General features: G+C 38.6%; 1 long non-coding RNA gene and 3 other non-coding genes across 5 annotated transcripts; 3 read left to right on the forward strand and 1 right to left on the reverse strand.

Moving 5' to 3' along the window:
* Positions 1-22,184: 22,184 nt before the first annotated feature.
* LOC113300672 lies at positions 22,185-22,307 on the forward strand. The gene has a single exon (XR_003335879.1). It is a non-coding gene; the product is annotated as a small nucleolar RNA SNORD14 (small nucleolar RNA).
* A 133-nt stretch (positions 22,308-22,440) lies between these two features.
* Positions 22,441-22,523, forward strand: LOC113300859. The gene has a single exon (XR_003335967.1). It is a non-coding gene; the product is annotated as a small nucleolar RNA R11/Z151 (small nucleolar RNA).
* A 98-nt stretch (positions 22,524-22,621) lies between these two features.
* Positions 22,622-22,733, forward strand: LOC113300862. Its single transcript, XR_003335970.1, has one exon. It is a non-coding gene; the product is annotated as a small nucleolar RNA Z152/R70/R12 (small nucleolar RNA).
* Positions 22,734-34,371: 11,638 nt separating this feature from the next.
* On the reverse strand, positions 34,372-37,056 carry LOC113293507. Of its 2 annotated transcripts, none has more exons than XR_003332337.1 (4): positions 36,905-37,056; positions 36,687-36,781; positions 36,330-36,440; positions 34,372-35,999 (listed from the first exon to the last, which is right to left on the reverse strand). It is a non-coding gene; the product is annotated as an uncharacterized LOC113293507 (long non-coding RNA). The 2 variants fall into 2 exon arrangements; XR_003332338.1 differs by having other exon boundaries at positions 36,687-36,813.
* Between the last annotated feature and the right edge of the window lie 35,033 nt (positions 37,057-72,089).

A 72,089-nucleotide genomic window follows, 5' to 3' on the forward strand; every position in this document is an offset into this window, starting at 1 on the left:
ACTTAGCTATAATATACTAGAAATCAAGACTCATAGTTTTGATCATTAACATTGACAAACATGCTTGATATAGCAACGCATTCGAGGTCGACCGAGATATGCTCTAACAACAACTACCACCGCGTGCAACACAGATGTGCTAATGATTTTCATCTTCAAACTAATCCCAACACCAAATCAATTCGAGCCAATCTTCTTCTCCGTGTTTCTGTCAGTACCCAACACCTACTGAATTATAAATCGAACCCATATTCCATTTACATCTCAGAACTGCTTCAACAGCCACCATAACCAACACCCATCCTTTACAACCATGAATCATTGTTGTTGTATGTATTTCTGGAGGAAGAGATCGAATTCAAACAACTGAAAGTGAAAGAATGAACAAAATCACCTTCAATAGTGGACCACCAGCCTAGCTTGAACAATCGATGACCTAAATCAGGTAACAGTGTTGTTGAATCCCCAACCAATTCATCTTCATTTGAATCCCCCAAATTAATCAATCTCAGTATTCACTCTCATCTCCTGGCTTTTCTCAATTACGTAGAATTGGCACCAATCGAACCCCCAAACATCATCAGTTGTTGTGTTGTTCCTCAGTTGCGAAATTTCACCTGAGCCCATTTACATTACTGATGCTGCTTTTGTAGAACCTCGGAGAGGCCATCACTGCCAATATTTTAGTCATCTAATTCTTCTCCCATCATAAACAATCGATGCCCATCTCATACCTGATACTGCTGGTGCTGTTTCTCAATCATTTGATGCTGAAACTCCCAATTATGCTCTTAATCTTCACGACATCAGGTTCAACTCCGACATGACTGAAATCTTCACCGATTCGAAACCCTGGATACACAATTCAGTTGTTGTTGTTGTTGTTGTTGTTGTAACCTACTGCTTCAGATCCTTTCTCGTTGTTGCGGCAACTTGAAGAAGAAATGAACCCAGATCCTCTTTAGGCTGGTAAAGAAATGAACTGTTACTCCTCTCTCTCTCGATGAAAACAGAGAAGAAGCTTACAAGAAAAATATGGTGTAGATTTAGCCATGTTTCACCATTTCACTCCCTTGTGCAGCTCACATGTTTGGCAAAGAAAATCAACCTCTCTAGCCGACGGGTGGCCTAAGCGGTGCGGCAAATGAGAAGATGAATTTCCATGGCATCCCAATGACTCTTTTCTTTTGGTATTTTGAGTCGCCAACTCCAGTCTAGTTTATTAAACTTTTTATCCCCAGGGTGAGAGGATTTTAATTGTATTTCCTGTAAAAGCTCAAAAGCGATATTATTAGCAAAATATTGAGACCTAGCTAGTATAAATGTGGGTATGAAAGTGTCGTACTTGCGTGCTTATCAATATCAAAATATTTTTCAATTGTTTTAACTCTTGGTAATGTTCCTACGTGTCAAAAGAGAAGAATAAAATAGCAGATATTCTGTCAAAGTCCGCAAAAATAAATTAAGTGAGTGGAGTCTGGTTATAAGTACTTCCTAGTTGTATCATAGATCAATTTCAAGACGAAAAAAAATTATGTAAGCTCTTATTCTTAATCAATTAAATCTTCAGTTTCAAAAAAAAAAAAAAAAAAAAAACACTTGGGCTAAAATAGTCGTTCTCAACTATGGATAGGTCAATCGTCTCAACCTGAACCGAGTCTCGGTTCAGGATCGACCGGCTAAAGTTCATCTGATCGATTCAACTTGACGAAATCGACAAATATTCAAATTCGAACTGTTGCCTATATAGTTTGAGCATTTGCCATGTCAACTGTAATTGGAAAATTTGCTCTCTTTCCTACCCCGTTTGCTCTAACCGGACAAATTTAGGTCTAAGTCGCATGTATCAAATCATAGGACATTAAATTTTTAAGGGTCTTGTCAACTTGTATACCCATATACAAGTTAACAGGGGTACAATTGTCTTTAGAAATTCGTTTTTTCTCTTGGAAATGATAGATTTTGTTGGAGTTTGAATTTTCTTGGAGAAGCAATTCCTATGCATGTCGAAAAATGTTAATTCCATAATCACCCTTGTCTCCATAAATAACTTCAACCGTAAAGTTAAGAAAGGATTACTTACCTCTTACATTACTTACCTCTTAGTTTTCTTATTTTCAGTTGCTTGATCTTTTTCCGCTAACAATGGAAGAAAGGATTGTTTCTGTTGATGACCTTAAACAAGTCCATGCACAGTTTCCTTTTAAAACAACATCCTTTTGATCCAGCACATAAAGTCTTCCTTTTATTCCATTATTATTTCTGATTGTTGTAGTTTCTAATGTGAATAACATGATTTTAAAAAACTTCAAATTTAATGGGTTTCCGATAGCTATGAGATGAAAGGAGGGAAGAAAGATGGGGCCGATGAAAATATATTAACCGTAAGTGACTAAGCATATTCGGGATCTCGGATTGGGCCCATGAAAGATTAGATACGAAGAATCTCAAAGGGTAGTTGTTGGAAAAATGCCATAGTTATCAGAGGAATTTTGGTATTAAATTATGTTATCTTTCTAATACCAAAAGCTATAAAATCGATAGAAATCATAAAGGCTAATTGTCACACCTTCAAACACCCCAGAAATTTTCTGCAAAAGTGTAACCCGGCTGCACAATGGTTCTGTGAATAAAACTTCACCTACTTGCACTTCAGCCTTATAAATTTGCACCTATGCAAACAACCAACTCTTCAGGTCAACAACGGAAGTCTTTACAGCCTTCTTTCGCTTCTCCAAACTCATCAAACACACCCCATAATGCGTTCAATCTTTGCCATACTTTACCAACAACAATCAGCCAACCAGGAACACTTAAAACATGACACAATCACTTAATTTTATTGCATCAAAGGGAAGAAATACAAAAATTTCCGACTTAGGGACTTACACAGACTTGTTCACCTTGAACCAAGCCTCAGTCTTACAAGGACTCTCATATTCATTCACATATGCATACCTCACTCTCACATATGCTAAAATTGCAAGCCTGCGGAATTTTCCATGCCTTCGAACTATTTATACACATATTTACTAGGCCAAACCGTGCACAACCGTTACACACGCTGGAGACAACCATCTGTTCCATGGAGCAGTTCCATAACCGCCACTAACTGTGCTAACTGTCCAGTTCTTCTCTAACTCGCGCCAATCATCCAATACATATTCTCCAGTAGTTAGAACTCTTCTCCCACGCTTATAAACTCCTTTATAACCGTTCTTCTTCATCATGCGTCATTGGCACGCTTGTGAAGCCCTTTACCAAATTGTAACCGTCACTTGAGCCGTATTGCACCACTTGTGCTTTACTGAATCTGCCTCGCGCCAACGTTCAGTCCTCTTGGCCCTGCATGATTATCACTCTAAGATAATGCATGGAAAATTATTAAGCTTTAAACATCGAGGCCATCTCCTTAAGCTCATTCTAGTTACTCATGCATCATATATGCTTCACTATGCCAATTAGCTTGACAACAACAATGCAACTCTTGCATTACCAACTTGTTTGCACTGTTCAAGCTTTGGACAACCTTGAACCAATGCCATAGACCAACTCTTAGTATATTGTATCATTTTGCATCGTCCTTGAGTTTGGGCCAACTCAATTCCATGGATATGCATCGATGCCAACATCGCATATTGCATCTGTCACTTTGGCCTCGTCTTGCCTTTCCCTTAATGAAGCCTCATTGTATCGGCCAATAAGCTTCATTCCTTAGCCAAATATCTTTCCCTTAATGAAGCCTCATTGTATCGGCCAATAAGCCACTATCTTAGTGCTTGAAAGTATATACAGTATACCGCTATTATGGAATGCGTTACGCTATTATAGCTTTGCGTTGCACCATTACGGAGGAGTACTGACTTGGCCTGTAACTATGTAATGCACAATCATTTTACTACACTTGCGTCCATGTTATAGACCTCCCCCACCTAATCCATTCAACTCCCTCGTTGAACGCGACCCAGTATGAACACCATACTTCTCTTAACTTTGCTTCACTTGCTTTCAGAACCTTTTCTGAAATTCGGACGTACTCTCCTTGGATAAACCCTGAACCAATTTTCCCCTTCCGATTGCATCCGCATCACTTAGCTTTAATTCTTTGCCATTGATCTCATATACTTGAGCTACTTTTCGGCGTCGTGCACTACACTTTTTCTGCTACTCAAATCATGCATCAATACCCAAATGCAAACCTGAAATTCTTTTTAGATAACTCCCTTTAGATTGAATTTCTCCTAGAATTATTTACGCCTAAGTGTATGCACAAAATTATTCTTCTTAATCTGATCACCACGATCATTGCCATAGTATTTCGCCTCCCGACTTCGCCTTTTGCATCTAACTCAACATGATAAGGACTTATAAACGACTTGGCCTCATTTTCAATCAGTTTTGCAAGCCTATGCCTATTAATTGTTGTTCTCTTTGTATAAGACGCCCGAATTCCATACTTCATGCTTTGCTACACTCTGACTATGCAAACGTCATTCAAGAACTCATTTCTCTGAATGTGGCCACCAAGTATAAACTCTCTATATTTATGCCCTCTTGCATACCTGAACTGAAATTGCAAGTTTTCTTTGCTCAACTTCCATACAACAAAGCTATTGAGTTGCACAGCCCATCTACGCAACTGTGATTAACTATCTTTTTGGGCATAACATAGCTAACCGGTTAGCTGTCCACGTGCCATGCCTTCAAAGCCAATATGTCTCCAAATACTTCTTTGAACTGCATTGCATGTTGCCTGGAAAGTATGTGTATTTCTCCAAGGCCATGAGTTCGACCCAACTCATGCTTGCTGATGATGTGATTTCTAACTTGCTGCATTGCTTGCACTGTCGTTACCCATCTACTGCCGTGCCATTTTTGTAATCCCCCAAACAGCAACATCACTTCTACATCAACTAGGACCCTTGTGTATGCTTTGCTTTTTAGCTTTCAACTTGTCTTGTTATTGCATACGTTAGGCTAAGTATGCTACTTGCAGCATCTTCCCATGAACTAACTTTACGTCGTAAATAATAAAGAGGCAAGACTTTATAAACGAAAACACCTTCATTCATCACTGCCCTTATATAACAAGACCATGTACCATTACATGATTGAACCACTGATCACTTTTGGAAAGCTAAAACTTCATTAACAAAGAAAATTGCTTACACCAAAACAAATTACATACAGACTTGAAGACTCAAAAATAAAAGTTTGTTCAACCAAACTCTACGTACAGAGTTTGCAACAACCAAAAACTCAAGCTACATAAAACAAGGACATAAACACTCTTGTTTTGGCATTAAAGTGTCGCCAATAGAGACAGCAACACTTACTTGTTTTTAGTTTTGTTTCTTTTATTGAAGTTAGCGACCACTTCGCTACGAGGTCTCTTCCTTGAACCTTCACTTCGGCCTTCACGAGTCTTGCTAGAATGATTCCCATAATCATCCCCAACTGATGCCTTAAGTTGCGCCTTGAGTGGAAAGCTTCTAGCGAAATCTAAGCCTTTGCAAATGAAACATCCCTTATACTTCCGGTCTAAAGGGAATAATTCATCTTCCTTTGGCTCATGCTTGCGCTTACTGCCTACAAATTTTTCCTTCCTTTTGGCTTCACCTTCACAGCTTTTCACATCTTCAGTCGTTGTACAACTAGTAAGCCCTCTTACCGCTTGAATAGCCACCTGGATACTATGGATTTGCGCTTCTTGAGTTCAGCAATCACACTCGAACCCGCGCCAGCCAGAAATTGGAACCTCTGATCTTCTTCACTCATGCCACGTACTTCTTTCTCCAATGCAAGGAAGTTTTCAGCATAGGCCTGTGGTGTGCCCGTCATTTTTAGCCTACACAAACTCTCTCTTGCGTACCAAACACCATTGCTTGGCCAGAACTGACATCTTAGCCTATCTTTCATGTCATTCCATGACATAGGATTGGCATAACCAGCATCTTCATCTTCTTGCAGCATAGTTCTCCACCAAACCTTTGCATCACCACCAAGGTAATTGCCTGCGAGAGTTACTTTTTGTTCTTCCCCAGTTCCATTCGCCTCAAAGTATGCCTCAACGTCATACAAAAAATTCTCAATTTCTCTAGCATTTCTGGAACCTGCGTAAACTCTCGGCTCAGAGACTCGACTTGATCTTTCTCCATGCACGTTTTCCCCTAAAAACATGTCGTTAATGATTAACCCGCGAATGTCTGCCACTTCCTATGACATTTGCTTCGCATGGCTTGTTAGTATGGTCTTTATGTCACTGAATTGTACCTTTAATTCAGTCACTTCAGAATTGGTTTCGCTATTCAAAAGGGTTGTATCAGACACCTTGTCTTCTACAACACTTACCCTTCAATCAAATTCTTTAAACCAATCTGATGTTGTTTCTTCAAGTAGGTCTAGCCTGACCTTATCTTCAGAAACTAGAGGATTTTCAACGCCATCAACACCAAAGTCAATGGTTAAATCACCAAAATTACCATATTCCTCAAGCTGATCGAACGTACCCGGTAGTTCTTCATCGATCATCATGCCATTATAACTCATTTCTAATGCAAAAACTCTGAAAATAATGCGCCACTTACTTGCTCACAGGAAAATAGCTTTAAAGGGAAAGAAGCACCAGCGTATTATCTAACAAATACACTCGAACTGTGTACCAAACACAACTCTGATACCCGAATTGTCACACCTTCAAACACCCCAAAAATTTTCTGCAAAAGTGTAAACCGGCAGCACAATGGTTCTGTGAATAAAACTTCAACCACTTGCACTTCAGCCTTGTAAGTTTGCACCTATGATAACAGCCAACTCTTCAGGTCAACAGTGGAAGTATTTACAGCCTTCTTTCGCTTCTCCAAAACTCATCAAACACACCCCATAATGCGTTCAATCTTTGTCATACTTTACCAACAACAATCAGCCACCCGAGAACACTTAGAACATGACACAATCACTTCATTTTATTGCATCAAAGGGAAGAAATACAAAACTTGCCCACTTAGGAACTTACACAGACTTGTTCACCTTGAACCAAGCCTAAGTCTTACAAAACTCCCCTATTCACTCACATATGCATAACTCACTCTTACATATGCTAACCTTGCAATCCTTCCGAATTTTCCATGCCTTAGAACTATTTATACAACAACTTTACTAGGCCAAACCGTGCACAACCGTCGCACACGTTGGAGACAACCATCTGTCCCATGGAGCAGTTCCATAACCGCCACTAACTGTGCTAACTGGCTAGTTCTTCTCTAACTCGCGCCAATCATTCAACACCTGTTCTCCAGCAGTTAGAACTCTTCTCCCACGCTTATAAACTCCTTTATAATCGTTGTTCTTCATCATGCGTCACTGGAACGCTTGTGAAGCCCCTAACCAACTCGTAACCGTCACTTGAGCCGTATTGCACCACTTGTTGTGCTTTACTGAATCTGCCTCGCGCCAATGTTCAGCCCTCTTGGCCCTGTGATAGACATATTTTTGTGTCTAGTTTGATCTCAATACTGTATTTTCAGTGTTCGATTTTTGTACTAATTTTGATGTTTTATGTGTTTGTAGGTGTTTTTGGAGAAATACACTTGTATGGAAAAAGTTGCTCGAAAAGTGCTATTTGGACCCCGGGAGAAAAGTACTAAAGGCACCCTCATTTTAGATAAGGGGCACCTAAGTTGGGCTCCTTCTATTTGCACCCCCGGTTTGGTTAGGGGGACATCATCTTCATCATTCAAATTTTCTGTTTTGGCGGGAAACCAAGAACATGTCTCTGGCAGATTTTCTCATCGATTTTGGACTGGATTTAAAGAGATTCAATCGCTGAATTCTCTTGGGCTAGGCCTGTCAAGGTTAAACAGGGCTTATGAGAGCGATTTGGTCGACTAAATTGGGCCAGAAATCCGAGAATAGAGTTCAGCAGGGACCGAGATATTTTTGATATTCTAGGAAGATACGTGCTGCCTTGGAGAAGATTTGTCGTGGGAGTATAATCTACATTGATCAGAAAAGATTTCGTAAACAAGAGAGAAGACACGTATAAGAGTTAAACGGGAAAAAAATCATATCCTGCATGGAAATATTCTCTTCTTTACTGTCCGAGTAATGAAGGATCATGGAGAGTTAATGAGCGTGATTTCTTTTCGCTGTTGGGTATAAATAGGTTCCTTTGGTCGACTAGAAGGGGGAGCAAGTGATAGGAGATAGAATAGAGCATCAGAGAGACCACTAGAGGCGTGAGAAGAATTCCCAGAAAAAAGAGTTTCTGCTGCTGCAAGAAGGAAGAACGCGAAGAACGGATTGCAACAACAGTCGTTCTTCGCCAGCGTCAACGACACCTAGTCGTGGGTCGCATTCAACCAGAAAACAGCACTTTGCTTGTATTGTTTCTGTAACAGCAGTTTGTAACGTTTATATGCGTTGCAAGCCCGATTTCAATTATAATTCTCTTCATTGTAAACACACCTTGAGCTTAATAAAATATTTTGAGAGGTATTTCACCATGATGAGCTAAACCCATTCTCTGGGGCAACAGAGGAAGCTTTTCCGCCAATGAAAAAATGGTAATTTCTATTTTAATTATTTATGCAATCTAATATTTAATTATTTTCCTCGAGTAAAAAAGGGTTTTCCCAAGGATTTTTATTAAGTAATTGTTATTTTAATTGATGGGATATGCTTAACTTAGTGTTCTTGATATTCCATGCTTTTGAATTACAATTATTCTTTTATAAAATCAATTTTTGCAATAATTAAAATTACTTAAAAAGGAAAAATTTGCATAATAATAATAGGAATATCGTTTTAAATTGGTAGAAAAAGTGGAATCCTTAACCCCAGTTTCTCCAAAAATATTTTCATCACTTTGCTATTTTTGCTTCATTTCTAAAATTTATTTAAAACAAAAAAAATTATTGCCTTCACAAGTTCGAAAAGAACCTAGTTTTTACCACTATTACTACAACCATTTGAAAAGACATCAATTTTTGGCGCCGCCGACGCGGACCTGTGCTTAGGTAGAATTTTTTTTTAGGTTTATTATTTTTTTAAAATTGTTTGTTCCTTTTTACGTTTCTTTTTGTCTTTATTTTGCAGGTTCGAAGTTAAAACTAAGGACTTGGAGAGGAAAAAGCTTAAAGCTTAAAGCGAAAAGAGGAGAAAGGAAGACAGTTTTAGGATTTAATTTTTATTTATTTTTTTTTTTTAGAGTTGTATGAGGAAAATTGTAATTTTGTTTTTCTTTTTGAACTTTAAATTGGACTTTTGGACTTTCTATTTTTTTAACCCTACGGAAGGGTCTTATTATTAATAAAAAAATAAAAAAAAATATATTATTAAATTGTGTGCAGAGAAGGACGGTGATTACAATATCACCTCGGCCCCTCGGGTTCGCACACGGCATAGGAGTCGTGGCCCGAGTCGCCGACAATGGTTCATCCCCCGTCTGGTACGGGAGGTAAGTCCAATAGAAACACTTGCGAATCCCCTGCAAGCGAGTTACTGTTTTCGTTAAGGTGATAATTGTTTGAGGACGAACCAGACTTTCTTTATTTTCCTAGTAAAGGGAAAGGTCTGGCCTAAACAAGATAAGGGTTCGGATTTCATCACCGTTCCCTTCTTGACCGTTTTAGGAAAACAAAACCTAACGCGAACCCAAGCTTTAAAATCTGATTAGAAAAAGACCTATAGGGTATCGAGCTTGTTAGGAAAAATTTTCGAAGGATATTGGTTACCTTTTAAGCAATTTCAAAGTTCATGATGACTTCTGGGAGTTGAAACAAGCCGCCTTGTAACGCCGGTGAGGCCTTGGGTATCAAATCTCCATTGAGCTTCCCTCGCCTCAGTTTCATCTCACATTAGCTCGGATTGATCCAGAGGGGTTGCTCAAACTGTAACGAATTCCCCTTCGAGAGATAGAAGCTAGTCTAGAAACAATCTAAGTGGAGCCATCATGCTTTTGGTTTGCTAGAAATCTTTAGGTTTTCTTTGGTGGAGTCGAGTCAGTCTGTTGTGTGTTTGCTAGAACCACCTTCCTTGTTAGGATTTTTATTCTTTTTGAATTCTTTTTAGTGTATGCCCAATTTTGCTGAAAGGGCTTGGAAAAGAGATACTCTAGGTAGATTGATTAGCGAAAAACCTAGTAGTTCTTCTGGTATAAGCAGGGAGATCGAAGATTCTTCTTTTGAGAGCCATGTTTTCGGAAATTTCAGTTCTGAGAACTTATCTCTGAGTGACGAAAGTACCCCTAGTACTTCGGTTGTGCCAACAATGACAACTTTGAAAGCTTTGTTAAACCCAACTAGGACCTCTCGTCCGTCATGTATCAAGTTAGCTGAGACTGAGGCAATTTATGAATTGAAACCTGGGACCTTACAGATGCTCCCAATCTACTTAGGAAAAGAAAATGAAAACCCCTATTTTCATATTAGGGAATTTGACGAAATTTGTAGTACTCTACGAATTAAAAACCTAGATGATGATGCTCTGAAACTTAGGTTATTCTCCTTTTCCTTAAAATATAAAGCCAAATCTTGGTTATACAGTTTGCCTCCTGAGTCAATAGAGACCTATGGCCAACTTACATATGCCTTTTTACAGAAGTTTTTCCATAGGCACAAAATATCGTCTATTAGGACGCAGATATGTACTTTTTATCAACAAGAGGGAGAATCTTTACATAGGTATTTGGAAAGGTTTAATGACTTGTTATCTCAAAGTCCCCAGCATGGTTTAGGAATGGATAAGATAGTTCAGATCCTTTATGAGGGTTTAGATTATTCGACAACTACCCTGGTTGAATCTTTATGTACTGGTGGATTAGAAAATAAAACTTTTGAGCAGGCGTGGACATTTTTGAATGAAATCGCCGAAAAGACTCAGTAATGGGAAAATAATAGGGAGCCCAAGAAAACAATTCTTCTAAATAGAGGAAATGTTAATAGGGTATAAGGATCCTATGAGTCTGATGCTAAAATTGCTGCTATAGCAAAGAGGCTAGAAGCTTTAGAGTTGGGTCACACTAGTGATAGTTTGGAGCCTTTTTGGGAAGGCCAGAATACCGAAGAGCAAGCCAATGCTCTCTATAACAACACTAGATTCGAGAACCGTCGGAAGTCTGACCCGTACTCATAAAACTACAACCTTGGTTGGAGAAACCATCCAAATTTCTCTTGGTCTAAGGGCCAGAGTCAAGGCAAGTCTAGTAATTCTCAGTTTCCCCCAGGTTTTGGTTATAATAAGAACTCTTCAGGTCAAGCCCAATTCCAGAACCTCTCTGAGAATAGACTAACTAGCGTGGAGGAATCTCTTAATATATTACGAAAGATCCAGGAGATGTTCGCACAGACCCAAGATATGTTAATAAAGAACCAGGATAGTTTTCGAGAGGAAAATAATCAGAATTTCCTAAATAGTAACAAGGCTATTGCTAGGTTAGATCTTCAAATTGGCCAAATGGCTAAAATTCTAAGAGAGAGAGATAATGGAAGTTTTCCTAGTCAGACACAACCTAATCCTAGAGGAGTTCATGACATAGGAGGAAGATCATCTGATCATGTGAATTTTGTTACAACCCTTAGGAGTGGAAAGAAAGTTGACAACAAGGTTGTCATACCTGATAGTGAACATGCTGTAGTTCACCCTGCTGAGCCAGATAATGAAGAGACTAATAGAGTCTCTAAAGAGACCAATGAGGGTCATGTTAAGCCTGACTTCGTTCCCGGAGCCCCATTCCCACGGCTGCTAGCACCAACGAAAAATGAATCCAACTTCAATAACATAATTGAGGTTTTTAAGAAAGTTACTATAAACCTTCCGTTACTAGAGGCAATTAGGCAACTATACCGTCTTATTCCAAGTTCCTCAAGGATATGTGTACGCGAAAGCGAAAGCTTAGTGTCCCTAAAAATGCCTTTCTAGCTTGTCATGTAAGTTCGATTATTCAGAATACCACTCCTAAGTATAAAGCCCCAGGTGCACCTACCATTGCTTGCACGATAGGAAAATACCGGGTAGAAAGAGCTTTACTTGACTTAGGAGCAAGTGTGAATTTATTACCATACCATGTGTACTTAAAGCTAGGACTTGGAGAATTGAAACCTACCAAGATAACACTCCAGTTAGCTGATAGGTCTGTTAAAATTCCTCGTGGTGTGATAGAGGATGTTCTTATTGAGGTCGACAAGTTTATTTATCCTGTGTATTTCATTATCCTAGATACCCAACATGTCCCTGACCCAGAGAACCAGATACCGGTGATTTTAGGTCGCCTATTTTTGGCTACGTCTAATGCAATCATAAATTGTCGAAATGGTATCATGAACCTATCTTTTGGTAATATGACTATTGAGCTGAATATTTTTAATGTGAACAAGCTACATTCTGATCTAGATAACACATATATTGAAGAGGTGAACATGATAGGAACCTTAGTTCAGGAGCCATTACCAAACATTGTATCGGAAGGTCCGTTAGAGAGTTGTCTATCCCATTTTAGCCTGGATTTCGACGATGATAGCAACATTGAACAAGTAAATTCTCTATTGGATTCTATTCCTGTGTTAGATATTGATATATGGAAAGATAGGTTTGAAACATTACTAGCTTATGAATCTACCTTAATACCTTGTTTAAAAGAGCCTCCTGAGTTGAAGCCTAATTATACATTTTTAGGCCCACCCGAGTCTTTTCCTGTGATTATAGCTTCCGATTTGGATAGTGATCAGGAAATTAGGCCAGAGACCGTGCTTCAAGAAAATAAGGACACTTTAGAGTGGACCATAGCAGATATGAAGAAAGTTGAAGATGAACTACCTGATTACAACTTAGAGAAAGCAATTGACCTTTTTCAAGAACCCGATGGTTTAGAAATTAGGAATATTGTGACTAGTCTATGTAGAGACAACCAAAATCCTAAGTTTGGGGGCGGAGAGCTAGAAGAATCTCTTTAGTACTTTAAGGACTGTGAAAATCCGGAAATTCAAGCAATAATTAGAGGATTGTCTGAGAGTAGTGAAAACCCTAAGTTTGGGGGTAGCAAACTAGAAAAATCTCTTGAGTATTTTAAGGACTGGGAAGATCCGGAAATTCAAGCAATAATTATAGGCTTATCTGAGGGTAGTGATGATTCTTGTGATCGTCAAGTATCCCAAAGTCGAGTCCCTAACTTGGGACTCGAGTCTTGTACGTCTGAGATATTACTAGAGTCTGTTCAGACTCCGCAACACGATCCTCCTGATACTGTCCAGGAGGTAACCCAGGTATTAGAGACCCATTTTTCGGATGACTCTAGTTATCGAGACACACATATGAAGCTCAATCATGCAAACCCAGTTGTCTTGACAAAAACCTTAGATGAAGACGTACTCCTTCTGTTCATTTTTCTAATCCAGTGCAGTTGTCTCATACTCGTGTTAGCTCTATTTGGTCTTGTGGACCCACAATTGTTTCGACTATTGGTATACGACTTTGGAAGGTGACAATTCCCTTAGAGGTATTTGATGTCTAGCTAATGACTATAAATTTAGCATTTATTGGGAGGCTCCCGCGCTCATGTGATACGGTAATATCCTTCCTTATTTCTTTTCCCTCTAGTGGTATCAGTTTCTCCTTGTTCATGCTTTTAACTTCATCTTTAGAACATTGAGGACAATGTTAGATTTAAGTTTGGGGGTGGGGAAGAAACTTTTTGTTAGCTTAAACTCCAGAGCCTAGAAATTTATGCTTACTAAGGTTTGCACTAACCAATCTAAGTGGATGGGAACATCTTGGTTATAGGAGTTGAGGAACCAATCTGATTAGATGGAAACATCTAAAGAGTCTATTCATAAAAGCATAAAGCTCAGGTGTTAGAATTAAAAAAAAACATGGTAGTTTCGCCATATCTCGTTGAATCCTAATCATTCTGTTTTTTTAAGTGATTTGGTGGGGCACACGATTCAAGTTGTTACCATTGCTATCGTGGAATAGAACGGGCCCCTAGCTCAGCTGGTCATCCCCGTTCCCCAAAGTCTCATGCGCTCCAGGAGGTCCCAGGTTCGAGTCCCAGATGGCAAAATATTGCAGAATTTAACATGGAAGGTAGAGTTAGCTTTCCCCCCTCGCGACATAATCGGCCCCCCAGTCCGCCGCTTCGGCTCCCTTGGCTGGTTCTCATGAGGCTCGCTGGTAGGCTAGCACGACAACCTGTTGGATTCATGTAGTAGTACGTCTTTGGAGCTTAGCTTGTTAGGCTTCCAACTAGTTTCATGTAATAATAATAATAATAATTACTTTATACCTTCAATCATCAGCAAACTTCACCCATCTTATACCTTCTTCATCACCGTCTTGCCCTGCATCTTTTCATAGTATTATCCCCTAGGTTTTCATAGTTTTATGCATCTCCTGTAACTTACGTTCTGTGTCTATAATTGTTGTTGAATTAGTATCATCTTCCACTTTCCTCATCGCACTCACCACTGCCATTTGTTGTTGCATCAGTTGTTCAGGATCCCCTTCACTGCCATCGCACTCACCACTGCCATCTTTTTAGCAGTTACAACAGTTACGTGAGTTTCTGCAATGACTAGGACACGAAGAAACCCTAGTCCACAGGATTATGAAACTGAAGATAATGTCCCCATTAGTGATCACTCTTTCTCTTACGAAGAACATATTGATGACATGATGGTTCACTGCCCTTACAAGAATTTCGAAGAATGCCAAGATGGTGTTAATGGCAGAGGTTATGCTAAGACATCAATCCTAAGACACATTCTTGATCTACAATGGCACTCCTCAAGCAATATTCTTCTTTGCAAAGAACGTATCAGAATCCATGAACCTGTTTATATTGCATGGGAACGACTTTTGGTTCAGTTACAGATGTGGTTGTGTGGAGAATGCATGAAGATACAATCTTGGAATAGACCATGCCGTCCACATAATGGAAACATCCTTACCAGACCCAACAATGATATTCTAATATACAGGATTGTTAAACCTGTGGTTGCATCCCCTGGAACTGAAGAGATTGGAGCATCCTCTTCTACAACCCCTGTAACAGACTAAACACATGAATTATCTCTAGAACTTTTAAACTTAGTCTACCAGAAGCGGATAACCACAACAACATGCATTCCACCACCATGCAGACTGCATTTTTCTAGGGTTCTCAAGGCAGCATTAGACAGAGTTCTTAACAAATACCACGACCTATCGGCATGGTTACAACTATTATTACTTCCAATCTGTACACTTAATCTGTACATGCCAACCAATGCATCTGAAGAAAGGTCCGGAACACGTAAGAAACTTCAAATTGCTGCTATCAATCAATCCCTGACAGAATGGAGCCAACCAGGTGGGTGTATCTCTATTATTCAGTGCCTACTAGATAAGATCAAAGAACAAGAAACGCAGCAGCAGAGACGCAATCCTGCAAAGAAGAAAAAGCCTAAAACCAACACAGAAGCATGCAATAAGAAACTGAGCCAAGGACATTACACTGCTGCAATACGTATTCTATCTTCTAGTGGGGTTTCTGAATCCAATGCAGATACTCTCCACAAACTAAAACTTAAACACCCACAAGCAAGGGCTCATATCATCCCAACTGACAATCCTAATGCAGATGCTGTGTCTGTAACTGTACATGAAGTGATTAAAGCTCTGAGAAGTTTCCCAAAAGTCACTTCATGTGGTCGATACAGACTTCGAGCTCAACATTTACTAGATGCAACCAGTGGCGCGGCAACAGTAGTGGCTGATGAACTCCTTGTGTCAATTACCGGTGTCATCAATCTCTGGCTTGCTGGCAAATGCCCGTCCACTCTGGGAGAATACATCGCCAGCGCACCACTGACACCTCTGCTCAAACCTGGTGGTGGTCTACGGCCAATTGCTGTTGGAACGATCTGGCGAAGATTATGCTCGAAACTAGCAGCAACATCTGTACTCAAAGACATGACAGTTTATCTAGGCAACCACCAGTTTGGGGTAGGAATCCCCTGCGGAGGTGAAGGCATCTTACATTCTGTCAATAGATTGTTAGAGCTTAAAGGAGATCAAAACACCACAACAATGTTAATGATCGACTTCACTAATGCATTCAACATTGTCGACAGAACTGCCATGATCAACGAGGTGCGTATCAGATGTCCAAGCATCTCGAAATGGGTCGAGTTTTGTTATGCACAGCCAGCAAAACTGTACTACAATGAATCCATCTTGTTTTCTGCACAAGGCGTCCAACAGGGAGATCCCTTAGGTCCATTGATTTTCTCCCTGGTGCCCCAGCCTCTTGTAACCAAAATATCTTCCACTTGCAAGCTGGATCTTCATGCGTGGTATCTAGACGATGGCACTCTAATCGGAGACACACTGGAAGTTGCAAAAGCCCTGCAGATCTTACAACAAGATGGTCCAGCAAGAGGATTATGCCTAAACATTAGGAAGACTGAAATTTTTTGGCCTACAACAGACCCGAGATATTGTGAAGATGGTGTGTTCCCATCTGTTGTTGGAAGACCTGTTGATGGAGTAAAACTATTAGGTGGACCTGTAAGTACAAACAACCAATACTGCAGTGATATCATCTCAGCCAGGATTGATAAGACTACACATCTAATGGACTACATTAAAAGGCTTAAAGATCCACAAAGCGAGCTCTTACTCTTACGCAACTGTGCTGGCGTCTCAAAGCTTTATTTCACGATGCAAACAACCAGACCAAGTGTACTACAGCGTTCAAAACTTCAGTTCGATCAGCACCTTATCCGTTTTCTGCAGCATCTAATAACAGGAGATGGACCAGGTTTCGGTCCATTACAGCAGAGGATCGCTACTCTACCATTTGCTGATGGAGGTTTGGGAATATACACCATGGATGATACCACCAAGTATTGCTATACTGCATCAAGCCTCCAAACAAGACAACTCCAAAGCTCCATCCTTCAGTATATGGCAGACCCGAGTCCAAACTTCCAAGAAGCACTAGATGATTACGTAAGTACCTGTGACTTATGCCCTGCTACTTTTAACATTAACGATTTCACCCCCACATCCTATGCATCAACTGGCGAGTCGTTATTTTGAAGTAGTCACTAGGAACATACGCACTTCTTACACGTTATCTACGAGGGACTCAATCTTATGGCAATGTAACAAAAAACCACACGCACAGGATTATTTAAAAGCTATTCCAATTCAAGGTATTAACCAGTCCATCGGGCCACGTCAGTTCAGATCAGTGCTTCAATAACGACTGGGTATCCCCCTTTTTGAAGAGAATAGTACATGCTCATGCTGTAAACGCGAAATGGATCGTTTTGGTGATCACGCAATCCATTGTGCAAGCGAAGTGGGCCTGAAATACAGACATGATATGGTACGAGACCTCTTTGCGGAATTATGTTATAAAGCCGGAGTAGTAGCCAGGAAGGAAGCTTCGATAGGACTTACCTCCAACACGAACACACCCCTTAAACCAGCAGATATTATGGTCTACAATTGGGAGAATGGCAAAGACACATGTTTCGATGTGACAGGTGTTTCACCATTTTATAAAGGTGGGAATCGGTCCTTCACTCCAGGGCATGCAATATCAGCAGCTATTACTCGCAAACGTAACAAATACGCCAGTCTATGTCTGACTCATGGATATGAATTTGGGGTTCTATCCTTCTCAACCTTAAGTGAGTTAGGTGATGACATTATCGTCCTTGTAAATCGTTTGAAAAACTGTATGGCAAGTCATGATGTTAATAATAACTTGTGTAGTTCTCTCTTCCATAGATTAGGTATTATTATTCAAAAAGGTGTGGGAGCACAACTTGTTGCTCGACTCCCTGCCAGATCTTTGTAATTAACTCTTTTTTCTTAAATATAGCCTTAGTGGCATCTTTTATAATAATTAAAAAAAAAATTGAGACCTGGCCATTAGACCAAACGGAATAAAATTCAATAAAGTCGACCACTATACCCTTATATATGCCAGTTGTGTTGACCTAGAGTTAAGATTATTGACCACTGGTTCCCTTGTATATGCCAGTGTGTTGATATTAGTCAGACAAGTATCTCAGTCATTTAGGTTAGGTTCACTTTGGCAGAGGCCTTCAGACAGATATTAGAAACACCATTCACTTTAAACCATCGATTTTTCTCTTTATCCATCTTCTAAATCTTTCCATGTGATTGGTTGACTCCGTTTATGATGTCCAGAAACTATCTGAGTAGAGCTCTGTCACTTTATATGAATTTTAGTATGCTTGAGTGCAAACTCGTGTACAACAATTGGAATTTCGCATCAGGGTACTTCCTCTTATAGTCAATCATTGTATGCCAACTAAGGAGATTCTTTAGTGTCTTCCAAAGGTTCTGCATAGATAGCTAGGGTCTGGAGTAAAGGTTTTGTGGGTACACCTCCGGAGACAACACTCCGCCACTAGGGCCACCTAGTGGTTTAACGGCTTGCTGCATGTGCTAAGTGTAGTCATTTTATTTTTCTAGATTAGATTTGCTCGAGGACTAGCAAATAATAAGTTTTGGGGTACTTGATAGACACATTTTTGTGTCTAATTTGATCTCAATACTGTATTGTTAGTGTTCGATTTTTGTACTAATTTTGATGTTTTATGTGTTTGTAGGTGATTTTGGAGAAATACACTTGTGTGGAAAAAGTTGCTCGAAAAGTGCTTTTCGGACCCCGGGAGAAAAGTACTAAAGGAACCCTCATTTTGGATAAGGGGAACCTCAGTTTGGTTCCTGCTATTTGCACCCCCGGTTTGGTTAGGGGGACACCATCTTCATCATTCAAATTTTCTGTTTTGGCGGGAAACCAATAACATGTCTCTGGCAGATTTTCTCATCGATTTTGGACTGGATTTAAAGAGATTCAATCGCTGAATTCTCTTGGGCTAGGCCTGTCAAGGTTAAACAGGGCTTATGAGAGCGATTTGGTCGACTAAATTGGGCCAGAAATCCAAGATTAGAGTTCAGCAGGGACCGAGATATTTTTGATATTCTAAGAAGATACGTGTTGCCTTGGAGAAGATTTGTCGTGGGAGTATAATCTACATTGATCAGAAGATTTCGTAAACAATAGAGAAGACGCGTATAAGAGTTAAACGGGAAAAAAATCATATCATGCATGGAAATATTCTCTTCTTTACTGTCCGAGTAATGGAGGATCATGGAGAGTTAATGAACGTGATTTTTTTTCGCTGTTGGGTATAAATAGGTTCCTTTGGTCGACTAGAAGGGGGATCAAGTGATATGAGATAGAATATAGCATTAGAGAGACCACTAGATGCGTGAGAAGAATTCCCAGAAAAAAGAGTTTCTGCTGCTGCAAGAAGGAAGAACGCGAAAAACGGACTCGCAACAGCAGTCGTTCTTCGCCAGCGTTAACGACACCTAGTCGTGGGTCGCATTCAACCAGAAAACATCACTTTGCTTGTATCGTTTCTGTAACGGCAGTGTATATGCGTTGCAAACCCGATTTCAATTATAATTTTCTTCATTGTAAACACACCTTGAGCTTAATAAAATATTTTGAGAGGTATTTCACCATGATGAGCTAAACCCATTCTCTGGGGCAACGAAGGAAGCTTTTCCGCCAATGAAAAAAATGGTAATTTCTATTTTAATTATTTATGCAATCTAATATTTAATTATTTTCCTTGAGTAAAAAAGGGTTTTCCCAAGGATTTTTATTAAGTAATTGTTATTTTAATTGATGGGATATGCTTAACTTAGTGTTCTTGATATTCCATGCTTTCGACTTACAATTATTCTTTTATAAAATCAATTTTTGCAATAATTAAAATTACTTAAAAAGGAAAAATTTGCATAATAATAATAGGAATATCGTTTTAAATTGGTAGAAAAAGTGGAATCCTTTGCCCCAGTTTCTCCAAAAATATTTTCATCACTTTGCTATTTTTGCTTCATTTCTAAAATTTATTTTAAAAAAAAAAAAATTATTGCCTTCACAAGTTCGAAAAGAACCTAGTTTTTACCACTATTACTACAACCATTTGAAAAGACATCACCCTGCATGCTTATCACTCTAAGATAATGCACAGACAATTCTTAAGCTTCAAACATCGAGGACAGCTCCTTAAGCTCACTCTAGTTACTCATGCGTCATATATGCTTCACTACGCCAATTAGCTTGACAACAACAATGCAACTCTTGCATTACCAACTTGTTTGCACTGTTCAAGCTTTGGCCAGCCTTGAACCAATGCCATAGACCAACTCTTACTATATTCTATCATTTTGCATCATCCTTGAGTTTGGGCCAACTTAATTCCATGGATATGCATCGATGCTAACATCGCATATTGTATCTGTCACTTTGGCCTCGTCTTGCCTTTCCCTTAATGAAGCCTCATTGTGTTGGCCAATAAGCTTCATTCCTTAGCCAAATGTCTTTACAGTGTAGCGCCGCTCTTGCGCCTCACTGGCCCTGCAGGGTGCCACTATCTTAGTGCTTGACAGTTTATACAATATACTGCTATTATGGCTTGCGTTGCACTATTATAGCTTTGCATTGCACAATTACTACAGAGTACTGACTTGGCCAGCGACTCTGTAATACACAATCATTATGCTACAGTTACGCCCATGCTATATTAATCCTCCGTATGAGTATGTAAGTTAAAGACACCCTACCACCTGGGGTGTTTTATGATACATGCGATGCCATAGATTTTTGACCGAAAATTTAGGTGCAATGATGTGCATTTTGGCCTTGTGGCGTATTTTGGATCAGGGAGCATGAGCAGCAGCACTGCACTACACAAATAAGCCCGACGAGACTCACGAGAGCTTCTACTTTCCTGTTCTTGGGGTATGTGCAAGGGTAATAACGGGAATGCAATTCTTTTCTCACCTGCAAATTGCTTATAATGGAGAAAGGATAAGACGTTGGGGAGTCGCCATAACCCTAACACCGCCTCCATCACAACCATCGCCACCAAGAGAGAGGCAAAGGAAAAAACCCGAAGAGATGAAGAATCAGACCTCATTACGGATATCCTTAGAGAGTTATGATCATTTGCATGCTTCTCAATTCCTACATCATAAGTAATTCTTTGAGGAGCATGCAAATTATCACAACTCTCCTAGGATCTTTGATAATTACTACAGGCAAACAGGTTTGTTCTTCTTATTCTCACTGTTCTGTGTTTATCCAATTTTTATTGAATCGTAGGACAATGAATCTAGCTTATAAAATTGTGGAATGTGTGGTTCTGTTGTTTTAATCTAGCTTATGATTTTACAATCCAAGAAATTGATATTGATTTATTTTGATGTATGCAATGGGTTAGGATTTGTACAAAATGTTGCAGAAGTTAGTGTCTGAACCTGACTTTAGAAGTTTTTAGTCTAATGGATTGATTTGTCTGGAAACCTTACAATCATAATCATATTTAAATAAAGAAATTTCAGTAAAGAGTTATGTTGTTAATGAATTAGCTGTTGATGGAAAAGAATCCAATTAGAAATCAATTAACAATTGCAGGCTTCGTAATCTGGTCAGCAGGATTATTTATGGTTCCTTGTTGACTCGTTCCATGAAGCGATATGCCTGTATCAATCTTTCTCTGAAATAAGCTGTACTGGAATAAAAACGATATTTATTCTAGTTTTGAAAAACTTGATTAAATTCATCTTCTACTTTTAATTTGTCTCCATCTAAACACTTCTACCTAGGATAGGATTTTTTTTTTTCATTCTAGTGCTATTTCCTTCCTTCCCCAAACCTGTTTAGTTTGTTTTTGTAACCATTTGGCTTCATTATCTGACCATTGTTCATATTAGTTCTCCTTGGCTCGGTCCCTTGAAGCGAAATCATTTTGTTCTTTAAACTTTTCTGCTCAATTGTTGCATGTGGGAAAATTTGGGGCATAAAATGAAATTTCTCTTTGTTATTGATCTAGAAGACAAAAGAAGATTATCATTGTCTTGGATTTTTTGTTTTGTGAGGAATGTTGTGATGAAGGTTATGATCCATTCCCATCTTTCCATTTTTCTCATCAAAAGTTTTTTTTTTTTTTTTTTTTTTAATCTTGAAAATTGGTTTTTGGCCTCGTAAGAGATAGTTGCTAACTTGCTGTTTTTTTCGATTTGATCTTCTATTATCTTTTCTGGTTGGAATGCTTTCATACGTTTTAGCACATTGCTTATTAGCACATTGCTTATGATGATAAATCTAAGGAATTTTTTCAAGAACATCCGCAGTTGCTGATTAAGTGCTTTGCCTTTCGCTGGGCTTGAGAGCTGATGCTGCTTTATTCCTTCCTAGGATGTCTGAAGCATCTTACGCTTCCCTTTGCAATTTATTTCCTTTTATATTCTTTGCAATTTGTTTTCTTTTTATCCCAATTGATCTTCAAATCAAGGCTTATATTTCTTATGCAAATGCACCAGTACCTATAATCCTGTTTAATATGGCTAACAATGATAAATTTTATATCTTTGTGGATATCGGTGAGATTTTATCAATGATCTGAATGTTACACAGACTAAAGCCTAAATCATTGCTGTTCTTGTCTGAATCATCATCTTAGTTCAAGATTATTTTTCCCAGGAGTTTTTAGTTGATTGTGAAAAAGGAATCAATCTTGATTTTGATGCTATGATGATTTGAAGCACACAGGAGTTTGTATAGGGCAGTGGGAAAGACCTAAAAATTCTTTGCCATGAGCCTTTAACAAAAACGACTTCTCCTTCCACTGAGCTTCAAGTATCTTTACGGATTCATTTTTCTGTTTAACTTATATTTATTTATCTTTAGTGCACAGTTATTTAGTTTTAGTTGTTTTAGTGAAGGTGGGCAGTTGAGTTACATGCAATGAATGTGCTGTTCTTGTTACATGTTTACACTGTTAACTTCTGAGATCAAACATCCCCATGCAAAAGAGCTAAGTATATGTTTCTAAAATGTGTATTCACATTTGTGGTTTTTCACTCACTTTTGCTCCCAAGTATGCAAAGTGTCTCTCATGATCACTTTTTGAATACTGGGATTCTAACTACAAAATGAAAATGTTAGCATGACCAAATATGTGAGGCATTTTTTGCTGAATATATTGGTTGAGCTGAAATTGCACATGAGGATATTTAAGGAATGTATATTAATACTACTGGAGATGATATATTGATATGATTTAGAAAACAAATACACTTTCTAGGGTTGTAGGAAGTTTTTTTTTTCTTTTCTCAATATTAGCGAATTGGAAACCCTATGCTGATTTGACACCGTTTCTGTATCATATTGTTTTAGGGGGGGATCTTATTCATTAAGTGTGGGGTTGTTTCGCCCTATATATTCAGATGTCTGCTGCCCCTGGTTACATTTCATTTCTCTATTTACTCTACAGTTTTAACTGGTTTATACTAGGGTCTCTATTCTCCAGATGACTAGAGGAAATCCTTATAAGCAAATACTTTTAGATTTTGTTTCGTTTAAAGGATATGTGTGGGCCATTTAGATTTACGGCGGCGGATAAGACGTCTGCTTTTTTCTCCAGTCTCTATCTCAAGCTTACTATTTATCCATTAGAAAAGTCGTTTGTTGTCTCCTCATTTTTACAATCTAGCCTCGATCATATGTCATAAAAACGTTTCTGCTTTTGGAGTAGATTTCAGACAAAAGTAGGCAGAAGTTGCTAATAAGATGCCTTCTGAAATCTACTCCAGAAATGAAAACACTTACATAAAACATGTTCGGGACTAGATGGTAAAAAGGAAAAGAAAAAGCAAAAGTCTGATTAATTACTAGTAGGTTTGGGGTAGAGAGGGAAAAACAAAGTCTTATTTGCCTCCAAAAATCGCATTGGAGCCATACATATTTTTAAATGAAACAAAATCTAATAAGTATCTGCTTGGAAGGTCTCTTTTCGTCTGTGCATAGAGTATAGACCAGCTAAACTCTAGAGCCTAGAGTGAATAGAGCAATGAGTAGGATTTCATCTCTTGAATGCGTATCAGTACAATTTAGCGTATTTTTTTTTGGCTTAAGTAACAGTCTGTGAGTTGGTCAGGGATAATTTTAATTCTTTGAACTTTTTTTAAATCTAAGATAAATCATATGGGATCTATCCAGAATGAACTGTTCCATTCCATTCTTGGTACATCTGAGGTCCTGAAATGAGCCTCATCTAGTAAGTTGTCTATGATCAAACATTTGCATGTAAAAGATTAATTTGTTAAAGGGGTACTCAGGTTTTCAAAGTTTTCACTCACTCTTAAGTTCTGAAGTAAAGTAACGCTGAGTATTTGACAGAACGAAGATATCAATTACTTTGACGGAACGAAGATATCAATTACACTCTCTCCAACTGTAATATTCCACCGACCTGAGCATCTGAGCTTGGTATACAATGGTAACGGCCCTGTCCTAGACTAAAACTGAAGATGAACATTTAACAAGAAAAAGAAAGGTAGTATTGCAGTAGACAGCATAGGAAGAAAATCTATTTATGGCGTTTGAGAAGGATTGGTAGAATATTTCTCCAAATTCTGTTGTGAAATAGGCTTTCTCATGTTATTAAGCATATCCTTAAATGGGTCTTGGCCTGTGTTACAAGGACACTCCGTGTCCTTGTAAATACGCCGTGTCGACACTCGACAAACGGACACTCGTGTCCGACACACAGGACAGCTCAATTACCAAGATAAGAATAAAATATTTAATAAAATTAAAAAACACTTCAGCTATAGATTTTTTACATATTTATACTAAGAAAGAAAATGTCTTCTTCATTCTAACTTGCATAAGAATATCAATGGAGATATTCTCCCACAACTACAGCTATATATCTATGAGATGATGGAGATACGTAAAAATATCAATGTAGTCTGTATTTCTAATGGCTTTTTTATTAGTCATATACATATATGTAAGTATTTTTCTATGCTCGCTATCTGTGTCCCCGTTTTCTATTTTTTTTAAGTTGTCGTGTCAAGGTAACGTATTGGACACGACACACCGACACCGTGTCCGTGTCCTTGTAACACAGGTCTTGACATGTAACAAAAAGATCAGTATTTGACAGTATTTGAATTTGAAATTTGTTATTCAACTGCTGTAGCAGGTGTGTTAGAGGAAGAGGAAGCAAAGATGAAAATCTACTCAATGTCAGTGAGATGCAACTTTGCTTTTGGAGGCCCTGTTTCAGAGGACCCGTCACAGAAGATAACAGGTACTGCCATCGGGGCTTGTTCTTTTGTTTGTTCTAATAACTATTTGTTGGTTTATGTGTTGAAATCTTTTCCAAATCCTATCTTTTCATTTTCTGTTGACAACCTGTGCAGAACTTCCTCCCTGATTCTTACATGGATATTAGAAGTAGAAGTCATGGTCATGGAGGTGCATATTTCTACATCTTCATGTTTCTTCTGCTGCATTTCGTTGTTTGTGTTTCAAATTCTTTGTAAAAAAGCATTAATCAATACTTGTGTGCATGCAGATCCACTTTGTATTTTTAAGCAGTCTTGTTTGGTTAATTGCGGTACTCAAGAATTTGTGCCCCTCGTATATTTTTTTCCTTTCATTACTCTCATACTCTGCATAGTGGTAAACCAATCTCAACAAACATCAAATTTGGTTCTAGGTTAATTGTGTTTTGTATTTGCGGTATAGGTTTTTCGATTGTTCTTTGTTACTCAAAACAAGTAACGAATAGAGTTGAGAATCAAAGATTTAAAAACTGTTAAGTGATCTCTTTAGGGTGTCATATATATAGAGGTATTGGAACTAGTGTTGAGATATTAAAATGACATATGCTACTTGTTCAGATCAACACACTGTTTTGGTTTGTGAAACCAGTAATGATAGATCACCCAATCCAAGAATTCATACACCTTGTTGAAGCTGGAGACTTTCATGTTCATAACCTTACCTAATGGGAATGCCTCATTACTTTCTTTCTGCACCGATTCATTTTGAAATGAAGCCGATGCAATCCCTTTTCTCTGCTTTTGCTCTCTCCATTTCCTCAGCTGACCCTCAACTGCCTCCTTTGCTCTCTCGGCCATCTCAGCCCTTCTCTGAAAATTGTTTCAGTTCCTCAACTTCTGCCATCGAACCTTCCACGTTTTCTTTAAGATAACAAAATCACTAATCAAATTCAGTGTGAGTTGGGTTGGGAAAATTGCAATTTGATCTGCTTTCTGAGCCCTTCGGATTAAGTACTTGTACTCTAGCATTGAAATGATGATGTAGGGATCAAACCCGTCTCTTCCCTCTTCTGTGAAGATAATGAATTGAATGTCCCCAGTTTCTATTGCAAGTTGTTGCACAGCACGATATAACCCTGCTGGCTCATATGATAGGTTTAGTGTCTTGGCTTTATATCCAAAAGTAATTTCAACATCAAATTGTTCCCAGGAGATTTCCAGGAGATTTCATTTTTCAGATGAGTAGATGCTGACGTGGAAATTTGCGCAATTTGTCTCTCTGAGGTAGCGCACAACGTTTGCCAGTCCACCTTGCCAGGTAGATTGTTAAAATTTTATCTGTAAATTAACCGAAAGAAGATGGGCAAAAGTGGAAGTATGAGAAAATAGTTGGAACCCTATAAATAAAAAAGTCCTCCTGGTCTTATGTTTTGCAAACCCTAATTATCATCCACTGTGCAGATCATCAAAAAAAGGAGAGATGTGGGAGTTTTTCATTGATTGTTGCCCCTCTCCTTCAGATCTGCATGAATTTTTCTTCAAAAATCTAAACTCTATGTAAATCAAACAACCCTCCTCTCTGTCTATCTATGCTTCAAAAATAAAATAAAATAATCAGAGGCAGTGATGATTCAAAAAGAAACAACCCTATCCCTATGGGGGTTGTCAGATTGAGGATGAATCAGTCTAACTCTCAATGGCGAGGCAACTTGGAAGGTCATTTTTGAATAGATTTAATCATCTTTCAATTCTGGCAACCAGTCTGCAGCCAAGAGGAGAGGAGGAGATTAATACATCCTTGCATGTCTGATCGAAGGCGAATCTGAGCCTCCTTATGATTTTTTTTTTAAACATTTATTTGAGTTTTCAATGTCTTTTTCAGTCTGTTTTTTTTTTTTTTCAATTCAGTTTGTAATTTGAAAATGAATGAATCTGAACCCCCTTTTCTCAATTTATTTGGGTTTTCAATTTTTTTTCTAACCTATTTTTTTCAGTTCAGTTATGGTTCCTAAAACAATTTTTTTTTTAATTGAAAATGAATGGATAGATAGATTTTTACACACCATATGAAATGCTGCCATCTTCAGGAATTCATTTTGCTGGTGGCAGCCATCATTTTGGGTTTAGAATGTGGAATGGTTGGATCCATTTGGTCACTCAGACTCCAAAATCTTCAGAAGTTAATTTTGGGCAGATGATTTTTATTGTTGCTGGTGAAGGATCAATGGGTTTAGAGTACTTTTTAAATAAAGAAAACCATCCCATCTACCAACATTTTAGATTCAGAAGCTCCAGACATCATTTTTCATATTACTTTATATGAGAAGGGATGTTAAGATGGGTTGAAACAACAAGTAGAGAACGGTAATAATCAAGAGAAGAACCATCTGGTTAAAAGGAAAAAGAGGTTTCCATGTGTTATCCAGCTATTTTCCTTTCATAAAGTGCGGCATACTATAGAAAAGAAAACACTGATAACACATGGAAACCTCTTGTTTCAAAATATAAAACTTGTTCAAAAGGAACATTTGGAAGATCCTTGGAGAGTCAAAATTATTTTTATGTTCCTCATTCATACTTCATACTAATGGCAAACAGGTATGGTTTTCATCTTAAGCCTAATTGTTCACATGTTCTTTCCAATTTGATTGAAGCATAGTCCAATAATCTTGCTTCTAATGTAACAATATGTCAGTATATCAAAGTCAAAGTTCATGAATGTGTTGTTATGTCAAACAGGGCTAGGAAAAACTTTATCGTTTCTCGTCTGTAACTTTACATGGATTTTCTGTTTTTTTGCATATATGTGTATGTTAAAGTCTGCCCTATAATGGTCATTGTAGAATAGCTTCTAAGAAGCAATTAGCTTTATCGATCCATGTTTTTCCTGGATAAGCACTAGGTCTGGAAATTAAAAGAAAAAAAACTGATTAGAAAGAGTTGCAGCTTGACATGGATCGACAGATTAAACATCGCATGTGAGTGAGTGTTGTGTTGGGTGGAGATCAAATTCAATGGATCATTGAAGGTTGAAACCAAAGGAAGACAAGCATTTGAAAAAAGCTTAAAATTCAGCGCATCATTTTCATCTTTTGGGAAAATCTGAACTTCTCCTTCAAATACTTGTTTTTTCCTTGGGTTTCAACCTTGAATGATTGGGACAAAATAAGTTGGGGGATAATATTTGAAAGGCTTTGAGGCCTTTTGGACAGCTGTGAAGAAAATAGGTACTAGCTTAGAATATGCTTTGGAATTTCTAGAAGGATTTCAAGTTTAGGATGCAAACAGTATGGTTTGAGTTTATCATGGAGTTTGGCTTGCATGATTAATTTTCGGGTTTACTTGAAATCAATGTCATGATTATTTCAAGTTTAGGATGCGAACAGTATGGTTTGAGTTTATCATGGAGTTTGGCTTGCATGATTAATTTTCGGGTTTACTTGAAATGCAATGTCATGATTATTTCAAGTTTGTCTTCCATGAAGCTCAACAGTCATCCTGTCTGTAGTCTGTCTGCAGCTAATGCAAGCCATATGGACAATTTTGCTGCTATATATTTAGTTGAATTTGTACTTGCGATAGAATGTCTTCAATGACCGTCACCAATGTCAATGTTGTTCAGTTCATCTATATTCTAGAGCAGTTTTCTAGAGTCTCTGTGGCTAATCTTCCACCATTATCAGCTTGACATGTTGTCCTTTAAAGAAAAGACCGCATCACAGAGTCTTAATATTGTCACTGTACAAAGTCAAGCCGGTGGTTTTGATTGTTGAAAACTTGGGCAGGATGTTTGTTCCTTATAATAGCAAATCGTTTTGCTCGAAAAACTCTTTGGTGTTTATATTTCATAATAACCCTTCCTTGCATGTATCATAAATTTTTAAGGGAAACAAGTAGATTGTCTGTCATACGTTTTAACGTAAACAAATTACTAATAGATTGCCTATCATATGTTTAAGCAAGGAAGACGGGTTGTCGCAGCTAAAATAGGCTAACTGTTCATTGTTTGTGTTAGTTTGAAGCCTGTACCATTATCAGTTGCTGAAGCATGTGCACTTCGCAAGGACATTATAGTTTCAACAATTTGTTAGTTTCTATTGCAGTATCAAGGGATTAATTTCAGTGAATTGCATCTTTTAATTTCATAGGTGTAGGCTTTAGCTAACAACATATTGATAGTAACACTTTTTCGCCGTTGATTTTTGAAATAGAAGATTTCGGAAACAGTTCGATTGTTCTAGTTATAAAATATCTCGTAAGTCAGAAAGTTACTACTCGTTACTTCTTAATAATGACCATGCCTATGATGTGAAGCTACCTGGGAATGGCAACTTTGGGGAAAATGATTTACATTTTGCGGGTTATCACCACAGAGGGGGTGAGGTGGGACCCACACTAAACCTGCCCTCGCTGAACCACCGTGTTGGGAGGGGTCCCACCCACTCTCTCTGTCGGGATAACCTGCCGGATGTGTAGCAGTTCCACAACTGTGGGACATTTGAAATATCAGCCCAGGTGTTTAGGTTGCATATCTGACCTTAAAAATTAGTAGGAAGTAGGAAACCGTCCTTGTAAGATCTTGGATTTAAACTCCGTAACTAGGAGTATTAGAAACAGTGATTATTGTAGCATCGACCTTGATTTTCTCACCCTCCCTATCTCTGAAAGTACTAGTTATGCCCTAGTATGGTAAAGTCCAATACTCAGCAAATACGATGCGTCTTTGTGCAAATTGATAAAGTTTAAGTACAAGTTCCTCCAAGAAGTATCATATCGGTAATATGTGTTCATGGGATGTAATCTTAAGCACGGGAATGTGAATGGAGAAAGATGAATCCAATACTCAACAAATAGGAAGCCTATGTACATGGTTTGATACGATTTGTTTTTGTTTGTGTATCAAATTTGTCGGGTGTGTTAGCTGTTGGGTGTGGGGTTAATTGGTCGTACACACTTACATGTTAAGGATTTCATCTCTTGAATGCCAATTAAATGTTTTTTTTTTGGCATAACTTGATCATTTGAATGAATTTGCGGTGCTTGTACGTGTTTAGTCAGTTAACCTCAAACATCTCCATGTAAAAGAGGTAAATATTGGTTTGTAGAATGCGTAGTGGCATTTACAGTTTTTCACCGACTTTGGACTCTTAACTACCTGGTTTGAAGTGTTTCTTGTGGACATTTTTGAGTATTTAACTACAAAAAAATCAAAAGCAGGACCAACTATGTTAAAGAGGCATTTTTGCTGAATATATGTGCATGAGGTTATTCAAGGAAGGTATACTAATCCTACTACTAGAGATGATATGGTTGCTTGTTATATAAATACTCTTAACTAAAGATATAGTAAGGTTTTCTTTCTTTGCTCTTGTGATTCAATGGTAATATCCTTTTATTGAAGTATTTTTTTACTTACTTTACTGATATGTATTTATGTGATGTGATTTTAAACATGTGGATGTGTACACTAAGAGATAACTCCAATATCCATGATGCTGATTTGATATGATTTGTGTATCATATCGTTTTGGAGGCATCTAATCTGCTAAGTGTGGGGTTGATTCGTGCTATATATTCATGTGTTTAGGATTTCATCTCTTGAATGCGTTATTAGTACAATGTAGTGAATTTTTCTTGGCCTAAGTAACAGTATATCTGTTGTTCAGTGACAAATTTTATGTAATTTTCTGGAGTTTCATACTCTAAGAAGAGTTCATATAGGATCTTTATCCAGAATGAACTGCTCCGTTCTTGGTATACCTGAGATGAGCCTCATCTAGTAAGTTGTCTTCATTCGTCAGTGATCAAACATCAGCATGTAAAAGATTAATTTTTATAAATTTCACGAAGTACGACAATTTGGCATAATGAAGATAGCAATTTACACTCTCCCCAACTGTATTGTCCACCGACCAAATAACATCTGGGCTTGGTATACAATGAAAACTTACTGCCTGGTCCTCGTCTTAAAACTGAAGATGAACATTAACAAAAGAAAGAAAGGTAGTATTGCAGTGGACAGCAAAGGCAGGAAATCTCTCAATGGCATTTGAGAAGGATTGGTAGAATATTTTCTCCAAGTTCTGTTGTGAAATAGGCTTTCTCATATTGTTAAGCATGCTTACATTTGATATCCTTCAATGGGTTCTGCACATTCTGCTTGTGTCTTGACTTGTAACAAAATATCAGTTTCAGGATCTGAAAGTTAATTATTTTAGTGCTGTAGTAGGCGTATAAGTATTTGTTTAATGGCTATATTTTCATTTATAGCGTAGAGTAGGCAAGAATGAAAATCTAGTCAGTGTCAACTAGATGCTACTTTGCTTTCTGGAGTTCCAGACAGAAGATCACAGGTACTATCACTGGTGTTTGTTATTTTGTTTGTTTCAAAAATTTATAATTATTTGCATCTCTGTTTACATCTTTTCCGAATCCTTTCTTTTTATATACAATTTGTTTCATTATTTATTGACAACCTGTGCAAAACTGCCTGGAATTTGTTGGGTCCTCCCTGGATATTAGAAATAAAAGTTATGGAGCTGCATGTTTCTTCATCTGTGCATGTTTTCTCTGCTTCATTTCGAAACAAGGATTTCACAAATGCACGTTTGTATAGTATGGTTCTTGAATATTAAATTAGCTTTGCTGTATGCTGACTTGACAGTAAATGAACCAATTCTGGTCAAGGTCCATGCCAGTCTGTCGTCCCTTGCTTGAGGTGGTTCCATATGTAAAATTCTACCTGTATCCTCTTGGCAGAAGATGTGCAGGATAACGTTAACTTTCCACGATCTAGTATTGCCATCAATATGAGTAGAGACAGTATTAAATGCACTTGCTTCTCCATACTGACTGCTGGTATGCGTGTAGTTTGTTTGCCTCTGATCCAGTTGTCTTGCCACGTGAGAACATGATTTCCATTCCCAACAATCCAGAAAGAATATACCTTGGGAAAATTTAAACATCCATAGAGACTTTGCCATGTCCATGTCCATGTCCATGTTTCTTTTTTTTTTTTTGCATGAAAAGCTGCAGCAGAAGGAAACACTGTTCAAAGCTAAGGCCCATGGCTGATCTGTTGCCTGACATAGTCTCCAAGCAGCTTTAGCAAGTAGTGCCTGGTTGAAACAGCTGAGATTCCCATACCTCCTGATTCTTTGTTTTTACCAACTCTCGGCTATGAAATATAGTACAGACTACAGACTCTTTCCATTCTGCTTGTTCCAGCAAAAGGTACGCTGAACCTAGTCCATATCTTTATTCGTAGCATCTAGTATCTTAAAACTCACATTATGATAGGGCATGCACCGCATGGCGTTAATTACTTACCATTATCGTTCTTCCAGCTTGATTTATAAACTTCCCGTTCCACTTTGTAAGTCTGGTTTTCATGTTATCAACAGGAGTAGAGAAAGAACAGGTCTTCTTTCTATTTTGAAATTAGGGTACGCCTTATTAGTAAATACTTCTCTGCCTGCCATACTCATCTTTTTCATCTTCAGAATTCTTAAAAAGATTCTACAATGCCGAGAATGAATATGTTTTGAAAAATAGATAGCTGATTTTTGGAAGTTAATCTGTTGGCCTGAAGTATTGCTAAAGGAGTTGATCACTTGCAGAAGATTGTTAGCGTTATGGATATCTGCCCTGACGAAAAGAAGACGGTCATCCGCGAATAACCAGCGAATTACCTGTGGTTTTAATACTACGAATATACACTTGAATTTTCACATGTGAAAAACGGACGGAAGCATTTTGGTAGAGCATTTTAAGCTCATTACTACTGGGTAGCACTGAAAAAAAAAGAGTTTTTAGAGAATTTTAGAGAGTTTTTGAACTTGGTGAGCATTTTAGAGAATTTTCAATTTTCAGATTTTCACATAAGTCCCAAATGCTCTACGGGATTGGCATCTTAGACAAGAAAAATGTGAAAAAAATAATTTCTTTTAGGTTTTTAAGCATCACAAGAAGCATGATATACAGAATACAAAGTGATATATGTTGCCTGCTTTCCTGTGGACAACATGGAAAGAGCGAAATGACAGCGTCTTCTGCAGGAAATTCAGAACTACTGGCGTACTATCTCAAATAGTTAAGCCCCTACTGTTGTCTTGGATTCATGTATTCCATCCTGATTTCTTTTGCAACTTTAACGATTGGCTGTATAATTGGATTTCGTTCTCTGTCTGGAATCCACCTTGATTTCTCTTGCTTTCAGGCTTTAGTTCTTAGAGCCAGTATCATGGTGCTCTATAAAGGTAACATAGCTCGCGAAGGCCACCACCTAACAACCCTGGGTGGTTCTCCGCTTTCATCTGACAGCCGCTAAGCATCCCTCAGTTGCCTACACGCCTGCACAAACAAGATAAGTACTGTAAGTATGATTTTGCACTTATTCACAAAATTGACTAGTGAAGTAGAAAACACTGAAAGCATACTCTGGCAAAATGAACTACTTGAAGAATAAAAAGGTCATAGACAAAATAATGTAATTTCTTGCAAAATGACATGAAGAATAAAGCACAAGCTGCACAATTAAGTTAGCAAGAGGGAAAGACAGCTTTAAGATTAAAATTTATGTATTTTGAAAAATCTCACAGAACGCACCAGCATTTATCCAGTCGATAAATCTCTGAGCATGTTGATTGGGATCCATTTTCCCGTATGTATACATAACTTGAGCTTTATCATCTTCTCTCGATGTTAAATTTGAAAATGAGATGTTGGTGAAAATTAAACCCAACCGCTCGTATCATATCAGGGCGCGATTGGTTCAATTTCTTCAACTCTCATTTACGGATTCTACATGCTCATATTTTCTCATTTACAGACTTGCATCATCTCGTCTTCGATGTGAAAGTTGGAAATGTGATGTTGGAGGAAATTGAATCCAACTGTATGCATTAGCATTGTGCAATTGGTTCAATTTCCTATAGCTGTCATTTACGACTCCCACATTTTTTTCCGCTTTCACACTATTCTCATTTGTTGTTATAGTAAATGTTGGATGTGAGATATTGGAGAAAACTAAATTGAAACGCTGAATATTTATTAATTTAGTTTTCTCCAATTCTTACTTCAAACACTGACATGGATCCTTCTTTAGCTTCGTACATGTAAATTGTAGATGAGATGTTGGAGGAAACTAAGCCCGCACTATAGCAGTTTGCAACTGGTTTAGCTTCCTTCAACTCTCACTTGCAATTTCATGAACACTCTCTTGTTTTCGCTTACCAACATCAATGATATCCTTCTTGCTTCTTCTCATTCATGAAAGTCGGAGGTGAGATGTTGGAGGAAACTGAACCATATTTGAGTCGACTGCCCCTTAATATTGGTTCAGTTCCCTGCAACTCTCATTTACAACTTTGAAAGTATTTGTTTTTGTTGTCTGCATTGAGTGAAACTCGTAATGCTCGACTATTTATAAGCCCTAAAAAGAACAACAATCACACATTTCAGAAGGCAAAACTACAAGTTTCTGGAGAGAAGAGAAGTCACAGGACAAGCATGTTAGTATCCTTCTTCCGGAAAATACCCAAAAAGGACCGTTTCTGTTTTTACTTTTGGGGCATTTTGTTTGGAAAAGTAACTTTGAAGCTGTTATGTTAACTTAGGCTACTAATGTTTTCAACATGGCTGCATTAGTTTTTCAAGGCCACTTTTTTTTCTTTTTTTCCTTTCATTACTTTCCCATACTCTGCATAGTAAACCAATCTCAACAAACGTCAAATTTTAGTGGTAGGTTAGTTGTGATGGTTTTGTATTTGCACTTTATGTTTTTTTTCGGTGTCAGATATATAGAGGTCTTGTAACTGGTGTTGCGATATTAAAATGACATACACTAGTCACTAGTCACTTTATGTTCATGATTTTTATATCATGAACATGTACTAGATTTCGTCATGTTCAAGTCTTCACAGACAATACTCGCTAGTTAAAGAATAAATAATATCAAGCCTGGATTTGTTCAGGCTTTCATGTTCAAAACCTTACCTAATGGCAGTGCCTTGTACATAGATGCAGTCTTGTCTAATCTAGCTGGATTACTTTCTTTCTGCATCGTGAAATGAAGCCAGTGCAACCTTTTTTCTCTGCTTTTACCCTCTCCATTTCCTCAGCTGATCCGCAGCGTCCTTTGCTCTCTAGACCATCTCAGTCCTATTTACAGCCTTTTATGAAAATTGTTACAGTTTGTCTATTTCTGTCATACTGAAGCTTCCAACTCTTCCTTTAACATGTAAAAATCCCTATTGCTATCATTCAATGCGACTTGATCTGCTTTCTCATCCCCCGGGATCAAGGACTCGTGCTTTAACTATGAATTGAAAAATGCAAGGCGCTGCAACTGCATTTTTGGTTAAAAAGACCAAATCTATCCAAACTAGGACAACCCAATCGGCTGTGCATATAGAGGTTATATCCATTGCTTGTCCTGAATGTCAAACAAATCTCCAGCTAAAGCACGAGTCCGTTTAAATTTAAAGGAGCAAGGATGATGATGTTAGTTGCCTGTTGAAGTTAAAAATTATTTTTGGTTGTGTTTGTTCTACGTACTTTTTAATTTTTTCTTTTTTTTTTAATAAGATCATTTACTACTTGGTGGTTGGATCAATATGCAGCTCGATCACGATCACGATCATCATCATTTTCTTTTGTGTGCTTTGCATTTTGTAATTTGTATGCTTTTCAGTAACTAATGATAAAAATCATTGTTATATGGAGATTGTATTCGCTTAATTACTTTTAATTGCATAGTTTCCTTGTTTTCAAAAACCTGTATCCAGTTCTACCGTTTCTTCTTCTATTATCATTCTTTCAAAAACCTGCCATGGAAAACCAAAAATAATATAAATGAGAATTACTTAATTAGTTGCACACGCATTTTTCTTGACCTTAGAATGCCAGCCGGAAGATCAATTGAACGTGGAACCTATTTTAATGGGACTAGCGTGGTACGCCCGTGCGTTGCACGAACTCAATTTGGTTGTTCATGTGACATGGCCCATTTTGTGCTAAATAAATTATGACAAAAATATTTTCATTGTATCATACAGACTTTTAGATAAAAAACCTGCAATTGGCGGGGCAAATTTTGATAAAAATAAACTAATAAATATACGTTTACTTGTTTAATACAGAGAAAATACAACTACCTGAAGAAAATAAATCCAGATCTATGATCCAAGAATCCAATCTCCCTTCATAAGTAAGAACTCTGTTTGACATCCTTCCCATGCAACCATTCCATAACGTCCAATGCCTTCCTACAATATTTAAGAATCCTAAAATCAGGTTAAAAGGGTTCTGCTTAGTTCAAGGGATAACTCTGCAATCTATAATTGCATCATAGAAATTTAAAATCTACCATCTACAGTTGCACCAATGAAACAAGAAATCATCTTTATCCTCCCTCGTCTTTTTCTTATAATTCCCCTTTGCACTATTTCATAACCTTGTGATAATAAACAGAAGGAAACTACAAGTTAATGGGGATATAAAAAAAAATTAACCTTGAATACAATATGTTCAGGCCGCATCATCACCCGGTTTCTAAATTTCATGATGTTCTTTCTATGATTTTTTTCCTCCGTTTATCATCTTATACCTGTAAAAGAATTTGAGGAAGCAAAAGTTCCTCTTTTAAGATTAAATTAAACACATGAATTAAACATTGAGAATTAAGAAAAAGAAAGAGGGGATATAATTAGGGTACGGAGAAAATACTCACTTGAACCCCAAGCTTGAATTCTGTCCGACCGAAAACGTTGTAAGTTTGGAAGATCAAAGATGCGAGAACAGTTTGCATCAGTCAAATATATTTCGTATATTGATTCATAACAAGATTGAAAAAATATTTTAAGAATTTAAGTTTCAGACTTGGTTTTCATAATAAATAACCAAGTAAATAATAATTATTTCCTCCGTTCTTTTTTAACAGGTCAGTTTTGTTTTTAGCGAAATTTAAGGAAATTAAGAGAATTAATCATTGAAAGTGGTCCTCATGACACTTGTCAATAAAAGAAGTGAAGTGAAATGGTCCCCATTACACTTGTTAGCAAAACAAGTAAAGTGAAGTGATCCACATGACACTTGTCATCAAAAGAAGTTAAGAGAAAAATGGTCCCAAAAAATTAAAATAACTTTCCCAATTAGGAAACAAGCCTATTTTATTTAAACTTTTATTTATAAAAACTGGCCTATTAAAAATGAACGAAGGAAATAGAAAATAGCATGAATCACTTAAACAGGAGTCGAAAATGGACCCAAATATAAATCACAATGGATTAGTTCAAAAGGTTTAGAACACTGCTATTAAAATTTAAAAGCGATTTTTTTGCCCCAGGGCATACATCACAACTGTGTTTGAAGTGAGAAAAATTGCAAGGCACTGGCATTAACTGCAAAACGAAATCTATCCTGGATAACCCAACACGTCTATTGATAAATTGTTTTTTCGTCAATAAGATTTCGGAATCTCCATTTGGCAAAATGAATTTCAACTCCAATAACCTGATCTGAATAATACGCTAATAATGAACACGTGGTTTATAACTCAAGTTAGCGCGTCCACCGTACTGTATGATTATTTTATCATGCATACCTCTAACGCTTACAATATTGTATTACTTAGTCTTGATTATGATTAAGGCTGCACATGGACAGGTTTGGGTTTAAACCGGTTTAAATCCACTTTATATTCGATAATCATTCACACACATGTTTTAAAGTTTAAATAAACAACTTACTTAAGTTCTTGATAACTTAAAAAAAAACAAACCATAAACATAACTATATAAGTCTTTATTCTTAAGCTTAAACAAGTACTAGTGTACATATTTAGCGGGCATTAAATGGTGTACATATTTTCATAACCAAACTCGCACCCATATCTAGCGGACGGCTAGGATTAGTTTTATCAATGGTGTATATTTAACGGGTTTTTCGGGTGGGTTTGGGCGGGTATTAGCTAAAACCAATCTCACACCCATAGACAGCGGGTTTTTATTTTCATAACCAACCCCACACCCACAATGGACAGGTTTCAGATTAAAAACCCACATATTTAGCGGGTACGTGCGGATTTGGGTATGATGGGCGGGCCTTGTGCAGTCCTAATTATGATAAGCACTTTTAATCAAAGTAAACGCTTGAACATGGAGGGAATATAACTTAAAAGGGCAGTTCCATTCCACAACTCGCAATTTTAGTAATTTTAAGGGCTTATAATTTTCATTCATTACCTTCTTCTTGGAAAATGGCAAATAATAATTTATAATACGTGCTTGCGACTCTTTATATAGATATGAATGAAAGAATATGATCGCACACCCTGTTTAGGGTTTGAGATATGTATTAATAGTGAACAAAGATTATACAGGTGACCATTTGGGCAAGTTATCTATACGATACACTAAGATACAATATGATCCATAGATATCTAAGTAAGCCTAGGTCACACCTAATGTATGTTGCGTTAACACCCCCCCGCAAGCTGAACGTGGAGAATCTTGAAGTGAAAGCTTGGATGACAGATAGTGAAACCTTGGCTTGAGAAGGCCTTTTGTAAACAGATCCGCAAGCTGATGTTCAGTAGGCAAATGACGAACAAGGAGAGAGCCACGAGCAACACGTTATCGAACAAAGTGATAGTCAATCTCAATATTCTTAGCACGAGATTGCATGACAGGATTAGAAGCCATGTACGTTGCACTGAGATTATCACAGAAGAGAATAGGAGGTTGGTTGAGATAAACATCCAAATCTTTTAAAATATAAAGAATCCAAATAACTTCAGTCGCAGCTAGAGCCAAAGCACGATACTCAGCTTCTGTGCTAGAACGAGGGACCGTAGGTTGCTTCTTTGAAGACCAGGAGACTAAGTTAGGACCAACAAAAACACATGTGCCAGCCGTGGAACGACGATAATCAGGATTACCAGCCCAATCAGCATCACTGTATGCAGAAACAGTGTGAGAAGAACTGCCAGATACCTGAAAAGAAGATGAGGGTCTAAAAAATAAACCCTTTCCCAGAGTGCCTTTGAGATAACGAAGAATTCTCTTAACCGCAAGATAGTGAACGTCAGTAGGGGCATGCATAAACTGACAAACTTGATTAACATCATAAATAATATCCGGCCGGGTCATTGTTAAATACTGTAAGGCACCTACCAAACTGCGATACAATGTAGCATCAGGAAAGAGAATACCATCATGAGCTGACATTTTGGCACCAACAACAATGGGAGTAGAGACTGGTTTGGCAGTCAACAAATCAACACGCTGTAGAAGATCAAGAGTATAACGTGTTTGAGATAAATGAAGGCCGGAAGAAGTCCTGTTTGCCTCAATACCAAGAAAGAAATGAAGATCACCCAAATCTGTCATAGAAAACTGTTTCCTGAGAGCCACCAAAAGCTGAGAAAAATAGCTAGAATCAGACCCTGTGACAATAATGTCATCCACATATAAAAGAAGCAGCAGAACACCATTTGGAGATTTGCGAATAAACAAGGACGCATCTGACCGTGAAGCAACAAATCCCAATTCAGAGAGATAATTTGTGAACCTTTGAAACCAAGCTCGTGGAGCTTGTTTCAGCCCATATATCGCTTTGTGTAGTTTGCAAACATGATGAGGATATCTCTTGTCGACAAAACCAGGAGGCTGAGACATGTAGACTTCTTCATCCAAAACCCCATGCAAAAAGGCATTCTTAACATCCAGCTGACGAATAGGCCAAGAACAAGAAACAACAATGCTTAAAACTAACCGAATAATAACAGGCTTAATAACTGGACTGAAAGTCTCGTCGTGATCAATGCCAAACTGCTGAGTATAGCCCTTGGCAACTAAACGGGACTTGTAACGGTCAATGGTTCCATCTGATTTTCTCTTGATGCGATAAACCCATTTGCAGCCTATAACATTCATATGAGATTGCCTAGGAACATAAGAGCAAGTGTTATTAATTTTGAGAGCATGATGTTCATCCTTCATGGAGTCTCTCCATTGTGGAATCTTGCATGCAGCACTGTAAGTTTTGGGTTCAACAAAGGTTTCCTTCATCTCAGAAAGGAAACAAGAAGCAGTGGGGTGCTTTGTAACAGCAAGTAAATTCATTTTGACAAGAGGTTTATGAATGCCATCTCGTAAACGAGTGGTCATGGGATGAAGAGCAGGACCCTGAGAAGAAGAAGGTGGAGAAGTGGAGACAATGGAATCAATGTGCTGAGAAGAGACTGGAGAGGAAGATGCAGAAGAACTGACATTAGGAGAAGTAGGTGACAAGGGAGAAGTATTATTGGAAGACAAAGGAGTAGTCGAGAGACTAGAAACAGAATTCAAGGAAGATGATTGTGCAGGACTAGGAGATATAGGGAAGGTAGAGGATGTGACTAGGGGTAGAACAAACCAAGTAAGCAGTGTGGATTGGTGGAAGGAACACAAGGATTGGTAGTAGAAAAGGGAAACGAAGACTCATCAAAAAGAACATGTCGAGAGATATAGACACGTTTACTGCTCAAATCAAAACATTTGTAGCCCTTGTGTTGATCAGAGTAACCAATAAAAACACACAGTTTTGTTTTAAACTCTAATTTGTGTTTGTTGTTTGGAACCATATGAGGATAACATAAACAACCAAAAACACGAAGAAAGTTGTAATCAGTCTGCTGATTATACAACTTAAAGTACGGAGAATAACCACGTAGAACAGATGAGGGCATTCTATTAATGAGGTAGACTTCTTTGGCAAAGGCCTCCGTCCAACAATACTTAGTCATATGGATATGATGAAGAAGGGAAAGGCCTGTTTCAACTATGTGACGAATCTTTCGTTCAGAGACTCCGTTTTGATGTGGAGTATGAGGGCAAGAGAACTGATGAAGGACACCATTACAGCCGAAAAAATCACGTAAAGAATGAGATATATATTCTCCACCACCATCACTTTGGAAAATTTTGAGAGTTTTTGAAAAACGATTCTCAGCTTGATATTTAAAAGCCTTAACATAGTTGAACACCTGCGTCTTATTATGCAAAAAATATATCCAGGTAAACCTGGAGAAATCATCCACAATAAGAAGAAAATAACAAAAACCAGAATTGGAGATAACTGGAGAAGGACCCCATAAGTCACTGTGAACTTTAAAAAGTGCACTATCACTCACTGAATTGGACAAAGAAAATGGTAATTTATGATGCTTGGCACAAGCACAACTATTACATAAAGTGTGCCTTATTATTGATGGAATGGAAACTAGCTTCTGAGAGGCTAAGGTGGAGAGACTGCGACTATGTAGATGACCAAGACGCATATGCCACAGCTGAGAAGGGGAAAGAACTGCAACATGACTGTGAGCAGCAACTGGAGGAGAAGTTGTGGAAGAGTTGATAGGACAAATAGAGTATAGACCACCATCACTGGGTCCGCTGAGTATTAGTTTCCCCGTTTGGCGATCCTTAACAGAGAAACCAAAACGATCAAAACACACAGAAACATTATGATCTCTAGTTAGCTGTGAAACGGAAATAAGATTTTTTTGTAATTAATGGAACATGGAAAACTCGATTTAGAGAGATGGAACTATGAGGTGTTTTGATTAAAGCATTGCCAGTTGAAGTTATGGGTAAAAGGTTACCATTGCCAACCATAACATGATTGGATCCAGATTATGTTGTTGGCGTAGTGAGCAAGTTGGGATCAGCTGTTATGTGATTGGTATCTCCTGTATCAGCATACCAATGTTGATCAAAAGACGTAGCTTGGAGTTTCATAGCAGCAAACGACTGAGTAAGATCTTGATCTTGAAAGGAGTGATTGAACCTGTTGGAGCAGGTCAGAGCCGTATGACTGTTGGAGTCACAAATCTGACAAGGCTGTTTGCTGCCAGGAAGGTTTGAAGGAGGAGCACCAAGGATTGATTGAGCATGCTGAGGTGAAGGAGGAGAACCAAGTGATGGGTTACCAAAGGAGTGCAGATGATTACCACGGCCATGACCACCATAGCCACGGCCTCTTCCACGGTTACCACGAAAAGAACCACTTGTACCACCACGATCTCCTCTATAGAAGTTATTGCCACGACCTCCACGAGAAGATGAAAAGTTGGAGGAAGAAGAACTAGGAGAGAAAGTGGACCCATAAAAGGTTGTGGAAGGGATGGAGTCTGGTGAGGGTTGATTATATTGAGTGAGACGAATTTCATGATTGAGAAGCAAAGGTTTCAGCTCAGAGAAGGAAGGAAGAGTGGAGCGAGTTTCAATGTCAGTTGAAAAAGCTTGATAATCAGGCCCTAAGCCTCTAAGGGTATGAAGAACAAGTTCAACATCGCTTAAGGGAGAGGATGAGGTCAAAAGAGAGTCCCGAATAGAGGTTATTTTGGCAAGGTATGTAGAGATGGAGAGATTGTCTCTATGAAGGGTTTGCAGTTGATGACGAAGCTGAAGAGAGCGAGCATAAGTGTTGGCTAAATATTGCCAGAGTTCACGAGCAAAGTTGAAATCAGGTATATCAGCAAAACCTGACTGAGTTAACGTAGCTTGGAGCCATCTTAGAAGGTGTGTATCAGTTTGAAGCCAGGGAAGATAAGCAGGATTGGGAAGAGGCACATCAGCAGAAGAGCCAGGAAGAAAGAGGGACGGAGATGCAGTAGCAGGATCCACATGACTGTAGATATCATGAGATCGCAGAATTAGAAGAACTTGACGTCTTCATTGAATGTAGTTGGTTTCATCGAGTTTGAAAGAGATGTAAGAGGTTTTGAGCTTGAGAGGAGATGTTGTAGACACAGAAGGGGAAGATATGATAGAGGAATCGGTGGACATGGTGCTAGGGTTTCTGAAAAAAAAGAGAAAGAGGACAACCCTAATGGCTCTATACCATGAAAGAATATGATCGCACACCCTGTTTAGGGTTTGAGATATGTATTAATAGTGAATAAAGATTATACAGGTGACCCTTTGGGTAAGTTATCTATAAGATACACTAAGATACAATATGATCCATAGATATCTAAGTAAGCCTAGGTCACACCTAATGTATGTTGCGTTAACAATGAATAATATAACGAATCGTGCAAAGTTTTCATTACATCACTACAAAATAGAAGGCCTCTTGGGACGGCCAAAAAACGTCCCAAGAGAACAAAAAACCGTCTCAAGAGGTATTAGGGACGGTTTATGTACCGTCCCTGTTCCACCGTCACTAATATTATTTGGCCATTATTTTTTTTTGGGACGGACATATTTTAGTCTTGATTTAAATATTTTATGACTATTAGGGACGGTCAAGCCATCACCGTCCCAAATATCCTTCTTTAGGGACGGTTTTTCCAAAACTGGCCGTCCCTAGAAGCCTTCTTTTTTGTAGTGCATTTTTATAATCGAATAATCAGATCTTTCTCTACCTTGGAATGCCTTTTCGAAACCTGGAAGATCACATTTGTGGAAACTCTATTTACAGGTTCTCGTATCTTCTTTGTCAACGATACCTGATTTTAATGGGTATGTGCTTTCTCTTTGTACATTATCATGAAATCCTAATTGTTATAGAATTTATCCAGTTTAAGTCTTCACAGACATTACTTACTTGAACCCCAAGCTTGAATTTTGCTCAGCGGGTGGTGCTAGATTTTCATGTTCAGAACTTTACCTAATGGCAGTGCCTCATATATAGATGTAGTCTTGTCTAATCTAGCTGGATTACTTTCTTTCTGCATCGGTTCATTGCGGAATACAGAAAGAATCGTGCAAAGTTGTCGGTACATTTTTATAATTGAATAGTCAGATTTGAATCCATGTGAACACCACAAAAAATCTAGACAAGATCAAAAAACAAGATGGAGAGTAAGAATGCAGAGAGTTTTATTTGCTTCTGTTAATTCACAAGCATGTAAAAAAGAGAATGACTCGTGCGTTCCGGTGCTGAGCCAGTGCTGTGCTGGACTTCCTTGCAATATAGTAGATGGTGACCTTAATTTGTTCAAATGTGGATCAGCAACATGTAGGCTGGAGGATGACCCGTGTGTGGGCGCACCGTGCTGTGATGGGCTTGATTGCAGTCTAATAAGTGATTCGGGTTTGATGGAATGTAAAAAACTATGTCAGGAAGTGAATGAGGAGTGTGGTGTTAGGAATGCACCAGACTGCTGCAGTGGACTTACTTGCCAGGAAATTAGTCGTCGTATTACATGTAGACCATGTTTGAAATTTGGAGAAGTTTGTGCAAGGGGAGAGTGTTGTGATGGATTAAAGTGCGATTGTCCAGATGGTAGTGCTAACTGTGCAGTGTTTAAGTGTGTTAATGCGTAATTAAGGATCGATGGTGTTGAAGTTATGGATGTTGTTAATTTTATTTACCTGTTGTCACGTATTATATTTCTTCACCAATAAGATCATTTATTTAGAGGTATAATATTGATTAGCCAAAGACTACATGTGGTCAAGTGACATCACATATTAATTAGTACTTGGTCGATCATCATCATCATTTTCTTTCAAGTCTCTCTGTGCTTTGCTTTGTAATACGATTTCGTTTTCAGTTATTAATGATATCATGACATCCTTGTCATGATGAATTTTGAACCCCCAGCCTGGATTTGTTCAACTGGTGCTAGACTTTCATGTTCAGAACCTTACCTAATGGCAGTGCCTCATACATAGATGTAGTAGTCTTGCCAGATCTAGCTGGATTACTTTCTTTGTGCACCGATTCATTGCGAAACGAAGCCAATGCAACCCTTCTTCTCTGCTTTTGCTCTCTCCATTTCCTCAGCTGATCCTCAACTGCCTCTTTTGCCCTCTCGGCCATCTCGGCCCTGTGCACTGCCTTTGCTGAAAATTGTTTCAGTTTTTCTATTTCTGCCATTGAAGCTTCTAACACTTTCTTTAACATGACAAAATCATCGTCGCTATCATATGCAATCAAATTCAATGCGACTTGGGTTGGTAAAATTGCAGTTTGATCTGCTTTCTCAGCCCTCCGGATCAAGGACTCGTACTCTAGCATTGAAATCATGATCTGTGGATCAAACCCATCTCTCCCCTCTTCTGTGAAACTCACCAACTTCGTAAGTCGGGGGGTTGTTACTTGTAGATCTTGAGAGGAATCATCAAAATGTGAATGGAAAGCAAAGGAGTTCCCTTTTTGTAGTCTCTGAGTCACCTTGTTGGCTGCTTCAGCTTCTATTGCAAGTTGTTGGGCAACACCGTTTGCATTTGCTTCACCTGCCTCGGCCGAAGCAATTTTTGATCTCCCACTGTGCATCTCTGATTTCAGGATTGCAATTTCAACCTGCGCTACTGATTCTTTTTCTCGAATGTCATGCATTTCTCTTTTCAGACGATTCATCTCATCTGTAAGCATTTCAACTACACCGCTCAAACGGGTAACCTCTTCATTTGCATTTTCTAGTTCTGCTTCCATTGAACTCACATTGATTTCTTTGCCAATGTTGACTCCCTTTGAGAGCTCCAATTCCAATCTTAGTTTGTCCACATCATTAACGGCACCGCACACAGCTTGCAAAGATGCAGTGTGAGACTCTTTCGCATCGTCGAGTTCTGACTTTAATGAAGCAATCAACAAGGCCTTGTCTGCGATCTGATTCTCCAATTCATATACAATTTCCACTTGTTTTCTCGTATCCTCCAAATCTGTTAACATCATAGATTTTTCTCTTTCAGCTTCTACTGCCGCCTCATTCAGGAGAACAACAGCTTCATTGAGTTCCTTGATACGTTCTAAAAGCTCCCCGTTCTTTTCTTTCTCCGCGCTAAATGCAAACTCCATTTGTTCAGCATGTGTTGTCGCAGCTAGTTTCAATTCCTTAATGGCCTTGAGTTGTGCTTGTGCAGCTACAAGCTCCTCCTCAATGGCTTTCGATTTGTCAAGTGCATGCATAAGTTGTTCTTTGGACTCAAGTTCATGACTTCTAGCTTCTCCACATTCTTCGTAGTATTTATCTTTTGTGGCCTCAGAATTCTTGAGCTTGGTAGAGATTTCATCGACGACTTGTTGGTATATATCTAGCTTGAGAAGAGCTTGCTTGTAAGCAGAGTCTTTTACCTCTACTTGAAGTTTGTAGTTGGCCAAATCCTTGAGCAGAAGGTCAAGATCTTTCTCCTCCGAATCCAGCTTTCCCTAAGATAAATAGCAGACAAATTCAATATACATATTCCAGCATCCTAGTTATATAGCTCTTTTGTAACTTGATTCAGTAATCGTTACAGATCCTGCGTACCTCGGTGCTGGTTGATCGATGTTTTCTTTGATCGGCATGTTTCTCCTCAAACAAGGAAAGAGCAGCTTGGACTGATTCAAATGGTTTTGTATCAACTTCCCCCATACCTTGCTCACCCTACAAATTAAAGCACTTTTTACAGTACGAACACACAAAATCATTAATCACCAAAATGAAATGAAAAGCACAGACAGGAAATTATGCAAACCTGCTAAATACACGAAAAACGAGCAATGTTAGAGATGTTAAAAAATACTTGCTTCTTTTCCCTCTTGTTCTTGTTTAGTGACTTAGAATGAAGGAGGAGGTTCATAGAAGTAATCATCAGGAATATGAAATGTTCGCAAGAATTTCGTCGCCATTGAAGACGTTAATGCATCGATGGCAGGCAGAGCTTTGTATTCACCGATAGTACTACCGTCCTCTTTTTTTTCTTATTTTTTTTTGCAGCTTTGGCAAAGTGGTTTTGTTCTTGAACCATTTTTTGGGATCATGGTTTTTTTTGGGGACCATGGTTCTATTTTGGGTAAAGACATTGGAAGTAATTCTAGGTCACCCCTTATCTAGATATTTATTTAATACCTAATCTACCCTCCTAATTAATTTAGGTTATGATTAGTAAAATAATTTAGTTAAAAACAATTAGTGAGATTAAATTAAAAGATGGGTTTATTATTAGTTGAGTGAATTTTGATGAGATTAGAGTTAGAGAAGATGAAGGAGAAAAACATGGAAAATAATTTCTTTTTCCAATTCACCCCATTTGAGTATTCAAGTGATGAATCTGATTCTTCATCTCCATCCTCTCATACTATATTTGTTAATCTTCAAAATGATCCGGATTTGGCTTATTTCTTAGATGGTGATTCTATTATTCAAGAAGAAACTCAAGATGAAACTCAAGATGAAAATGATGGATTTTATCAACCACAACCGGAGGATGAGTATTTGGGTAAACAGGTATGATGCAAACTTAGATAACGTATGTTTAATTGGTAAAAATTTTCCTAAAAATCATAATTTTTCAACTGGATTTGGGACTGTTCGGTTACATTATGTGAAGAACATGTAACCGAGCTCTCCTGAAGGTGTAGTTCGGTTACTTGATCCAAACACGCAGGTTACCGAACTCCATATCAATGGAAGTTCTGGCATGCATCGTTATGTTTGGTTGGTTCACAACTAACCGAACTTTACATACAAATTAATTTGATATAAGTGTATAAGGTTCGATTGGATCGCAAACTGCATGCTTCTGTGATCCAACCGAACTCTAGAGTATAAAAAATATTCTTTCTATGTTTTTAACCCTAGAGTTCGACTACATGGAGGTTTTAAAATGTTTGTGATCGAACCAAACTCATAGGTCAGAGTTCGGTTTTAAGACTAATAAAACCAATGGGAATAACAGTAAGGTTCGGTTACATAAAAAAAATTCTTTCTATGTTTTTAACCCTAGAGTTCGGCTACATGGAGGTTTTAAAATGTTTGCGATCGAACCGAACTCATAGGTCAGAGTTCGGTTTTAAGACTAATAAAACCAATGGGAATAACAGTAAGGTTCGGTTACATAAAAAAAATTCTTTCTATGTTTTTAACCCTAGAGTTCGGTTACATGGGAATTTTACAATTTTTTTGCGAAACAACCGAACTCTCTTCCTTTTGTTTGTTCAGTTACTTGACAAATTACTTAATAAACCGAACGTATAGTTCGGTTTCCACGATAAAATTTTCATGTAACCGAACTTATTTGTGATTTCTTGTAGATAATACAAATGCATGATCAACCTTATCTGATTGGTATGTTGTTCGAATATACATCTCATCACTATGCTAATGAGTTAGAATTTGACTCACCTATTGATGTGAAGAATTGGGCTAGAGAACATGCCAAGAGAGTCAATTGCGTCTTGGTTTGTAATGGGAAAGAAAGCAACAATCGTTTAGAAATGGTTTGTGAGAGAAATGGAGATCCCGAAGATAGTCACAAGAGGAAGGGTTATGAGTATAAAGGAAAGACGAAGAGGAAGAACACAACGTGCTCAAAGAAAATCAAATGTCCATTCAAGCTTGTATTTAGCAAGAGAAAATCAACGAAGAAATGGTTTCTAGCTATGGATAAGGTGGTAGGTAGTCATAACCACCCTCGTCCGGATGATCTTGAAGGGCATGCAATGGCTGCAAGGCTCACTCTTCGAGAAATGGAAAAAGTAGCCGAGTATAGGAAATTGTGTGTTCCACCTTCCACAATGCTTCTCTTATTAAAGCAAGATAACCCGGGCAACGTATCATCTTTGTCCACCATTTACAATGCAATTGAGACGATTAAAAGGAATGAATGGAAGAATAGAAAAGTTACGCAACAATTGTTTTTTTCGGCTCAAGAGAAAGGCTACGCGGTTCAAAAGAAGGTAGGTCCGGAAGAAGAAATAACTCATCTCTTCATTTCCCATCCAAAGAGTGTTCAATTGGCTCAATCCTTCCATGAAGTTCTTATAATGGATTGCACTTACAAGACAAACAAATACGAGATTCCATTGTTGAACATTGTTGGTCGTACGTCGACGAAGTCGCCGTTTACCGTTGCTTTTTGTTTTCTAAAGGACGAGCAAGAACCAAGTTTCACTTGGGCGTTACAACAAATGAAGGCGATCTACCGAGATGATGAGATCCCCGGGGTTATCGTGACGGACAATGACGTAGCATTGATGAAAGCAATAGAGAAAGTCTTCCCATTAGCACATAATATGCTTTGTACATTTCATATATGGTGCAATGTAATGAATAGGTGAAAGCCTCAAATTTTTCCACCTAAGAGGAAAGGATTGGAAGATATTAGTAAGCTACCGGTTGATAAACAAGAGGAAGCAAAAAAGAAATTCGATAAAGAATACACCATAAATCACGCTAAATGGGTTGCCTTCTCCGGGGAATGGGAGGCATTGACTTGGTCTCTCACCGAAGAAGAGTATTATCTTAATCTTGCCGAATTTAGACAACATTGGTCTATTCCCAAATATCCGGAGGATATAATAACGTATGTGGTGCAGCAATGGTTGGAACCGCACAAAGAGCGCTTTGTTTATGCTTTTACCAATAACTATAAACATTTTGGGAATCAAGCGACAAGTTTGGTAGAATCTGCTCACCACAGGTTGAAGAAAAATCTCTTTGGGTGTGTCGATAATTTTGTGGTTGTGTTCAACGCAATGGAGAGTTACTTTAACCGCGATATTGAGAGAATTAAAGAAAAGTTCCAAAAAAGCCGCATATTTAAGTACAAAAGGATTGTAGACAAGGGTGGTAACATCAAGAATATGACGGACCTTCGGTTATTCAAGGGACTCCACTATAATGTTTCACATGCTTGCATCAAGAGGTTAATGATTGAGGTGAATTTGATTGATATATGGGGAACAAAGCCGGAAGAGGTGTGTGTTTGCAACATGATGAAGTCTATGGGGCTCCCTTGTCGCCACATGATAGCTAAGTATGAACATGGAATAATCCCTTTATGCGATATTGATCCACATTGGCAACACTTAAGTTTTGTCCCTCCTCCAAATGGTGGTGTCGGTGAAGAGTTTGGTGACAATGAAATGGGAATAGCGGTTATCGAAAAATACCGAAACATGAACAAACTCGAAAGGAAAATCTTTTGGGATGACATGCGGCCTATCGTTTTTCCGCACACTTCGGAGAATGTGCAAGAACCGAGTAAAGGCAAGGGAAGAAGAGGTAGGCCAAAAACCAAAGAAACAAAAAAACAAGTTAGAGAATATGCAAAGCTGTTGTCTAAGAAGGAAAGTGAAATGACTCCTTTTACTAGAGATCCTTGTGGGCATGAGTATACAGCGGCGAAGTACCAAGAAGATTCGAAGAAAAGGGGAAGGAAAATTATTGAAAAAGGCGAGTCAAGTGAACGAGATATGAAGAAAAAAGGACCGATGTTACACTCTCAACTTACTCCGTCAGAACCGAGGCAACCAAGTCTTGATGATAAAAGGTATTTGATGAGTGCCAAATATTGTATATATTTATCCCTTTTTGTTGGCATTTTAACTCATCTTTTGGGCATTAATTCTACATTTTATCCCATATTCTGTATTTTCATTGTTTTCAAGAATAAATATTTTTATTAATTAATTTTGCATTTTTAGGTAATAAATAAAGTTCGGATGAGTCGCGAAGCGAAAAGAGCAGAAAAGTAGTGAAAAGCCGGGAGAAATTACGCAAGGAAGCCGCGAAGAATGGTGCGCACAACCTCATTTTCTACACACAAAAGCGCCTCCGTTCTCAGCCATCAGATCGGTTCTCAGGAGCATCCGACGGTCGCTCCTTCATAGAGCATCAAAATCTGAAGTCTCTGCCAAGCACCACAGCGCTGAAATTCCAAGCCTTCAGATTAGATGGTAGTTGAATCCAACGGTCGCTTCCTTGCTGTGCATCGAAGATTGATATCTCCGCCTTACACTACAGTACCTAACTCCATCAAGTACCGTTCGTTTCGTTGTATCCATTAATCCGACGGTCGCTCCTCGCTTGCCTCCGCATCACCGTCCGATCTACCTACCATCTTCGCATCTCGCAGCTCAGAGTCACAGAACATCAAGACTCGATACGCCCGCCTAACACCCTAGCAACCGAATCATTTAACCTCAACCAAACATCTCCTCCTTCCTCTCCATCGACCTCACCCCCTCTGCAGAGACACCATGTCCTGCCACCACCAGAACACCACCTCTGCCACTGCCGCTTCACCACCACACTTCCACCATCATCACCCCTATCCTCCACCATCATTACCCCCTTTGTTCTAGCCTCCTATTATATAGTTTTCTCCCCTAATTTCTCTCTAAAAACCTAGGGAAGAAATCAATAAAATAGGACGAGTTGGAAAGACGTAATTGAAGCATGGGAATGGAGCAGGAGACTGAGGAGAAGAATGGGTCGAAAGAAGACTCGTCAAATCACATGTTAGGTGAGTTCAATTTCAATTCCTAATTTCTCTGTAATTTTGGGTTTTTTTTCTAGAAACCCTAATTCATGTTGGAACCGTACCAGGAGAGAATTAGAGTAGGGGAATGGGCTCAAATTAGACCCATGACATTAGATAAGCAGTAAACCTAATTGTACTGTTATTGTGGCATTTTGGGAAATGGGTGATAACCCTAATTTGATGTATTGGTATAAAGGGAATTGTGGGTGGTTTTTGTAAGACATGCTTGGAGTGCCAACATCCAGGATTTCATGTCCTGTTAAATGATAATGTGTTCTGCTTAATCTGTTTCCTGTTAATTGTTATGCTCCTGTTATGTTTGTTATGTTATGTCTATATCCTGTTGTGTTCTGTGGGTATGTGATTGATTATCCATGTTATGTTTGTCTTAATAGTTTGTGTGTTTGTTTCTACACATGAGCTTGTAAGTCCCCTGTTTAACTCACATGTCTTATTCTGAGTTTTGATGCTTGACAACCATGAGGACTCTTAACTGCAACATGTTCTAATTCCCACTAGGGTGAGAGAACAACTGAACCATGATGGTTAGCTATTAGGATGGTTTTTGTGAGCTTAAAATAGCTTAGGCTAGTTAGACTCCTAAGTGCCCAACTGATTTGTGATTAGTGGTGCTGTAAGAAGACCCTAATGCTAGGGGTCAGTGGTGGCTCTAAGGAATTAATTAGCTACATTAGTTAGTAAACCACTGCCTAGTTAGTCTGTGATTGGTTGTGCCTTAAACAGACAGCCAATACTAGGGGTTAGCTAAGGCTGTAAGGTTGGTTAACTAGATATTTGACAAGAACTTAACCTAGGTGAACTGGCTAGGTAAAGGAAACTCTCATCCATCTCCCTGCACTTCCCATCCACAATTTCTTTTCTATGTTTGTTCTGTTAGCTTCACCACAACCCTGCCCTTGGCCTTAGGCCTTGGTTCATTCTTGTTTTGTTTTGCTTTTGTTTTGTTTTGCTGTTTAGTTCTTCCATTGCTTTTGCCTTGTTGTTTCTTCCCTGCCCTGCAACTCTGTTGCTTCTCTGGTTTGCTTCCAATTTGGCCTAGAGCCACTGTTTACCACTCCTTGTGCTGCTGTTGCTGTTGCACTTGCCCTGCAGCACTTCTCCTTTTGCTGTTGCTTTTGGCCTTGCTGTGCAGCTCTTGCTCCTGCTGCTGCTACTACCTGCTGTGCAGCTGCCCTACTGCTGCTACTGGTGCCTGCTGCTTCTTTGCCTCTGCCAAGGCTTCTGCCAAGCTGCTGCTGCTGTTGTTGCTGCCAAGCCTGCTGCCAAGCTGCTGCCACTTCTTCTCCTGCAGCTGCTGTGCAGACTTGCTGCTCCTGCAGCCAAGCAAAGGCCAATCCAACTGAGCCCAATTCACTTCAGTGAAGCCTAAGACCCAGTCCTCAGTAACCAAGCCCAGTTTCTAAAACCAAAAGCCCAGAGCACAACTTGGGCTCATCAGAAGACCAAAACCAAAGCCCAAGTTCATTATTAAGGCCCAATCCAATTCAGGCTTAATCAAAAGCCTAAGTTTAAGGCCTAAGCCCATTTGCATTTCAAAGACTAACTGAGCCCAAGCTCAGTTCATTTTATTGTGAACAAACCCATTAGTACTCAAGCCCAATTTAAGCCAAAAGGCTTCTAAGCCCAAAGCAAATCTAGGAACCCAATTAGCTAAATCACTTCCAAAACACACCCGATCTCTGTGGATCGACCCGTACTTGCACGAGCTACAACTGACGACCGTGCACTTGCGGTATTACTGTAGGCCCCCGTTTTTGCGCTTAATTTACACATCCCGGGCCTACCAAGTTTTTGGCGCCGCTGCCGGGGATTGGTGCTGTGTTTTTCTGTGTTTTTTAGCTATTTTGTATTTCATTGCATAGCATTTGCATCTGCATCTGCTTCATTTCATTTGCTGTTGGACCTGCTTCTGAACCTGTTTTTCCTCTGCTGGGACGCCACCAAGGAAAAGAACCAAAACCCAACTGGGTTTTTGCAACAATATCAGAGCAGCTGGGCTGTGCTAAAAAGGTAAGCCCCATTCCATAGAGAACCCAACCTGTGGGCTTCCAAATTTTAATTGTGGGCTTGTAATAATTAACCCAATTTTTTGGGCTTTTTATTTTTCTATTTTGGGTTTGTAATAATTTTTGTGGGCTTGTTTGTTTAATTTTGGCTTGTTTAAATTCTTCCATTGGACTTGTATTTTGGACTCTGGGTTTAAACCCAGCTGAGCTTATAACTGGTTGTGGACTTGTAAGTGGACCTCGAAACCAAAGTTTTAAAACAAACGTCGGGCCTTAACCAACTGGGCCAAATTAAAAAAAATTAAAATTATTTTCGTAGGCCGCAGCCTTCATTTCATTAGAGGCTTGCACAGTGGGCTTGCTCCCATTTCAAAAACCAAATTTTTATTTTCTTTTTTTTAAAAAAAAAAAAAAAAAAAAAAAATTTACTTGCTCCCAGATTTTAAAAACCAAATTTTATTCTGCTCCCACATTAAAAACCAAAATTTTTCTTTTTCCCATTAAAACCAAATGTCTCCCGCCAAAACCAAATTTTTCCCCAAAACCAAATTTTAAAAAGTCTTTAAAACCAATTTTACTTAGCTTAGAGCCCAATCATGTATAGATCTTTTTCTACTGTTGGGGAATACAACGAATCCCTTAGAGAACTTGCGTATGGACAAACTTCACGTTATGAACCTCCCACAGACCATGATGTCAATAGTTATAGGAATTATTATGGACATTTTCAAAGTCCCGAGCCGCAATACATGAACCCTAATGACTATTCATACATGCATCATTTATCGCAACGTGAAAATGAACATTTTGCTAGTGCCTCACTCACACAATCATCTCTGATGGATCAATTAGAAGCTCGAATCGCAGCTTTAGAAATGCAATCACATGAGGAATCTGTCACATCTAATTTTCTTAGGCAACCTGAAATCTATGCATGTCCCGCATGTGGTAGTTTAGACCACCCTGTTGAGCATTGTCATATTTTGCATAATTTTAGGCCATCAAGAGAAAATCCAATGTATGAAATGCCCATGAATTGTGAGAATGGTAGTCATTGGGACCATAATCAATCCTTTGAGGGTTGCGATCAATATTTTAGACCCTAATGACCATGCATACATGTACCATTCACCACAATTTGAACATGAAGAATTTTGTACTCCCATGAATTTAGACTCCACCACAGAAGCTTTAAGACTTAGTGAGCAAAACTTCGATAGATCTACATCACGAATTCAGGCATATTTAGATCAGATTTTGCTTCACCTACAAAAGGAGGAAATTCATGAGGAAATGTATGTTGTCCCTAATGAAGTGTCTAGTCCCATTCATGTAAATGATGTTGAATATGAACCTAATTTAGAGGAACATGAATTGACTAACGACACCACCACTGTTAATGAGGACCAATATGCATGCTACCGATGATGATTATGATTTATTATGATGATATGTTAGAAGAACATGAAAATATTGTGGAACCTGTTGGTTCAAAAACATATGGCTTCTCTCGCCCTCGACCTTCATGAATGTTGTTTTTTCTAATACTCATTGTAATTCATATGATTTTGATATTGACATGGGATTCGTACAATTATTCTGTGAAGATGAACATGACATAGGAATAGTTGAATCTTCTGTAGACACTAATATGCATGAAAATATATTTGATGTGTCTGATTCTCTACCTAGGTCACATTGTGATATTTCTCCTGATTTGCCAATGCATGAGAATGAATTTATTGATGATGTTGATGATTCTGAGTGTGAACTTGCTAAACTGTTTGATGATTGTGAGCATGTTGTGACACTTGTAGAAGACTTAGGAGATGTTGATGTGATTAGTAATGATGTGCCTATCCTCCTACACGAGTCACAATCTGTGGCCTTCCACCCAACCTAGATTTGGTTTGTACCAATATTGTAAAACCAATTTTTCTGAAATCCCAACCTAGGTTTGGAACTGTGTGCTTCCCAAGTCCTCTTGGACTATTTTGCTTCTAAGTATAATACATCTGAGGAACCACAGTTGGAATTAGCATGTTTGCCCGTCCCTAGCACAGTTCATTTCGAGCTAGACCTTTTGCATGATGAACCCCCGAAACTGCGCGATTTTGTTTTCAAAATATATCTTCTGTAAAATCCAGGTTTGGGGGTAGCTCATTTTGTTTCACAGTTTCACTTGCGTTTCTATCATATTATTATTGTGTGAAGCTGTTGAAATGTCTACACTTTGTCTTTTGGGTTGATCCTCAACTCTTTAGATTGTTAGTGTATGGTGAATTTTTTGTATATAATCCAGTAGATAAAATTTTAAAAACCCTTTTGTTCCTTTTTGTATATATTTTGCTAATCCAATATGATCTCGGCTGAAATATGTTGGATTTTTGCCTTGAATAACGGAGTTTTAATTCTGCTTTCGCCGAAATCGGGTATTCTCTCTCCTTTTACTCTACTCAGCATGTCCCTTTCCATATGTTGCATTTTAATTCTTTCCATATTTTGAAACATTGAGGACAATGTTTAGTTTAGGTTTGGGGGTATAGAGTAGATACCATGATAATTTGCCATAATTAAAAACGAACTCCTTCTTCTTTTTGAAAAAATTGAAAAATTCCAAAAAAAAAAAAAAAAAAAAAAATTGAAAAAAAAAATTCAAAAATTAAAAATGAAAAATCATAAAAATGGAGCTCATTTACCTTGAAATGTTGACTCTTGTGCAAATATGTAATTATTAGGAGTCTTAGTCTAGATATTTAGGCACCCTGATTCTAGCACAATTCACATAGTGATAAGAAATTTGCACGCGCACGATCTACCAATACATGTATGGCCTCGATCTTCAAGGTGTTTGATAGGAAGTTACGATTGCCAATCACTTTAGAATACTGAACGAAACTGGACTAGCTTGTTCTTTGGTTGGTTGGGATAGAAGGTGGAGGTTACATTAAGAAAGACAACCATCGAATTTAACTGGGTGCATCAAAAAGGGCTACCTCTTGCAAAGTGTCATGTAATTTTTGTTTCCTTTTGTTATGTATCAAAAGTGTATCAGTGTTAAAAAAAAAAAAAAAAAAAAAAAAAAAAAATCGATGTATATATTCAGAAAAAATATCAGAAAAATACAAAAAAATCAAGTATTGTTCAATTCCATCCTCTCTTGTTCCACAAATAAAAGAGAGTAGTCAATGTAAATAAGAGTCATGTAAATAGTCATCTTTTGTTGTTTCGTTGTAATAAGCAAGGAGGGTGTATGCCATTGATGTACAACGCGAGAAATTGTGAAATACCTCCAACTCATTCACAATTCTCGTAAAGTCCGGACAGCTAGCTAGATTTCGACCTCAGTTCTTAGCCTGAGAAACTATCTCTTGGTGATTAGTAGTCATGACTTCAGATCTTTCTTTACACATGTGTAGATACACTTTACACTCTTATCACATGTCCTTATTTGTTATCAGTGCTAGGATTGTGCCTTCGATAGCTAGATTGACATCTCCATTTTGCTGTGAGCTTAAACTGTTTTGCACATGTCACGTTTGATGGAATCTGAGCTTATATTTGTCCTTAGGTTTTGTAGGCACACCTCTGGTAAACCTTCACGAGACTTCAACTCGTCCACTAGGGACACTTAGTGGTTTAAAAGGCTTAGTGCATACGCTAAATGCATTCGAGAGACCAGCGACAGTGGTATAGTTAGGATTTCCTTAGTTTTGTTTTACTTGAGGACAAGTAAAATTCAGGTTTGGGGGTATTTGATGAGTGCCAAATATTGTATATATTTATCCCTTTTTGTTGGCATTTTAACTCATCTTTTGGGCATTAATTCTACATTTTATCCCATATTCTGTATTTTCATTGTTTTCAAGAATAAATATTTTTATTAATTAATTTTGCATTTTTAGGTAATAAATAAAGTTCGGATGAGTCGCGAAGCGAAAAGAGCAGAAAAGTAGTGAAAAGCCGGGAGAAATTACGCAAGGAAGCCGCGAAGAATGGTGCGCACAACCTCATTTTCTACACACAAAAGCGCCTCCGTTCTCAGCCATCAGATCGGTTCTCAGGAGCATCCGACGGTCGCTCCTTCATAGAGCATCAAAATCTGAAGTCTCTGCCAAGCACCACAGCGCTGAAATTCCAAGCCTTCAGATTAGATGGTAGTTGAATCCAACGGTCGCTTCCTTGCTGTGCATCGAAGATTGATATCTCCGCCTTACACTACAGTACCTAACTCCATCAAGTACCGTGTTCGTTTCGTTGTATCCATTCATCCGACGGTCGCTCCTCGCTTGCCTCCGCATCACCGTCCGATCTACCTACCATCTTCGCATCTCGCAGCTCAGAGTCACAGAACATCAAGACTCGATACGCCCGCCTAACACCCTAGCAACCGAATCATTTAACCTCAACCAAACATCTCCTCCTTCCTCTCCATCGACCTCACCCCCTCTGCAGAGACACCATGTCCTGCCACCACCAGAACACCACCTCTGCCACTGCCGCTTCACCACCACACTTCCACCATCATCACCCCTATCCTCCACCATCATTACCCCCTTTGTTCTAGCCTCCTATTATATAGTTTTCTCCCCTAATTTCTCTCTAAAAACCTAGGGAAGAAATCAATAAAATAGGACGAGTTGGAAAGACGTAATTGAAGCATGGGAATGGAGCAGGAGACTGAGGAGAAGAATGGGTCGAAAGAAGACTCGTCAAATCACATGTTAGGTGAGTTCAATTTCAATTCCTAATTTCTCTGTAATTTGGGGGTTTTTTTAGAAACCCTAATTCATGTTGGAACCGTACCAGGAGAGAATTAGAGTAGGGGAATGGGCTCAAATTAGACCCATGACATTAGATAAGCAGTAAACCTAATTGTACTGTTATATTGTGGCATTTTGGGAAAATGGGTGATAACCCTAATTTGATGTATTGGGTATAAAAGGGAATTGTGGGTGTTTTTGTAAGACATGCTTGGAGTAGCCAACATCCAGGACTTTCATGTCCTGTTAAATGATAATGTGTTCTGCTTAATATTGTTTCCTGTTAATTGTTATGCTCCTGTTATGTTTGTTATGTTATGCTATATCCTGTTGTGTTCTGTGTGTGATTGTATTATCCATGTTATGTTTGTCTTAATTAGTTTGTGTGTTTGTTTCTACACATGAGCTTGTAAGTCCCCTGTTTAACTCACATGTTCTTATTCTGAGTTTTGATGCTTGACAACCATGAGGACTCTTAACTGCAACATGTTCTAATTCCCCACTAGGGTGAGAGAACAACTGAACCATGATGGTTAGCTATTAGGATGGTTTTGGCTGAGCTTAAATAGCTTAGGGCTAGTTAGACTCCTAAGTGCCCAACTGATTCTGTGATTAGTGTGCTGTAAGAAGACCACTAATGCTAGGGGTCGTGGTGGCTAAGGCAAGGATTAATTAGCTACATTATTAGTAAACCACTGCCTAGTTAGTCTGTGATTGGTTGTGCCTTAAACAGACAGCCAATACTAGGGGTTAGCTAAGGCTGTAAGGTTGGTTAACTAGATATTTGACAAGAATTAACCTAGGTGAACTGGCTAGGTAAAGGAAACTCTCATCCATCTCCCTGCACTTCCATCCACAATTTCTTTCTATGTTTGTTCTGTTAGCTTCACCACAACCCTGCCCTTGGCCTTAGGCCTTGGTTCATTCTTGTTTTGTTTGCTTTTGTTTTGTTTTTGCTGTTTAGTTCTTCCATTGCTTTTGCCTTGTTGTTTCTTCCTGCCCTGCAACTCTGTTGCTTCTCTGGTTTGCTTCCAATTTGGCCTAGAGCCACTGTTTACCACTCCTTGTGCTGCTGTTGCTGTTGCACTTGCCCTGCAGCACTTCCTTTTGCTGTTGCTTTTGGCCTTGCTGTGCAGCTCTTGCTCCTGCTGCTGCTACTACCTGCTGTGCAGCTGCCCTACTGCTGCTACTGGTGCCTGCTGCTTCTTTGCCTCTGCCAAGGCTTCTGCCAAGGCTTCTGCCAAGCTGCTGTGCTGTTGTTGCTGCCAAGCCTGCTGCCAAGCTGCTGCCACTTCTTCTCCTGCAGCTGCTGTGCAGAACTTGCTGCTCCTGCAGCCAAGCAAAGGCCAATCCAACTGAGCCCAATTCACTTCAGTGAAGCCTAAGACCCAGTCCTCAGTAACCAAGCCCAGTTTCTAAAACCAAAAGCCCAGAGCACAACTTGGGCTCATCAGAAGACCAAACCAAAGCCCAAGTTCATTATTAAGGCCCAATCCAATTCAGCTTAATCAAAGCCTAAGTTTAAGGCCTAAGCCCATTTGCATTTCAAAGACTAACTGAGCCCAAGCTCAGTTCATTTTATTGTGAAAAACCCTTAGTACTCAAGCCCAATTTAAGCCAAAAGGCTTCTAAGCCCAAAGCAAATCTAGGAACCCAATTAGCTAAATCACTTCCAAAACACACCCGATCTCTGTGGATCGACCCGTACTTGCACGAGCTACAACCGACGACCGTGCACTTGCGGTATTACTGTAGGCCCCCGTTTTCTTGCGCTTAATTTTATACACCCCTTTGGGCCTACCAGTACTTGGAAGGTACACTACCTCTTGATGATAAAAGGTACTTGGAAGACCTACCTCCTTACATTAGAGATTACGTAATATCCACCCATGACGTCCCTCCGGATGGTAATTGCGGTTTCCATGTAGTAGTACAACAAATAGGGCCTTTCATTCAAGGTGCCAAGCTATATAATGCTAATCAAATCACTTATGTTCATCAAAGGTTGATGATGACACTAAAGGAGAAACCGTAATTTTACTAGACAATGTTGTCCGATGGCGATGCTAGTTTAGGTGTGCAACTTGTTAGGTTTCAAATTCGTCTCCACGGGGCCGATCCAATCACAAGGGATCATTGGATGTCAATGCCGATATGTGGGAACTTAATCGCCGAGGCTTTCAATTGTGTAGTGCATTATTTTTCAAAAGGTGATAGTTTCACATACACTCCCAAAACAAGATAATCCCCAAAGTTCTTCCAGTGGTCCACTGATGGAGCAGGATCGTATTTGGGGGAGAAATTCTTCTCGTTGTTCTTAGTTCCGACCTTCTTCAGCTTGAAGTTGAATATTTCCACTTGTGGGACACTTTGGACACAAGAAAGTTGTCTAAGTGGCAGGCTTCTAAAAGGTCTAAAAATTATCCCCCGGCCAAAAACTTGGTGGGCCCGGAGATGTGAATAAAATTGAGCGTAATGAAACGCGCCTACAGTAATACCGCAAGTGCACGGTCGTCAGTTGTAGCTCGTGCAAGTACGGGTCGATCCACAGAGATCGGGTGTGTTTCGGAAGTGTTTTAGCTAATTGGGTTTCTAGTTTGCTTTGGACTTAGAAGCCTTTTGGCTTAGATTGGGCTTTGAGTACTAATGGGTTTGAATGCCCTTTGAATGAATTGGGCTTAGCAGTTACTAGGCTCTGGCCTTACGTGAACTGAGTCTTGTGCTCAGTTGTTCACTTATGAATTGGGCTGGGCCTTAACAATGAATTTGACTTGGGCCTTAATGAACTGGGCTTTGGTTTTGGTCTTACAGTTGGGCTCAAATTGTGCTCTGGGCTTTTGGAAGTGAGCTGTGGAGAGCAAAGCAATCAGCAGCAATGCAACAGCCCAGAGAAGTGGATTGGCAGCAGCAGCTGCAGAGGCTCATATGCAGGAGGCAACAGCAGCTACAGCAGAAGAAGCTGCAGCAGCAACAGAAGTGGTGCAGCAGAATGGAGCTGCAGAAGTGACAGCAGAGTGGCCAGAGTGGCAGAGGCAAAAAAATAAGGGACAAATCAAATTGAACCAAGGCCTAAGGCCCAGGGCAGGGTGGTGATGAAAATAGCAAATGAAAGAAAGAAAACAATAAACAATGGAATGAGTCTAAACATGAAAAAGAACAAAATAAGAACAAAACAGTGAGGACAAGAGGATGAACTCAACTGATCATGCCAATTCTTCCCTAAAGCAGGTAAAGGTAAAGGTTCAATCCTGCCTTTTACCTAGGGTGTTTCACCAATGGACAGTTGAATCACAACTAAAGTGTCAATCCTAAGCACTAAATGTCTGACTAAAGCACAATTAGTCAGAGAATTTGACAATATCAAATAGGTATGAGTTGTGGTAATATCACATAGTTTTATCCTAACTACAAAGCATACATGATATGCACTGTGAGAGTAAAATGTGGTTTACCTTGATTCAATTCTATCCTAGAACATTTCATACATCTAAGAATGACATGAACAACATGAGAACATTTACAAGACAAAACAGAACATGCACATTAACAGAGAACATACACAGAACACAATTGAAAATAGTAGCAGAACATGCACATTAACTATAACTAACAGGAGCATTAACACATTAAAGATTAACAGTGCAATGAAACTAACAATATTGAGCTAACTAAACATCAAACTATGAAACATCAAGACATTAACACTAACAGTGAACAAGGAGAAAAATATGCAAATGGTTAAAATTGAAAGTGAAATTAAAATCAAACCTAACCCAATTAGGGGAAACTTGGCTAGTCCAAGAAAAGTTTTACATCTCATACATCAGTTCTATTTATACCAAATTAGCAAATTAGGGTTTAAACACTTTTCCCCAAAAATATCAATACACAGTACAATTAGGGTTTAAATTATTACCCAAAATTTGGCTTCCAAACTCCAAAATTTGCTCGACCCATGCTTCTTGATGTCCCTCTGATGCTCTCCCTGCTCCTATTGTCCCCTAATTTCGAGTTATTTTACTCACCCCAAAACCTAGGGTTTCAGAGGTTGTGAGGAGAAGAAAATAACTAGGCTAGGGATATGGGGGTGTTGTCGGTGAAGAGATAGTAGTGGCAGTGATGGAACTGGTGGTGGTGACGGAAGTGACAGCGGCAGAGAGGGGAGGTGGTGGAGTTGCAGAGCTCTGCAACTGTCGGGTGAAGGAGATGAAGTTTTGGGAAGAAGGAGGTGTTTGGGTGGTAGTATAGGCATCGGTGCTAGGGTGTGAAGCGGGAACATCTGATTCGATGTTTGGCGAGCTGATCCGTAGGATGTGACGATGGTAGGTGGATCCAACGATGAGATGGGAGGCTGTGGGTAGAGACCGTCGGATGGAGGAATGCAACGAAAAGGACGGCCCAAGATGGAGATCGGCGTTGCGATGTAAAGCGGGAGCTTCGGAGTTTGATGTGCGATGATGGAGCGACCGTAGGATGCTGAGATGCTTCAATCTGACGGCTGAAATCCGATACGGGCTTGGGTAGTGGAAATGGGTTTGAGAAAGGGTTTTGGGCCTTGGGTATGCCAGGCCCAACTTCTTTAAGAACAATTCCTCCTTCTTGAGCCCATTTCTACCCTCTTGGTCTTGTGCACAACATTCTTCGCGGCTTCCTTGCGTAATTCCTCCCGGCTTTTCACTACTTTTCTGCTCTTTTCGCTCCCGACTCATCCGAACTTTATTTATTACCTAAAAATGCAAAATTAATTAATAAAAATATTTATTCTTGAAAACATGAAAATACAGAATATGGGATAAATGTAGAATTAATGCACAAAAGATGAGTTAAATGCCAACAAAAAGGGATAAATATATACAATATTTGGCACTCATCAAATACCCCCAAACCTGAATTTTACTTGTCCTCAAGTAAAACAAAACTAAGGAAATCCTAACTATACCACTGTCGCTGGTCTCTCGAATGCATTTAGCGTATGCACTAAGCCTTTTAAACCACTAAGTGTCCCTAGTGGACGAGTTGAAGTCTCGTGAAGGTTTACCAGAGGTGTGCCTACAAAACCTAAGGACAAAATATAAGCTCATATTCCATCAAATGTGACATGTGCAAAACAGTTTAAGCTCACAGCAAAATGGAGATGTCAATCTAGCTATCAAGGCACAATCCTAGCACTGATAACAAATAAGACATGTGATAAGAGTGTAAAGTGTATCTACACATGTGTAAAGAAAGATCTGAAGTATGACTACTAATCACCAAGAGATAGTTTCTCAGGCTAAGAACTGAGGTCGAAATCTAGCTAGCTGTCCGGACTTTACGAGAATTGTGAATGAGTTGGAGGTATTTCACAATTCTCGCGTTGTACATCAATGGCATACACCCTCCTTGCTTATTACAAAAGAAACAACAAAGATGACTATTTACATGACTTATTTACATTGACAATCTCTTTTTATTTTTGGAACAAGAGATGATGGAATTGATAAATACTTGATTTTTTTGTATTTTTCTGATTTTTTTTTTTTTTTTTTTTCTGAATATTACATCGTTTTTTTTTTTTTTTTTTTTTTTTTTTTTTTTTTAACAAGGAAACACTTTTGATACATAATACAAAAAAAAAATTACATGACACTTTGCAAGAGGTAGCCCTTTTTGATGCACCCAGTTAAATTCGATGGTTGTCTTTCTTAATGTAACCTCCACCTTCTATCCCAACCAACCAAAGAACAAGCTAGTCAAGTTTCGTTCAGTATTCTAAAGTGATTGGCAATCGTAACTTCCTATCCAACACCTTGAAGATCGAGGCCATACATGTATTGGTAGATCGTGCGCGTGCAAATTTCTTATCACTATGTGAATTGTGCTAGAATCAGGGTGCCTAAATATCTAGACTAAGACTCCTAATAAAAATACATATTTGCACAAGAGTCAACATTTCAAGGTAAATGAGCTCCATTTTTATGATTTTTTCAATTTTTAATTTTTTTTTGAATTTTGATTTTTTAATTTTTTTGGAATTTTTCAATTTTTTCAAAAAGAAGAAGGAGTTCGTTTTCAATTATGGCAATTATCGTGGTATCTACTCTATACCCCCAAACCTAAACTAAACATTGTCCTCAATGTTTCAAAATATGGAAAGAATTAAAATGCAACATATGGAAAGGGACATGCTGAGTAGAGTAAAAGGAGAGAGAATACCCGATTTCGGCGAAAGCAGAATTAAAACTCCGTTATTCAAGGCAAAAATCCAACATATTTCAGCCGAGATCATATTGGATTAGCAAATATATACAAAAGGAACAAAAGGGTTTTTAAAATTTATCTACTGGATTTATACAAAAAATTCACCATACACTAACAATCTAAAGAGTTGAGGATCAACCCAAAAGAAAAAGTGTAGAGACAAGAAAGTTTCAAAACACTAAAATTGGACTTAAATGGGGAGTGAGAGTGAAAAACCGAATGAATACCCCTAAACCTAAATTTTCAACAGGTTTACTTTTAAGCACAAAATTTAATTTTAGGGTTCAGGATTCAAAAGGTCTAACTCATAATGGACTGTTTTCGGGATGGGCAAACATGCAATTTCCAACTGTGGCTCTTTAAAAGTGTTATATTTTGAAGCAAAATAGTCCAAGAGGACTTGGGAAGCACACAGTTCCAATCCTAGATTAGGAATTTTCAGAAAATTGGTTTGACAATATGGTACAAACCAAATCTAGGTTGGGTGGAAGGCCATCAGATTGTGACTTAGGTAGAAGAATAGGCATATCATTATCAATCAAATCAAAATCTTCTAACTCATCTACACATGTCACATCATGCTCACAATCATCAATCAAATTGGCAAGATCACAATCAGAATTATCAACATCATCAACAGATTTATTCTTGTATCGGCACATCAGGGGAAACATCACATGGAATACTAGAAGAAATATCATGCATTAAGGTCGGGGCAGAGAAGCCTAATGTATTTGAACCCAAAGGTTCCATAACATTTTCAGTATAGACATGTTCTTCTAACATAACATCATAATCATCATCATCATGATAGGAATTTTGCAATCTAGGATAATTTTCAATCCTAAGGTCGGAGCTATTACAAGAATAAAACTCTAATTCATGGGGTGACTCATATCATGTGGTGTTGTTCCTGTTTCCCTAACGGATTCCCATTGATGGGTTTTCTCTGCAATCTCGGCTAAAAAATTCCATGCATCATCCACAGATTTATCAATAAACTCACCATTACACATAGACTCAACCATGGTTCGAGATTTAAAGTCTAGTCCCTCATAGAGGATGACGAACAAGTCTCCACTTCTCAATTCCATGGTGCGGACATTCACTCAACAAATCATTAAAACGTTCAAAATAGTGAAAAACAGTTTCCTCATCCAATTGGACAAAACAATTGATACTTTGACGAATAGCGATGGTCCTATGGTGTGGAAAGAATTTTTTGAAAAATAGATCTGTGAGTTGGTCCCAAGTGTTGATTGATTGTGGTCTCAAACCGTAAAACCATGTTTTGGCCCTTTCCTTTAAAGAAAATGTAAACAAACGCAATTTCAGAGAGTCTTCGGACATATGATCAGGTTGCATAGTCCGACAAATTTGTTCAAACTCTCTTACATGAGTATAGGGGTTCTCAGAATCGAACCCTCGAAATATAGGAAGTATTTGTATCATGCTTGCATTTATTTTAAAAGGGTTATTAGTTTGAGGTAAGACAATACATGATAATGGAATTTGTATTGATGGATACATGTATTCATGGAGAGCACGAGGTTGGCCCATTTTGAAATGACACAAAGCCCACTATTTGGTTTTAATGGGTTTTAAAAAAAATTTGGTTTTTGATGGGTTTGGATTTTTGGGAAAAATTTGGTTTTGGTGGGATATAAAAAAATTTGGTTTAAAATTGGGAGCAAAAGAAAATTTTGGTTTTTTTTTTTTTTTTTTTTTTTTTAAGAAAATAAAATTAAGAAAATAAAATTTGGTTTTTGAAATGGGAGCAAGTAAAATTGGTTTTTTGAATGGGAGAAAAGTTTTGGTTTTGAAATTAGGAGCAAAATTTTTTTTTTTTTTTTTTTTTTTTTTTTTTTTTTTTTTTTAAGAAAATAAAATTAAGAAAATAAAATTTGGTTTTTGAAATGGGAGCAAGCCCACTGTGCAAGCCTCTAATGAAATGGAAGGAAGGCTGCGGCCCACAATCGGTAATCAGCTGGGTTTAAACCCAGAGTCCAAAATACAAGTCCAATGGAAAAATTTAAACAAGCCCACACAAAATAAATACAAGCCCACAAATTAAACAACAAGCCCACACATAAATTATTACAAACCCAAAATAGAAAAATAAAAAGCCCAAAAAATTGGGTTAATTATTACAAGCCCACAATTAAAGAAATTTGGAAGCCCACAGGTTGGGTTCTCTCAAATGAATGGGTTTAGGCTTACCTTTTTAGCACAGCCCAGCTGCTCTGATATTGTTGCAAAAACCCAGTTGGGTTTTGGTTCTTTTCCTTGGTGGCGTCCCAGCAGAGGAAAAACAGGTTCAGAATCAGCAGGTCCAACAGCAAATGAAATGAAGCAGATGCAGATGCAAATGCTATGAAATGAAATACAAAATAGCTAAAAAACACAGATAAAACACAGCACCAATCCCCGGCAACGGCGCCAAAAACTTGGCAGGCTTCTAAAAGGTCTAAAAATTATCCCCCGGCCAAAAACTTGGTGGGCCCGGAGATGTGAATAAAATTGAGCGTAATGAAACGCGCCTACAGTAATACCGCAAGTGCACGGTCGTCAGTTGTAGCTCGTGCAAGTACGGGTCGATCCACAGAGATCGGGTGTGTTTCGGAAGTGTTTTAGCTAATTGGGTTTCTAGTTTGCTTTGGACTTAGAAGCCTTTTGGCTTAGATTGGGCTTTGAGTACTAATGGGTTTGAATGCCCTTTGAATGAATTGGGCTTAGCAGTTCACTAGGCTCTGGCCTTACAGTGAACTGAGTCTTGTGCTCAGTTGTTCACTTATGAATTGGGCTGGGCCTTAACAATGAATTTGACTTGGGCCTTAATGAACTGGGCTTTGGTTTTGGTCTTACAGTTGGGCTCAAATTGTGCTCTGGGCTTTTGGAAGTGAGCTGTGGAGAGCAAAGCAATCAGCAGCAATGCAACAGCCCAGAGAAGTGGATTGGCAGCAGCAGCTGCAGAGGCTCATATGCAGGAGGCAACAGCAGCTACAGCAGAAGAAGCTGCAGCAGCAACAGAAGTGGTGCAGCAGAATGGAGCTGCAGCAGGAGAAGAAGTGGCAGCAGAGTGGCAGAGGCAAAAATAAGGGACAAATCAAATTGAACCAAGGCCTAAGGCCCAGGGCAGGGTGGTGATGAAAATAGCAAATGAAAGAAAGAAAACAATAAACAATGGAATGAGTCTAAACATGAAAAAGAACAAAATAAGAACAAAACAGTGAGGACAAGAGGATGAACTCAACTGATCATGCCAATTCTTCCCTAAAGCAGGTAAAGGTAAAGGTTCAATCCTGCCTTTTACCTAGGGTGTTTCACCAATGGACAGTTGAATCACAACTAAAGTGTCAATCCTAAGCACTAAATGTCTGACTAAAGCACAATTAGTCAGAGAATTTGACAATATCAAATAGGTATGAGTTGTGGTAATATCACATAGTTTTATCCTAACTACAAAGCATACATGATATGCACTGTGAGAGTAAAATGTGGTTTACCTTGATTCAATTCTATCCTAGAACATTTCATACATCTAAGAATGACATGAACAACATGAGAACATTTACAAGACAAAACAGAACATGCACATTAACAGAGAACATACACAGAACACATTGAAAAATAGTAGCAGAACATGCACATTAACTATAACTAACAGGAGCATTAACACATTAAAGATTAACAGTGCAATGAAACTAACAATATTGAGCTAACTAAACATCAAACTATGAAACATCAAGACATTAACACTAACAGTGAACAAGGAGAAAAATATGCAAATGGTTAAAATTGAAAGTGAAATTAAAATCAAACCTAACCCAATTAGGGGGAAACTTGGCTAGTCCAAGAACAAGTTTTACATCTCATACATCAGTTCTATTTATACCCAAATTAGCAAATTAGGGTTTAAACACATTTTCCCCAAAAATATCAATACACAGTACAATTAGGGTTTAAATTATTACCCAAAATTTGGCTTCCAAACTCCAAAATTTGCTCGACCCATGCTTCTTGATGTCCCTCTGATGCTCTCCCTGCTCCTATTGTCCCCTAATTTCGAGTTATTTTACTCACCCCAAAACCTAGGGTTTCAGAGGTTGTGAGGAGAAGAAAATAACTAGGCTAGGGATATGGGGGTGTTGTCGGTGAAGAGATAGTAGTGGCAGTGATGGAACTGGTGGTGGTGACGGAAGTGACAGCGGCAGAGAGGGGAGGTGGTGGAGTTGCAGAGCTCTGCAACTGTCGGGTGAAGGAGATGAAGTTTTGGGAAGAAGGAGGTGTTTGGGTGGTAGTATAGGCATCGGTGCTAGGGTGTGAAGCGGGAACATCTGATTCGATGTTTGGCGAGCTGATCCGTAGGATGTGACGATGGTAGGTGGATCCAACGATGAGATGGGAGGCTGTGGGTAGAGACCGTCGGATGGAGGAATGCAACGAAAAGGACGGCCCAAGATGGAGATCGGCGTTGCGATGTAAAGCGGGAGCTTCGGAGTTTGATGTGCGATGATGGAGCGACCGTAGGATGCTGAGATGCTTCAATCTGACGGCTGAAATCCGATACGGGCTTGGGTAGTGGAAATGGGTTTGAGAAAGGGTTTTGGGCCTTGGGTATGCCAGGCCCATAACTTCTTTAAGAACAATTCCTCCTTCTTGAGCCCATTTCTACCCTCTTGGTCTTGTGCACAACATTCTTCGCGGCTTCCTTGCGTAATTCCTCCCGGCTTTTCACTACTTTTCTGCTCTTTTCGCTCCACGACTCATCCGAACTTTATTTATTACCTAAAAATGCAAAATTAATTAATAAAAATATTTATTCTTGAAAACATTGAAAATACAGAATATGGGATAATATGTAGAATTAATGCACAAAAGATGAGTTAAAATGCCAACAAAAAGGGATAAATATATACAATATTTGGCACTCATCACTAAGTACTCTTCGAGGATTATACATCGTACAACCCCCAGGATAAAACAACGGTCCATTATAACCCGCAACAGGTGAAAATGAATAACATCAACATCCTCCACCTCTTCATCCGATGCAAGTCTGTAAGGATGGAAAACCACATCTTCCACTGTTAACTTATCCAATGTATCCCTCAACTCCAACACCTTTTTTTCCTTTTTCTTATCTTGTGCGTTCAAAAATTCATATTTACCAGCTATGGGCTTCCCATAAGGCCAAGGAGAGTGAGCATGAGATAATTGCAGTTTAGGGAAGTGGTCGTACACCCAAACCTATGAGAAGAGGAAACAAATAATACATAGGCAGAGTAACAATACACATTCATTCACTTATATATTCAAACACACAAACGATAATTTAACGGGGTACCTGAACAAGGGTGTATAAGCCTCCAAAATATAGACTCCTAAGCCTCGAAGCTTTTCTGAGTTCCGCTTGAACGAATGAAAGAACCGCAATGACCCAAGTTGTTCACCTCATCCAAGGGGTCCAATAACTGGAGGTAATGAGCATTTACCACGTGGCCTGAAGTGTCAGGGAAGAAGATGGTTCCAAGTTGATATAACAAATAAGCAGTCACAAATAAGCTGGAGGTAATGAGCATTTAGTAACCAAATCTTTCGTCCCTGAAAACTCATCAAACAAGGTTTTGAGCTTGATCTTTTTCAACTTCTTCTTGTACGTGCGGTTTTCCTCAAACTCATTATACTCATCACCTTCCTTAGGCTCTTTGTTAGATCGCTTAAACTCATATCGTTCCTTTCTGTCGTTCCATCCTAGACACCTTTCGACTAATTTTTCAATAACTTCATAACTCATCGAGGGATTGTAGCCATCTCGAACACTTGTTCCTGTAATTGGTAGGTCTGTGATTCTAAAACAATCATCCAGAGTTATTGTCATCTCACCAAAAGGTAGATGAAAGGTATCCGTCTCTGGATAAGCCCTCTCAGCAAATGAAGTAACAGTGACAGCATCAAATTTTTGGTGCGCATGTTGTATCCCGTTCCATAGTACACAATCAAATACCGCCAAGCGGACCTCATCACACTCATTTTGTATATTCCATTCCTTGTTCTTCTGACGTTTCAAAACACGAACATCATTTTTATGATCCTAAAAAAAACAACATCATATCTTATATACTAATATATATAGAAAAGAACAATATATGACAAAATATAATAAAATAACTGAGAAATCTAAATATTGATGGTTAAGATTGAATCATACCTTTGTCGCAAAGATCTTGGCAGCCCATGAGTTTTTGTATCCCATCAATACCTCCCCGCCATCTCTTGGATTACCATAAGTTGGATTCTTTGGCGGCAAACACAAATCGCTATGAGGAATATATGAATATCTAGCACAAGGCTTTTTAGGCGCCTTTTTAGGTCTCTTTACCACTATTTCCGCTTGTTCCTCTTCATCCGAGTCCTCCTCTGATTCATCATTATCATCCTTGTCTCCATCTTCCTCATCATCACCATCCTCATCATCGCCACCCTCATTTCCCTCTCCTTGAGCTGGTTCATCTTCTCCACCTTGATTGTGTTCTTGAATGCCAGTCTCTTCCACAATCTCTTCATTTACTTGTTCGATTACGTTATCATCGCCACCCTCATCATCTCCACCCTCATTTCCTTCTCCTTGAGCTGGTTCATCTTCTCCACCTTGATTGTGTTCTTGACTGCCAATCTCTTCCACAATCTCTTCATTTACTTGTTGGATTACGTTGTCAACATTATCTCTATTGAGACCATCTTGGATGACAACACCCGGTAATGACCCACGTCCATGCTTAGCGTTTTTGGTTCCACGATGACCGGAATCACAATGTATTTTGCCTCGAGGCGTGGGAGTTCTCAGCTCTTCCGGTAAAGGTTGCTTTGATTTTGAACATTTTTTACCTCTACCATTAATCAAGAAAACAAAAGATATTAGCTTATCGGAACAAAACAATCTAACAAGAGTAAACAGATAAGATAAGATAAATGGATGAATTAATCATTGACAAGAGTAAAAGTCTAGAACTATAAGGGTGGAGTTCGGTTACTTTCCCTTATTTAAAATTTTTTGCGAACCAACCGAACTCTGTTGGCAAAGTTCGGTTATTTAGGAACTCAACATAGTGGCCAAAACAACACAGTTCGGTTAGAATGGATTTGTTGATTTTTTTCGGAATAAGGGTAGAGTTCGGTTACTTTCCCTTATTTAAAAGTTTTTGCGAACCAACCGAACTGTGTTGGCAAAGTTCGGTTATTTAGGAAATCAACATAGTAGCCAAAACAACACAGTTCGGTTAGATTGGATATGTTGTTTTTTATTTTCGTAATAAGGGTAGAGTTTGGTTACTTTCCCTTATTTAAAATTTTTTGCGAACCAACCGAACTGTGTTGGAAAAGTTCGGTTATTTAGGAACTCAAAATAGTGGCCAAAACAACACAGTTCGGTTAGTTTGGATTTGTTGTTTTTTATTTTCGTAATAAGGGTAGAGTTCGGTTACTTTCCCTTATTTAAAAGTTTTTGCGAACCAAACGAACTGTGTTGGCAAAGTTTGGTTATTTAGGAACTCAACATAGTGGCCAAAACAACACAGTTCGGTTAGATTGGATTTGTTGTTTTATTTTCGTAATAAGGGTAGAGTTCGGTTACTTTCCCT

The sequence above is a fragment of the Papaver somniferum genome, chromosome 7 (assembly GCF_003573695.1).
Source record: "Papaver somniferum cultivar HN1 chromosome 7, ASM357369v1, whole genome shotgun sequence".
NCBI lineage: Eukaryota > Viridiplantae > Streptophyta > Magnoliopsida > Ranunculales > Papaveraceae > Papaver > Papaver somniferum.